The 72089-nt window shown below is 35.7% G+C and overlaps 1 protein-coding gene, 2 long non-coding RNA genes and 1 pseudogene across 4 annotated transcripts; 2 read left to right on the plus strand and 2 right to left on the minus strand.

Annotated features, from left to right (window-relative positions):
- Positions 1-4429: 4429 nt before the first annotated feature.
- Positions 4430-58024, minus strand: LOC103561495 (pregnancy zone protein-like). Of its 2 annotated transcripts, none has more exons than XM_008536139.2 (36): positions 57498-58024; positions 54511-54694; positions 53597-53750; positions 53385-53437; positions 52800-52820; positions 52178-52346; positions 50411-50495; positions 47473-47596; positions 39328-39442; positions 37583-37692; positions 35925-36086; positions 35049-35276; positions 33502-33565; positions 27069-27211; positions 23695-23844; positions 21594-21758; positions 19852-19951; positions 17139-17283; positions 16518-16746; positions 15900-16026; positions 15584-15705; positions 15351-15402; positions 12799-12882; positions 12061-12237; positions 11687-11774; positions 10898-11054; positions 10443-10517; positions 9979-10156; positions 9307-9530; positions 8229-8447; positions 7929-8059; positions 7461-7551; positions 6789-6857; positions 6317-6419; positions 5233-5274; positions 4430-4600 (listed from the first exon to the last, which is right to left on the minus strand). In XM_008536139.2, exons 1-36 carry the CDS (start codon positions 57578-57580, stop codon positions 4593-4595), a joined length of 4431 nt encoding a protein of 1476 aa, XP_008534361.1. In that variant the 5' UTR covers positions 57581-58024; the 3' UTR covers positions 4430-4592. The 2 variants fall into 2 exon arrangements, with proteins under 2 accessions (XP_008534361.1, XP_008534360.1); XM_008536138.2 differs by having other exon boundaries at positions 17139-17286.
- LOC103561494 (uncharacterized) lies at positions 8392-9706 on the plus strand. The gene is made up of 2 exons (XR_547454.2): positions 8392-8483; positions 9292-9706. It is a non-coding gene; the product is annotated as an uncharacterized lncRNA (long non-coding RNA).
- LOC139083520 (uncharacterized) lies at positions 16914-22044 on the plus strand. The gene is made up of 3 exons (XR_011540315.1): positions 16914-17314; positions 18740-18810; positions 21581-22044. It is a non-coding gene; the product is annotated as an uncharacterized lncRNA (long non-coding RNA).
- Positions 58025-69771: 11747 nt separating the features above from the next.
- The window catches only part of LOC103561493 (M-phase phosphoprotein 9-like), an 8866-nt pseudogene continuing 6548 nt past the window's right edge, over positions 69772-72089 (minus strand).

Consider the following 72089-nt stretch of genomic DNA (forward strand, 5'->3'; position numbering starts at 1 on the left):
ATGTTACCTAGGGTTACCAAACATCCCATTGTGATTGGGAATGTCCAGGTTTTAGCACTGAAAGTCCCTCATCCCAAAAAATCTCCAGGCCCTGGAAAACTGGAATGGTTGGTCATCCTACATCAACACTGTCATAAAAGTACTTCCCATTTGTGTATGTGCATATATATAAAGATGCCTCTCAGCTTTATAATATACTATACTTTATTGGATAATACAGGCTCCAATCTCTGTTTTAACTATTTTAAGTCTTTATTGAATGGGCAAATGGCCCTCTCCCAAATTTTTCATTTTTAAAGTCATGATTCTCCTTGGCCCATTAAGACAAAAATGAGGAGTAGCACATTGTTTCAATATAGCTTGGGAGCAAGGGTCACTTAAAGATTATCTGGGGGAATATACTTAGTTCATCTCATTATTTACTCCACATAAAAGCTTCCAGACTTAGTGAAGTTACTTGTTGATTTTTGACAGGTACTCATGAAAATAATTTCTGTCCAATGGAACAGATAACTCCAAAGATTTTGTGGCACATTTTAATCATTATTCAGTTTGATACCTAACACATCATTCTTATTCTAACAGTTTTTTGTTAAATTGTCTGTAAATATTCAAGATTTTTGGATGCTCTTTGAACTGGTTATAAGACCTTACTGGTCACTTCATTAATTAATAGGTTAAATAAGATCTTTGACACATGTTCATTTTGTATTTGCCTGAGAATATAAATTTTCTTATATATATATACACACACACACAAGCATGGTTTTTTTGTTTTTTTTTTGAAAATTTGAAATATGGTTTTTTGGAAAATTATACTTTGACAAATAATTTGTTAAAAGAAGAAGCCACCATAGTTAGTAGTATGCATCTATGAGTCCCAGTATGAATTATAAAATAGTTTATAAAGTGCTTTTTTACTTCACACAATTTGACAAAGGCATTCCTTTTTGTTTTTAATCTTTTCTTTTTTTTATGTCTGATACAAAGAAGCAATTTAATTTCATATTCAGCTTCTCAGTGCTTGTCAAGAGAGAATTTTGGGGCCAACTGTTATCTGAGTGTACTGATGATGAAAGTCTTTTGTGTGGTTTATATATTAACAGACTTTGAGTAATCAAAGATTATGTACTGAATATGATGTTTCATTTTGTCAGACTAAGTACACACTACATCTTGGCACAGATTTTCTCAGGGAAAACTCTGTTCAACAATAACTCAAATCCTTGCAGAACTTTTGACTTTTGTGCTCGAGTATTCTTTATTTTAATATCATCTCATTAATTCTGATTTAATTAATGAATTCTTATTAATTCTAAGTTTTATAAGTAAAGTGCCTGAGAATGTTAAGTGAAAGCATAAAGATATTTCTCAAACTATAGTTATTTAAACAACAGTGACTTCTTTATATTATTAAATGACTTAGAAGAAAAATCTTCAACAATACTTCTCCTTTGTATTACATATTAGTTAAACGTTTCTTGAAGGACTTTACCAGAACAGGTTAAAATCTGCAAATCAGCCTTTTCACCCAGACATGTTTGAAGTCCAGCAATATTAGTGACTCATGGATTATTCATTTTTATTGTGAACCATTTTATTTTCCTCATGACCACAGGAGACATAAACAAGAAAATTTCTCCTGGAGAACTTTAACAACAAGAAGAGATTCATCTTTTTCAAAATAAGCTATAAGCATGGCAGAGGGCTAGAAGTTAAAAAATGAACACCACATCTCATTTTATTTTTTTATTTGCTTTAAATTATAGAATAAGACATTTTCATTGTTAAATTAAACTGTGTGGAAATACATGATGAAACAGAAAGAAAATTCTTTGTTTTTTGCTTCCTCCACCCAATCGTTTGGGACTTGCTCATTTATTTGTTTTGATTTTAAAGACGAATAAGAATGAACTAAGTAAACTGGGCCAATGAATGAAAATATATTGTTTTAATTGGATGTTATAGTAATTTCCTCTGTGGTAACAAAGTACTACAAACTAGCCAGCTTAAAACAGCAGACATTTATACTCTTATAGTTCTGGAGGCTAGAAGTCAGAAATGAAGGTATTGGCGGAGCCAGGCTCCCTCCAAATGCCCTAAGAGGGAGTCTGTTCTGTGTCTTTCTCTTAGTTTCTTTTGTTGCCAGCAGTCCTTGGTTTTCCTATCTCTGCCTCCATCTTCACATGGCATCCTCCCTGTTTGTCTGATACTGTCTTACATCTCTGCATGCCTGTCTCTACGAATCTTCTCCACTTCTTCTAAGACAACAGCAGTATTGGAAAAAGGGCCCATCCTACTCATGTATGATGTCATCTTAACTTCCATCTTAATTACATTTGCAGAGATCCTATTTCTAAATAAGGTCACATTCACAGGTACCAGTAATTAGGATTTCAACATATCTTGTTGGGGGACACAATTCAACCCACAACAGAGATAATTTGTATTTACCCTTTTGATGATTGCTGACAGCTAGTTTTGCAAGATAGAGGCAATGATTTCCCTCTTAGAGCTCAATGAATGTATAAAATATAATTTTAAATAAGTTTTGCTTAAAGTCTTAATAAATAAACAAAATTCCTTTTTCTCCTCATTTATATGACTTTGGAAAAGGATGAAATGCTTTTTGGAAATGGAAATGCTTTGCGAAAAAGCATTTCTATAACATATTTGTGAAACATTAAGCAATTTGAGTCAGGTTTGATTGAAAATGATCTTTCTAGCTCATTTTTTCTTCAGCTGTATGCTAACACCTTTGTGTTACTCCATTTCTCCTCTCTCTGTCTGTGGGAATATGCTTACAGACACTGACCCATTCAATCATTCCTTTGCTTTACTGAGTGCCTACAATAGTCTCAGCACTGTGTTGGGTGAACAGGCTGCAGACTTGGCCTATCAAAGAGATCTGAGTCTATAGATGAGAGGAAAATAAACAATTTTTTAAAGTGTGGAATTATATAAGTGTGGAGGAGAGATATGTGTGCTAAATCATTTGATTAAGCATGAGGAAGTGAGCCCAGCTCTGTACAAATGGGCTGTGCACCTGGAGATCAGCAAAAACTTGCCTTCTTGTTCTTGCCATTGCTGGGAAAATGAGCTCTCATAATGCAAACTTGAAATATTCTGTTGCTTAAAATCTTCCAGTGGTTTCTATCAACAAATGAGAAATATTGCTCTTTTCTTTCATTATCTTGTAGTTTTATTTTTGCTCATATTTTTTGTTTCTATGTATACATTGTTTTTAACTTTCAAGTTATCTTGCTATATGTGTCCATGATGTTAATATTTAATTTTAACTCTGTAATACACTCCTAATTTAAAAATTAAGTCATAGTTAGAATTCACTTCATGTGAATTGAATAAATGAAGATGAAACGTGTCTGTATAGAGAAGGATAAATATTGTAAAATGTTGACATTCATAATCCTTATACATTCATTCATATTCAATGCAATACTAAACAATACCCAGCATGACCATGGAGATAATTAACTTGATAAAAAAAGATTTCAATTTTACCTGTAATAAATAATGAGCTTAACATTGCAAAGAAAATAGGAGGGACCAGCAATAGTAGTTATTAAGACATTTTATGAAGCCACGGTAATTCAAATATTTTAGTACTTGTGAAAGAATAGACTAGATAATCAATGGAATAGAATAAATCACTCAGAAGCAAGCTTTAGAATGTATAATTTAATTTGTGACAAAGGAAGCACTTTTTGTTAGCAGGGAAATACAGAATTGGTTGATAAATGATAATGGGACTGTTAGAAAGCTATATGAGAAAAAAAGTCAATTTAGATACTCACCACACAATAGACAACAAAATAATTTGAGGTAGAATTAAATGTAAAAATTTGAACCAGGACTTTAACTCCCACACATGCAGGATTTCATCACCACAAAGATCTCTCTAAGGCTATCCGGTTATAGCCACACCCATTCCTCCTCACCCTACCATCCATAACCCCTGGAAACTATTAATTTGTTTTTCATTTCTATAATTTTGTCATTTCAAGAATGTTATATAAAAGGAATGGTATAGTGTGACCTTTTGAAATGGTCTTTCTTTTCACTCAGCATAATATTTTTGAGATCCATCCAAGTTTTTGTGTTTATCAATAGTTTGTTCTTTTTTATTGCTGAGTAGTACTCCATGGTATGGATGTACCACAGTCAGTCGAAACCATTCACCTATCGTTGGACATTTTGGTTGTTCCCAATATTTGGAAACGTTGTTTTCATTTCCCTACCTTCTTGCAGGTTACTTGAACATTTTTTTGAATTCCACTTTTATTTATTTATAGCGTTTTTGAGTGCACCTCTTTGTATAGTTTTTTTAGTGTTTTTAAAAATACTATGGAGAATAGACACATTGTTTGGAAGGAAAATGCAACACTGACAAAGAAATAAAGAAAAAGAGTTGTAAATGTTATAACTTTATTCAACATAAAAATTTTATGTATTTTCAGTTCCTGTCCCTTCTTTCTCCCACTGTCTTCTCTCTTGATAAGTTTTTGTTCTTCATTTCCAGAGGAGTTCATCTGATGAGGTCCATAAGTTTCCATGTTCAAGCATTCCTATGTTCAGATTCCTAACAGCAGAAGAAAAGGTGGAAATATTAGGGAAATTCTGTGATCTACTAAAGGAATAATTTTTCATATTTCAAATATAAATATTTGAATCTAATATATTTTAGTTATTTTAAATGATAGGGCTGATCTCAGTTTTTTTCTTGTTTTAAAGTGAAGAACTGAAGTTCCTCACAGCAAGTGTTATATATCAAAGATGAACACTGTCAACCAGCCTAAAGGCAGGTCTTATAGATTACATCTCTCATGCTGTGTATATGGATAATTATAGTGAAGAGTTTCCTGACTTTAAGTAGTATAAGTTTAGAAACACCCTAGAAAGGTCATGGGTGGTAAATATGTCACCTTTGGGTATAGAATGTAAAGTAAATATTATGTGAGTTAGTTTTTATACGTGGCAAATTCCTAGGTTCATCTTCAAACAAGTCATCCTAGACACCAATAATTATACTTTATTTGGATTTTTTTCTACTGAGAAATTCTATAATACATTTGAAATAGTTTAATTCATAAATGATACACAAGGAAGTTTTATAATATGCTAGAGATATACTCAAGACTCTGCTTTATGCAGACAACAGATGTTTATTTATTTCCTTTACATAGGCAATAGATTTTCCTGTTTATACTTTACCAGCAAGGCAGGGATCACTGTACTCTTCAATGGTGAATTCCTCTGAAACGCAAAAATAATGACATAGAAGAGCAAAGACATTCAGTAACAAGCACACAAGCAGTCAGTTGTAAATAAGCTGTGTAGGCTAAGAAAAAATGTATGAAGCACAGTTATGGAGCCAATAAAACAACTTATTTCTGTACTAAGCCATTTGGGATTGGTGGGAGGGGAGTAAGAGAAGATTGGGCTTAGGGGCTGGCCTGGTGGCGCAGCGGTTAAATTCGCATATTCTGCTTCTCAGCGGCCCAGGGTTCGCCGGTTCGGATCCCGGGTGCAGACATGGCACGGCTTGGCATACCATGCTGTGGTAGGCATCCCACATATAAAGTAGAGGAAGATGGGTATGATGTTAGCTCAGGACCAGACTTCCTCAGCAAAAATAGGAGGACTGGCAGTAGTTAGCTCAGGGCTAAACTTCCTCAAAAAAAAAAAAAAAAAAAAAGGAGAAGATTGGGCTTGGATACAGAATTGAGGGCAGGTTTTACAGATGGAAAACTGTGTCTTTCTATAGGACGCTGTAGAGCCCTTTTCCACAGCTGTGTTTTTCTTGTTGGAGTAGTACCTTCCTCTCTGAACCTTTCTTTAACGTAAGAAGGAGTAAAGTTTTACCACTGCCAGCATGCTGTGATGCTGGAAAGATTTAGTTCAAAGTCATGGGCAAATGGAAGAATTTCCTGATATATCACAAAAAAATATAGATCAAATTTTAGGTCTCATATCACACATCAGTACCAAGATGTGTTTCTTCAGTTATTGTTACTCTTATTATTTTTCTGAAATAATTTAGTCCAGATCAGTTTTATATGGGAATTTACAAATAATTAATCCCCTTATTGCTTTATGATCAATTTATAAGACTAGCTCTAAGACTTGTTTAGGGGGCAGATGAGAGGTTAATATACAGGAACATGATCATCTGGTGACCATAAACTCAGTTTTTCTTCCAGTGAAAGACCGTGGAGTTTTGTTTTAGTTAAGGTGACCTTTTACCAGTTTAGTTGTTTTTTCCTTTCAAAGCTCAGCATGTCTGAATCTCACTCACCTGTCTCATAATAATCATAGGCTTTTACAGTAGCTGGCTTTAAATTCTTTATTTGGATGCATTGTTCCACTGAGAAGGCGAAACTCAGGGTTTGATTGGTTAGCTGGAGAGACAAGAAAACTGAATTGGAATCAAAGATTAACTTAGTTATCAGTTACCATCCTCTCTTCTTAAGATATTATTAAACCCTGTAGTTGTGCTACCCATCTGTACCAAAACCTATGGAAAGAATGGGACATTTTTGGATCTGCATGACACACTCAATGACAGATAAAAGAGGGACAAAAAGATGATTTTATAGACAGTCAGATGTACTAAACTGAGCCTTGCTGACCTGTCCAGATTCCATTTTCCTCTGTAACTATTTTCTCCTCCCTTACCTGTGTATGTGAAAAACACTATTTGGAATCTGGATTGGTTTGTCAGAACCTCTAGTGGTTCTCCCAGATCTAGCAGTCACAGAGAATCTTACCTCTTCAAAGTAGATCAGGACATGGTTGGTGCTCACTTCAGTCCTTTGAATCTGAGGCCTTTCTTGGAGCTGTGGACCAAAAGGATAAGCCAGAGACACGGGATGAGGAAATTTCAGACTGAGAGCAGTTTTCAGGTATTTATGATCTAAGTGGCTGCTCAGAAACATGAAAACTGCTAATTTTGATTTCTTCAAGAATAATGGTAATAATAGAAATAATGATAACAATAATAATAGTAATATTTATTAAGTCCCCCTATATATATATATATGCACACACACAGAATTATCTTCCCACTATATATGTATAATAAAGGGGAGAATATATCATATATATATCTCACATATATCACAATATATGTGTCTGCATATACACGTATATATGATATATTATCCCTTTTTCTTTTTATATATAGTTGGAAGATAATTCAGTACCACTCCACATACCTAGATGCCTCAGGGCCTGCTGGAACATTATTAACCATGTTTATGACTTATGTCTTATATTTGAGACCATATAACAATGATACCCACTGTTAAAATGATGGAAACTCTAGAGAAGCAAGTTTGAGGGAGTAAACCTCTTGGAAACTGAATCAACAAAATAAAATTGACAAGCATAAATTTCAGCACTTATCATGACTTTGCTGTCTGCAAGGGATTTAGGGTTACCTTTTTCACTGATGTTTTCACAGGAATGAAGCCTGATACCATCTTCACATCAACAATGACCATGTTGGAGCTGGGTCGTTCCCCAGTATAACTATGAAGTCAAGGCATAGGGACAAGGCATTCACACAAAATTCTTTGGAATTCATTCAAGACAGAAGTCTCCCCTACTCTTTTATTTCTAGTGTTCCCTATCCCTAACTACCACTTACCTTCTCCATCTACTCTATTTGCTTCTGCCATGGTTGTTTGGAAAACCCATCATTACGAACTTACACTCTGTGGGTATGGCAACATCATGTTCTCAATGTTAAGCCTTTTTTAGTAACAGCGAAGAAGATTTGCTTGTTAATAAACATTGCAAGAATTCCATAATCTTTATGTGTGACTTTGGACAATGAAGTTCTCCCACACAAAAAAAATCAATTTTGCCAAGTTCTACAAAAGGTCTGGCAGTGATTTAGGATTTACCTAATGTTGATATGAATCTGGAATTTCCTGTGAACATCTATGCCATCACAATTCTTAGCGAGAGGATCAACCTTCAAGGTGAAGGGAACTTTTCCTTCTTTCTTGGGCAGGATGTTATATCTCAGGGATGTCTAAAACAAATTTAAAAACATTCTTTATCTTTGTACTCAAATAGTCTATCTCTTCTAGATATTCATACCTCTCTTTAGCACATATTTCATTTTCTATTTTGAAATTCAAATCTAATTCTTGAGACTTTTTCTCCCATTTACAGCATCCCCTAAGCTCTGGCAGTCTCACCTGGAGGTATACACATCCTGACCCTGACACTGTTGTACTGTACTCTCCTGGAATCTCTGGCAACTCGACCTCCTGCAGCAATAGGCGATTGGTATCATCTACTTGGAATTCTTCAGAGAAAGTCCTTGAAGACTTGACAGTGACTATAGCTTCTTTCTCCCTTTTAGTGAAAGTTGCTGCTCCATATTTGGAGAGGGCTTGGAGAGCTACCACTGTATCCTGAAAAAGATGGGACCAGAAACACAGGAGAGAAAGGTAACAAAATCATACTGGATGTAAACCATATCAATACTACTCTCTCTCTGAGTTATTGAGTCATAAACACAGTTCATTAACTGAACTTCAATTCAGCTCAGACTTGGTTACTTATCATAAACTATTCTAGGTACTTTAGGGAGAAATGAAATTTTCTCATTTAAGTAGTTTACAATATACATACGGAAATAAAACTCAAATATTTGACATAAAGTAGAAGCTATTTCAATGATTTATAAATTTATATAACCATATTTGTTGTAAGAAATCAGAGAAGGGAGAAGAAATTGGAGCTAGAATAGTAAGAGAAGACTTTAAAGAAAGTCAGAAATAATATCTCTGAATAATGAGAAAAGTTTATATAGACAGAAGAGAAGTATCAAGGAGTACTGGGTGGGAAATGTTACAAACAAAGACATAGAAAAGGGAGTGAGCCAGTTCCAGAAAAAGTGAAGTGATCAGCCTAATTAGATAGGAGTATTCATGTTTACTGGAGAGAGAAAATATTTTGGGTAAAATATTAGATAATTTTAGTCTTTGTATGAAAGATTTACTTTATCGGGGAAATAATCTTATGAAAACATTGCTTTAGGAAGATTAATCTACTTTGCAGTTGAGGGTCCACTAAGGAGAGAAGATATAAGAGACTGTACAGAGCACAGAGCAATAATTCATAGATAAAGAAGCTAGAACCTTTCTAGCGATGGAGAAATGGAGAAAGTATGAATTAGAAATACTGTTCAATTATTCAACTCCTAGAATATGGTTGCGTCTGCATATGTATTAATGTATTAATTTTTCTTCCTAGAGTTTCTCCACAGACCTGAGTGGAAGAGAAGCCCCCATTGGGATTTTGTTGCTTGGTGATCCATTTCACAATACGTGAGGCCACAGACAGGTCTTCTGAAGATGGGGCAGGCTGGGCAGTAAGATAGGCAAGGAGCAAGTAAGATGTCATCTCCACTTCAGCAGAAGGAGCCCGGGGTTGATAATAGAGTTCCTTAGCTTCTTGAAATTTCCCAGGACGTTGCCAGTGGATTGAGTCCTCTTTGAAATGGGAAAGGATAAGATCTTAAGCTTGGATAAAGGTTTCAAAACCTAATTCATGAATGATCCTTATAATTAGAGCTCACCTGGTGAAATGATGTAAATGAAGTAACAGTATTGAGTAGTCACCAGTCAAGCAAATTTTAACCAAGAAAGTAAATTAAGGCTCTAGTAAATTACATGTGTCTTTGTGTCTATTACATACTACTTGTGTGATATTAGAAGTTGGGCTGTCTAGAGTCTATAATGTGTGAACTGACAAAATGATCCATGTTACCTAGAGAATTTAAGTGTTAGATCAATGATAATTATTCTTATCATCATTATAATAATATAATATGATATAGTATAATATAATATAAGCATGATAGGTGTGAGTTTAATAAGTCCTCTCTTCTTTTGATCACTGCTGATTTTTGGAAGTAAATTTTTCAGCAGTAGCTCTTACCTTCTTTTACAGCCTCTTTGTCTAGTGATTCAAGCAGCTCACTTCTCTTGGCCTGGTTTCCTGCTAGGGCAAAGGCATAAGCCAATAATGCCTTGATATAGACAAGACTTCCTTGGGCCTCTGAGGTGGATCTCCAGGCATTTTCCAGGCAGAATAGAGCATTGCGGACAACTTGATGCTGTGAAGAAGATGAAAGGAGAGCTTAAAATAGCAGAACCAGGCTAGTGAACTGTCTCCAGGCTAATCCCAAATTAAAAGCCCCAATCAGCCTGTGCAACATTACAGTTCTCACCAGAAAATAATCTCCTCTGCAGTTTCCAAAAGGATCTAGTCCTTTATGGTCTGGTGAAATATACCAAAATTAAATATGAAAACCACAATTCACTTTGCTCAGAGATTCATAGTTCTATCATTTTTATTCCTTACATTTGTGAAGGAAGTACAGGCAATATGCTAGAACATACAGTGACAGGCAGTGGCATCTCCAGCAGAGCAATGGTGATGTAGGCCGAGAGTGTCACCTCATCATCTACCCCACCCTGTAAGGATCAAAAGCAGAGATGCTCAAACAACCCACTATTCATTAACCAGCGTCATCCAGCTCTACTTTTCCCCCAGGGCATCTTCACTAGAAAGCACCTTTTCTTGTGCAATATTATTGATTTCCCTCTTCCTCCTCTACTCTAAAATTCCCGAATCTTTCCCAAATCACTTTCCCTCGCTTTTATTAATATATTGTGGTTTTTGCACACTATTTTCATTCAATAAAAAACTGCTCATTCATTACCAGATTTTAGAAGCTTTAGAGTCTACCACCCTTCTTCAAAGCTGTGTCACCAGGACTTGAGGAATCAATATTAGCATAATTGCTCCTACATATGACTATATTCAGGGACCTGAACAAAATTAAAGGCATCACCTTGATAGCGTTGTTAAGCAGTAATCCAGAGCTTTGGAAACAACCATTTTCCTTTTGCTTCTGTGAGAGCCAGGTGAGGGAATTTGTGATGTGTGAGTCTTCCACATAGATGTATGACCGGGCTTGAGCAAAGGACTTGAGCACAAATGCAGTGAGCCTGTCCAACAAAGAAGAGACTGAGACATGAGGACCATCTCACTTTCAAGGCTCAGTTTGTGCAATTACCTCCAGACATTGGTCTTCACAGTTCAGTGGAAGAAACTGTTGGGGGGAGTTTGTGAGAAAATGATATTTGAATACTGAATATTCTCGTTTGTCCAGCAAATATCTAAATCTCTTGTTTTAAAATCTCTGAACTTTATTGTTTCTCTAGAGTTGATTCTCTTCCCCTTTTTTTCTCATGGAATGTTTCTTGGCGCCTCCAAGCCTCCCCACCAAAGTGCCATTTTCTGAGTGATTTTACTGCATCACAGTCTCTTCCTGTCCTTTCCCTCTTCTCCTCTCTTAATGCACAGTGTAGAAGCTTCTTCTATCCTTTCACATTATGACACTTTCTGCCTTATGTTTCTGTTTTGAGGGATCCTTATTTTACTGCTATCTACAGAGCTATCAGAGCAGGTGAGCTTTCATAGATGGAATGGTGAGATCACCTAGCAGTGATGACACACATCTGGGTTTTTAAAGGATAACAAATTCCCATGAAAGAACTTCAGGTATCAGAGAATAGCTACATCCAGAATTCTGAAATATCATGGATTTGCAGGGAGTATATGGAAATAATTATCTTACCAAGTGTTTCCCTGACTTCTGCCATCATGGTCTCCAAAAGTGCTGTATGAACCATCACTGTGCTTATAATTCAACTGTCTTTGGTACCCTGAAAAGGAAGTTTTCATAGATATACAACATTGCAGAGACATTGGAGAATTAATCTGTCTTTTGCTCAAAATTTGTTGAGGAATCATAGGGAAGCTACTATTTTATTAAGATGTCTCCAAGACTTGATGATGCCATTGAATTTCTGATTGTTTAGGGGGACATTTTATTGGATATCACAGCAACAATTATTGTTAAATCTTACCCAATGGGATGCTGATTTAAATTCACTGAAGGAGATATTTAGGGAATCACTTAAAGTTTTTCCTTTTGGGGTAATCTCTCACCACTGATAAGGTGGCTGATGGCTTTGGACTTGATCTTCTCGGTCAGCTGTTGTGTCTCACTCAGATAGTTCAGAACATAAATATTAGGGACAAAAAGGACCATATTCTGCTCTCCACACCCATAGGGCATCTGGAGAAGATTCTGAAGATTTTGCATGGCAGAGCCTAGTATATCACCTGGGGAATGAAAGATATAAAAAAATCAGAGGACCTCAGAGCTGGTTTATGCTGGGATAAGAAGACAGATTACTAGCTAAGTGGGAGGTCAAGTCGCTTATGGAGGAGAGGATAAGAAAGCATAAGAGGTGAAGAAAAACAAGAAATAGAAAGAAAAGAGAAAAGTGGGAAAAGTAAAGTAGGTGGTTTAAGCATGGAAAAAACAGGGAAAAAACTGAATGGCAGGAAAAAACTGAATCTTTTCTGATGAGCCACATGTCTGGTAAAAATCACCTATTTTCAAATCTATTAGGAAACATCACCACCCAGTCAATCTCTTGAAGATGAGGGCACAGAGAGGTGACCCTTCTAACTTTTTGGAGGGTATCAAGGTATAATATGTAACACAACATCTATTCAACCCCCTTTCCGACTAATACACAATGCAATCCTTAGCTTAGTGCTCTTTCTCTCAATCCAATGCTTAGAGTCAGTGCCTTCATTAACCATGGGTGGTGAAGCTCCATGCACTAGGAGAATTATGGAGATGGAGAGCTACTTCTCTTGGGCTGAGAGACTCACCCAAAACCGAATATGTTGCCCTGGCAGATCCTTTAACCACATCTGAAGGAACTTTTAGTGACAACTTTTCAGGTACTCCAGTTTCTAATGAAAGAAGACAAATATATATATATATATAAAGGAGGGAAAAAATGAGAGAAATATTCTATTTTTGTTTGAAATTTTTTTCCTCTATATGATCAAGATCCAACCTCTCATTTCTTTTGGTCATTATATAATTTCTTTGATGCAATCCAAGTTTCTCCTAAAGCCATGACTCATCTCACAGTGAAGTTCATGTTAATCATATATATTTGTACTTAATTTCTATACATTTCCTTATAAGCATATACCTGATGTATGCTTATTTCTTTCTCTTCATTGTTTATGTTAATTTTTATTATTGTTAGTGTTTTTTTAATAAATTGCATTCATTCAGGGGCCAGCCCCGTGGCATAGTGGTTAAGTTGGACATGTTCTGCTTCAGTGGCCTGGGTTTGGTTCCCAGGCACAGATCTACGCCACTTGTTGGCAGCCATGCTGTGGTGGCAACCCACATACAAAACAGAGGAAGACTGGCGTGGATGTTAGTTCAGGGGGAATCTTCCTCAAGCAAAAAGAGGAAGATTGGCAACAGATGTTAGCTCAGGGTGAATCTTCCTCAGCAGAAAAATTAAAAAATCACATTCATTCAATAAATATGTATTATGTGCATGCCATGTACCAGGTTCTGTTTTAAGTGCAATGACATAGCAATTTTCAAAGCAAATTTTCTGACTTCCTGGAGTTTTCATTTTAGTGGAAGTAACAAGATAAATAAATATTTAATATGATAGATGTTTGTAACTTCCATAGAGAAAATTAAAGCAGAGTAAGTGTTTATATGGGTGAGCTAGTAAGACAAGGCAAGTGTCTTAGGACATTAGAAAGTGCAGGGTGTGGGGAGGGGGCTCCCTACTAAAAAACTCATTGAAAAAAATTCAGAGGTGACAGGAGAATTTAAGCAAGACATGGAGTAAGATTTATAGATATTGGGGGAAAAGATCTCCACGAAAAAAGAACAAAAAGTTAAAATATTCCAGAGATTAGAGCATGATGGTTATGTTCCAAGAGCAGATTAGGAAGCCAATGTGGCCAGGGCATGGTGAGGGAGGGAGAGAGTAATAGGAGACAAAGTCATGGGGTTGTGAGGGTTTGTAGGTGACATTAGTGAGGTAGGCTTTAACTTTGAGGAATATGCGAAACTCTTGGAAGGTTTGAACAGAGGTGGGTCATGATCTGAACTATGCTCTAAATGATTCCTCTTGCTGTAGGGGAACCAGTGATGATGATCAGGAGACTGGTCAGAAGGTTATTGAGAGAATAGGACTAGAATAAGTTCTATTCTCTCAATAACCTTTCAGGAGAGAAAGGACTAGAGTAGAAGTAGACATGGTGAGAAGTGGGAAGATTCTGCATGTAATTTACAGGTGGAGCCAACTAGATTAGAGAATGGATTGGGTGTGGAGTGTAAGAGAAAGTACATAATAAAGAATGATGCCAAAATTTTTATCTCCAGCAAGTAGAAGAATAGAATTTTCATCATCTGAGATGGAAAAATTTGTAGAAGGAGCAGGTTTGTGGGACCAGCAGAGGTTCAGTTTTGAACATGCTGGTTCTGAGATGCCTGTTAGACCTACAGGCCTGTAGGTGGAGATGCTAAGTGGGCAGCTGAACACAGGAGTCTGAGTTCAGGAAAGAGGTGTGGACCAAAGATGTAAATTTTGTGGTCTCCAGTACAAAGTTGTTATTAAAGTTCTGTGTCTAGATGAGATCATCAAAGGATGCTTATACAGTCACGTGTCGCTTAATAGCAGGAATACATTCTGAGAAATGTGCCTTTAGGCAATTTCGTCATTGTGTGAGCATCACAGAATGTACTTACACAAACTTAGATGGTATAGCCTACTGCACACCTAGGCTGTATGGCACTAATCTTATGGGACCACACTCATATTATGTGGTCTGTTGTTGACTGAAACGTCCTTATGTGGCTCATGACTGTATAGAGAAGAGAAGAGATCTGCACACTGAGCATTGTCCTCAAGATGATTCTAGATGGTGCAGAGTTGAATATTTTAATGATAATTTTATATGATTGTATTAATGGCATTAGTAAAATACTGGTTTCCAAAAATGTGAGCAACCTTAAGTTCTTTTTAAAATAACTTGTTTAAATAAAAACACGAGTACTTTTCAATTATTAATTGAATAATAAATAGTACTAGTACCACACAGATATTTCAATATTTTGAAAATTGTTTAGGAAGAAGTTTGGAAAACACAGATGTATTTGAAAACTATGGTTGTAGCTTTCGTTCTCATTATTAGCCAAGAGATTTTAGATAAGTCTTTTAGCTTCTCTACGCCTTCATCAGGAAAAGATTGTTCTTCATCAAATTTCCTTAGATTTGCTCATAGGAGAGTATGCTAATTTTTTTTTCCAGGCGAAAACACACCCTAAAGGGCATTCTACAACTATATACTTTGGCAAGTGGCTTAAAGTGAAAACTTTGTCTATTTTTGACTCTTACCTGATGCACAGAGGAGTGTGTTGAAAGTTTCCTCCTTTTCTATTCCTTCAAGCTTTGTATTGAAAGAAAAAAAATCAAAAAGTAAAGTGATATTGAATGTATAGGAGAAAAATAAATCACTTTAAAATAGAAGAGAAAATGTTGGTGAAAAATTGAGTTGCGGATACGCCCACATTCTTGGGATGAAATGTCACTGTCTCATAAATATTGGATAATGCTATACACTTACATACCTCAACTAGTAAGGGCTTGACCACGGTGTCCTTCTGTCCAAATGCTGGGACTTCAGGCACCTCATTGCCACACAATTCCTGAGATCGCAGGGCTTCTGCGGTAGCTGTGAAATTCACCTTTCCTGAGGAATAAGATTCTTAAGGGGTTAAACAGTGATTCTATATTGAATGGTTTCTTTTTAAGTTTTCCTAATATATATAATGGCTTTTTTTCAATCAATCATTGTTAAAGGAGGAGAAAAAGCATGTGTCTGGGTCACAGTGGAAAGCTGTGGTCTTGTCAGAAGTAGGATTTGTCAACAACTTTACCACTTACCCGGTGACTTTGGGGTCACAGCCCAGGACACAGTTTTCTGCCCATTTCCACAGACACAGTGAGAGTCTTCATTCTTCTCTACTGGGACAGCCGAGAAGGCAGGAGAGATATCCAGCTGCACACTGACCTGTCCCCCATACCGGCCCACAAGTTTAAGAAAGAACACAGGCAGAAGGTCAGCAATAGGGGAACGAAGCATAAAGGGCCAATGCATGCTAATTGAGAGGGTTTGTGAAATTGTTCAAACAAGGTAATTTCTTCAAATATTTCACAGTTTAGATGTTTGCAATAAGGGAATTAGGAAAAATGCCTAGGATTTAGGCTTGTGCCAACACAAGGAAGAGATATTTTCTTTAGTCAGAGTAAAAAATTAAGTAATCAGGTAGAAATAATGGCTGAGTTTAGGAATACACTGACAATATAGAGTCCTGAATGAATATAACCTTACCACCTTGGACCTGTCAGGTAATTTTGCTCTTAGTACCTATTCCACTGTAAAATTAGGCTACATTATATACAATTATGATTTACTAGGAAATTACCTAGGAAACCTAGATAATGAGTGGCGATTGTGTTCCTTCCTTCCATTTTCACTTAATTCCAGAGAAGTGCCCTTACCCGAATGCAGTGGAACAAATAGTTGAACACAGTGGCTTTGAGTATAAAGTCTTCTCCTCGCACCACAGAGTAGGGGAGAGTGAGTTCCAGGAAGAACGGCTGGAAGACTTGAAGAGAGATGATGGGGGAGAGGCCAAGCCCCGTAGTTTTGGACAAGCAGAGTGCGTTGGCCTTCCACTCCGTGATGGTGTCAGGAACCTGCTTTGCCAACTCACTTCCACCTGATGAACTAGAGAAGGGAAAAAGAGGAGGAAAGTGAATGAATCTCCATTGTTAGCACGCACTATAGCTGATCCCAGAACATGATAACTTACTAACCTAGCGTATTCATGTGAATTTTGATATAAGGTTTGACAGTCCTAGTGAGGTCTCTGAAAGTTGTTCTTTTCTTTTTAGGGGCAAGAGTAGCTTTCTGCTCTCTATTATTTTAGGTATCTCAGGACCAAATCAGAAAAAAAATTTACAATGTTCAGCTGTGAGAAAAATGAGCTATGAACCCAAATATTTACTAGAAAGGAGTGGAGCAGAACTGAAAGGAATAGGAACCAAGGATGATACCAGAATCACAGAGGAGGATTCAAATCTTCTCCGAAACTAAATTCTAGGCAACACGCAACTTACTCGAGTGGCACCAAGTCCCAGATCCAGGTCTCAGGGAAATACTTCCGAACAGTCCCTTTCACTTCCGTGGCTGGAAACTCTTCTCTCATCATCGTTGGATAAACTGCTCCTGCAGCGCCACTTGCTAGAGCTAAGCCTTGTGGAACTGCTGTGGACAGACAGCACCAGGGCCCAAGGTGAACCTAACTTTTATCATTAATTTCCTATAGTTGCCTAGTTTCTCAAGTAGAACAAGGTCATTTGCTCAGGGAAAGTTTATTATTGGAACAGCTTAACCTACCAGCTTGCTACTTTGCTCACTTATCTATTTGTCCTATAGGAAAGCTAATCCTGTTGCTTCTTAAAATAGCCTAGAAGTAGATGTATTTTCCTCTAGAAATGAAAACAAATGTAGCTCTCTCTAAGCTGATAATTCAACTAGTGAAGAGAAAAATCAATGGTAATTCAATACACCAAATATTGTTTTTCACTGAAATAATGCTCATGTGTTCTCCATTTGCAGCAAGAATCAGACAAGAGGAATGGATGGGGGCTACAGCAAGAGGATTTCAGGAATGATTTTTTTATTTAGCAGTGAATGAGATGGGGAGACATAAACAATAGGATATAGTAAAGTATGTGTTATAAATAGCAGACTCAATAAAGGACAGAAAATGAACTTTAGATTAGCCAGAAAAGACTTTACCAAAGTAGAACTTAAGCTGATGAAGAAGGATGAGAAACTGCGGAGAATGGGGAAAGCATTCCAAGGAAGTGACTATACAAGTATGCACACAGAGGTCAGAAGGATTGCTCCAAAGGGTTATTGAAAAACTTACCCTTCTGGAGTAGAATGTCTATTTTGGGGGTGTGTTTAACATAGTTGAGTAAATAGTAAGTGTAATTATATAATATAACAACATGAATATTAGGACAAATAAACTAGATCTGTTAAGGTAGGAGTTAACTTGATTAAAAAAAGTGATACTCCAGAGATCAGAAGATATGTAAAGATAATATGCATAAATGCATAAGAATATATAAATGATGGATATAAAATAATAGAATTGGACATGCTCTTTTAAAACCTTAAGTACAACGATTCTATGAATTCTGGAAGTAGTAACGATGTATGAGAAATAAGTGGCATGATAAAAGCAATGTTGAAGGGTGATATGCCTTTCATAGTATATAAAATAGACAGAAGTGGAGAAAATTGGCGGCAAGGAAGGTCAATTAGGGTGGTTTTTAAGTAATTTGGTTGTGAAATAATGAGAGACAGGACTAAGGCATAACTGAAAATGAAAAGTAAAGAAAGGATAGGGGACACACATCAAATGCAAAATCTGTAAAGAGTTTTACAGAATGTTTGGGAGAGAAATGTAATGATGATACTCTGCTTCCAAGTTTTCTGGATCATTCCATCAACATATTTTCTCTTAGGACTGGAAAAAATATACATTTGGTATTAACAGAGATCTGAAAATAAAGTAATAGTGCTTTTCAGGTTTTGTGAAACAAAAAATATGCTATTGCATGGCATAATATATTTTCATAATTATATTTTTCCATTTTATGTTCACAACACCTCAGTGACCTTGGTGTTGTCATTCTGTCTTTAGATATGAAGAAACTGAGCCTCCAAAAGGTTAAATGAGTCTGAGAATTTTCAAAGTCACATATGTCATACCAGGTAGGAGCATGATGAGAACATGTCTCTTTGCTCTTAGCACAGTGCTCTTTTTCACTCTACAGAATTTTGTTTCTGTTGAGAGAATATTCTTATTCCCCCCTCTGTTTTCGACTAGAACTTTATTTGTCTTATAATTTCTACCGTATTAAAATATGTTTATTTTATTTTTAAAGAATGCTTTCCACCACCACATTTCTTTTTAAAGAGCAGAATTAGCAGACTTCCAGCATGCAGAGAGAAAATTCTGGAGGCCTGATAGCAGTAGCAAAGAAGACTCAGAATCTTTTCAACTTTTCCTCACTTCCAGGTATACTTGAAACACACAGAGGCCAGTAACATATCTACCAAAAGCTGAATCATCCTATTTTGTTCAGTATGTCAAAATCATTTTGATTCCCAGATAAAGAATACGACAAAGACAATATTCATATGATCCTTCACATTTCTCAGCCTCCCTTGCAGTTAGGACAGACCTGAGATGTGCCATTTTCACTGCTGGCCGTAAAAGTCACGTACAAACCTACTCCTTCTTCCCGATGGCAGTAATCTTGAAAGATTGCTTGGAGATGGGGAGTCACAAGATGAAAGCAGAATGGATATCTCTGACTCACTGATGGGTAGGGAGCTGTTCTGGACAGCTACCGGCCTCACAAGCAGTTTTTGTGTGAGCAAAAAAATAATCTGTTATATGCTTAGTCACTGAGACGTGGGGGCTTATTTGTTACTGCAATATTATCTATCTTACCCTGACTAATTTATGTTTTGAATCCATAGTGGGTAAGGAGGATTTGAAGTGGTAAGACTGTTGAAGGCTATGACAAAAAAGTAGTTGATTTTGATTTCAGAGGGAAAGAAAAAAACAACTGCTTTAAAAATACTATTTTTCGGGGGAAAAATGGCATTTGAAGAAAATTTACCAAGAAGTTGCTGCAGTGTCACAACATTCAGTACTTAGAAAAATAGCTATTTATCCCAACCCAACCCAGTGAAACATCAATTTTTCTTCTATTATTCTAGCAGACAAATAAATCTCACCCTTACCTCCTAGGTAGGGCATAGGCATTGCTGGATATCCATGAGGCAGCTGACAAAAACGTGGCTTGTGGATTTTTGAGTTGGTAAAAATATTTAATCCTACAGACTGGAAGAAAATTAATTATTAAAGCATATTGCCAATCCAATCTTGAGACTGAAATATCTTCGTACCTTTGTATTATACTTTTGCTATTATTGTACACATAGCTCACAGGATCATCATCAAAATTACCCACAATAGAGAAGAGAGCTATTTTATAAAAGCCCAGTTCACCCAGTTAGTGAATGAAAGTTGGGATTAGAACACACTTCTGATTCCTATTCCTGAATTTTGTCTGCTGTACGCTGATGCCTCTTTAATTATCTTTTGCATTCTAGAAACTGAGTATTTTAGCCTTGGAAGTTTTTCTTCCCTTCCTTTCCCCATAGAAAGCAAATATAACATATATATATATATACACACACACACACACACACACGTACTCCTCATGGCTTTATTGCAGAGAGTAATTTTTTAAAATTTCTTTTTATTTGAAATTGTAAGGTTGCATATTGGAGATTTTTCTTCATAGTCTTAGTAAACTTTGCCTTGCTTATGTTTTGTTGGAAAATATGACTTTCCCTGAATATCTATGTTCAATTCACCCCTTTTGTGAGTTACCCTTTCCTCTTTTCTTTCTCACTTTCTTTTGACTATCTTGCATCTCTGCATCCGTGCACACATGCTGATGCCCACAGTAGCCTGACTCCTAGAGCCCACCTGTTCCCAACTTTCTCTCTCTTCAATATAACTCACAGTTAAACGCTACTTGCTGTTCTATCTCAGAGTACATGGGACCCTGTGGGAGGCACAGCTCTCAGTGGTGGTAGTGATATGGAATACGGAGAAAGAAGTTAGAAATAAGTGTTAAAGATTAAACCATTAGCTAATAAACCTAAAGAGTCCTCTTTCTACCCCCCACTGCAAACTGATTTATGATTCTGGAGGCTCCAGAAGGGGGAGGTTTAAATTGCTCTCAGCAACCTGCAGACCTCTCTCAGAAGAATGGTATGTATTCCTTAAGGTTAATGAGAGTTTTTAGTCCTTTTTGGCAGTGATAAAATTTAATTGCACAACCTGGATAAACTCTCCTATCATAATCTGCCTAGAGATAGTTAATCCTAAAGGTATACATTTTAGCTAATACACCTAGAGCATGCTAACATTTCTACCCCAAGTTTTGTAAAATCTTTTCTTCATGAAAGGCTACTTTCAGTTTCCCTGAAATTTTACTGCACTAAAGGTGATGGCTGAAGTATTGTACTTTGTATATTCAGTCATTTACTCATTCATCATGCGCTTATTGGGCAAATGACTGAGGTAATGGCTGCCAATAGCTACTCACCTTTCCAAGGGTGTCAGAGGCACTATGGAAAATGTTTTGTTTTTCTCACATATTAGAACCTTTGAGAATCACTGAGAGGAGAATATGACGGTGGTAACCAGCTTTGGGATCAACTTGGTTGTGGCTGTAGGCTCTAAACATACACCTCTTGCTATTTAAAGTGCTGGAGAAATTCATGAATGAAAAGCTATGTGTATACAAAGCTCTCTGTGCTTCCAAGGTTTCAATATTTTTCTATTAGTCATAGCTTTGTTTTGGGGGGTGGAGCAGGATCAGATTCCACAGCTTAGAAGTTCATTTGTTCTCTCCTTTAACAAAGACTTGGAAATCAATTTGAGCTATGTTTTTAGGAAGAAGACTTGCCTCAAAGATACTGTAAACATCGTCATCGTCCAGGATCTGCTTTGGTGTGTAAATGATTCCGTTGTGAGTTATGTCTTCTGCATGGATGCATTTTTGACCATCTTCATTCGCAGGACCTCTGTAGCTAACACTAAAGAGATTCTTCTCTGGCAGCAAATTATAGACCTGCAAAATCAAGAGAACAAAGGAGAAACTCTTGTTTGTTGCTGCTGTTTTTTTTTTTTTTTTAATTTCAAGTGTTCAATCCGAGATTTAAAAGATCATGGTGTACATTTAACACTCCATGCCAACATTATAAAAAAGAACACACAGAATCATGGGGAAATATTAAAGGTTATGGATCCTAATCCTCTTGTTGTACAAAAGAAATTAATATATAGAGAAATCAAATTGGTTGATCGAGGTCTCAGAGCCCGTTTTGATTGAGTAAGAATAAAACCCAAGTCTTCCAGCGAAATGTCTGCTTTTAAAAGGAAGCAGAAAATTTGGACAGTACAGAGAAGAGTAATGAGAGAATAAGAACCGCTCATAAACCTGTCACCCAGAAATAACCTCTGTAAATACTTGATCCATTTCCTTTTCCCATTTTATATGATTGTTACCAAGTTTTTTTCTTTTTCTTTTTTAGTCTACTAATTTAGGACCACGTTTAGCTTGAGAAAAAGCTAGATGCAGGAGCAACCTAGAAATAAATCAACTGCAGTTCAGTTTTTGCCCAGAGCCTAGGGTAAGGCCGCTTGCTCAGTCATATAGTGTTCAGGCCATTAGCCATACACTGGACTCCATGAGGACCTCCTAATCTGATTGCTGTCATCTCTTTTCTAAGCTAACCCAACAACCTCCTAACTGTTTCCATTCTTTCATTCCTGCTCTCATACTCCAAGCAGCAAACAGGATCTTCTTAACAGATAAATCTGTCTTGTTGCCCTCCTGCTTAAAACTCCTCGGTGATTTACCGTTGCATTTACTGTCCACTTCAAACTCCACTCCAAGCCTTAGCAGAGCTCGTCGTGATCTTCTTACTTTCCATTCCACCTACAGCCTCGATCATTCTCTTCTCACACCCCTACGTATTAGGACATTACTTTTTCCCTTTTAGAACATTCCAGACTCATTCTGACCTCAAGACCTTCAGGCATGCTGCTTTCATTCTTTGTAATGCCTGTCTCTGCCCCTCCATTATCTGACAATCTAGGAAAACATCCTTAACCATATATGAGAAATTGTTCTACTCTTTTATTCTTTATCTGTTTATTCCTTTTGTTATATTAATCAAAACTTAGAACTATTATATTTCTATGTTTTTGTTGGTTGTTTGTTTTAATATCTTACAAGACTATAAGTCTAAAATGGTCAAAGACCACATCTGATTGTCCACCATTAGAACGCCTATTCCCAGAGCATGATTCTTCCTGTAGTCAAGATGCAGCAAGACCTTGTTAAATAAATAAGTGGACCATGAAGGCCGTAACCTCTAGGCCCTTTTTGAAAGTGCTTCATTATAAGGGACATCTTTAAAAGACAAGCTTGAATGGATACTCTCTTTCGTTCGTACTTAAAACTAGTGAGTGAGTGCTTGGATTTTAGGGAAAGCTTAAAGACTGGCATTTCACTTACGTGAAATGGAGTGTGTTAGAAGTGTCATTGGATGAAAGTTGGTTCAAATTCCACCTTTAAAATATATTTTTGGCTTGATCTTTCTATAGTTGCTTAATCTATTTTAGCTGTATTTTCTTCATTCACAAAGTTAAGGTAATAATATCTGCCTTAAAGAATTATTATTCATTTATGCATTCACTAAAACTGTGTTGACCATGTTTGATACATAAAGTAGTATGCTAGGCACAGGGGAATGCAGTGGGGAGCAAGCCTGCTCCCTCTCTAAGAAAATACTTTAACAAAGAATGAAATGAGATGATACATATAAAGCACTTTGTGCAATGTCTTTGTGGAACTGAATTGAATTCTAACTCATATATAACTTACTACATTAGACCTGACACTCTGAAGAACTTTTCTTTTCTGATTATAACCTCCAGCTTCCCAAAATGGTCTTATCGTGTGTGCATTTTCTGATAGCCAAGACTGAAATGGGACTCACTGATTGAGGTGACAGCTCGGCTTCAGGCTTCATGAGCAGTACACTCTGGTCTACTGCACGGAGGGCACACAGGGAGTGAGGAGTGGCTGTGACCTTCAGTGTGGTGTTCGAGGCTGGCAGGTTCCGGGCTGAGGAGAAGCTCAAGTTTACCTGTAAAGAGGATATGATTATAGCAGAAAATTTTCTAATTATTACAATCTCAACATTCTCTTCTACTCCAGGCTAAGACTAGTCCTTTCTACACTTCCTTTCTCTTCATCCACTTTAGAGCAGGATTAAGAGGTGAATCTGCCTAGGGACTACCAGTTAACCATCTCTGGAATAAACTGGAAATCTGGTTCTTGTTAACTCAGGTTTCCCACTCCTTATATAACTGGTGAAATATAAATTGGTTTTGGTCACATTGAAATAGAATCCTGCCTGAGAATGATATACACCTTGCTGTAGTTGACCTATTTCCATGCAGTGCAGTGTTTTTGTGATGAATGTGTGTAGTTTGCCTGGTGCTGTGAAAAATCACACTCCACCTCTGAGACCAGCCAGTTGAAGTCTCCTCCAGTTGGCAGTCTTAATCACTTGACATTCTAAAGCAGTGTAGAATTTATCAGGATCAGGGATTTATTGAGTCTCTTACAAAATTAAACATCTAATATGCATCCTGAGTTGAGAAAATTAGAAAAATGTGAATAAAGAATAAGAACTACGAAATAACAAAAAATTTGTGTGTAATATTTTCAGAGATTTGATTCTGCTTTGAACAGTAGAAATTCATTGGTAAGTAAATCTATTGGTTCCTCATGTTTATGTGAAGATTTTTTGAGTAGAACCTGAGTTTTATTTCATATTGAAATATAAAATAAAATAATTTAGAATTTACTTACTCTAGCAGCATCAGGTAGCTGTCTAGGTTCTTGAACTGCAAGCTGATTTGGATTGGAGTGAAATTTCAGTACATTTAGTTAAATAATATTTGACTTGGATTGCTGAGTTTAAGTATGATAATCCTTCTATGTGGTCTACTGAATTAATGGAACAGTTTGGATTCATGTATCATGAGACATACACGAAAAATAAATAATTAATTGGTTTATCCTCAAGATGGAGTAGTATTCATCTCTATAGTTCAATATATTATGAAAACTGCTTATGGAGAATTCTACTTTAAAGATGTTATTAATTTTAGGAAATTTAAATTCATTAAAATATGTTTGTTAATATCCATATCAAATGAACAAGTGAGTTATTTGAGATTATAATCAACTGAAAATATTTAGTAACCAAGAAATGGATATGTTAGCAAATGTAAAATATTTTGCTGATATGAGAACCAAAAAAGAACTGTAAAGTGTATTTTGAGAGTCTGTACCTATCTATGTTAATCACTATTATCCTCAATGAATAATTATATCCAGTTGAGAATGACAGATAGTTTAAACTGTTACATAGTATTTAATGTCTATACTAAATCCTTTATTTTTAAAGTAAAAAAGTATATGTAGTGAATAAAAAACAGTTTTTCTCTGTCCCAATAAAGATTGCAAAACATATTTAAAGGATATTGGTTTGAAGGAACACACGTGTCAAACTGACCTGGATCCTTCCTCACCTTCCCAGCCCACACCTGACTCTGTTTACTCAGCATCCTGTCAGGATGTCTAACTTCTAGGGTCCTTAATTTTTAACTTTAATAGCTCTCCTTTCTAACTTTTTGCGGTAAATAAAAAATAGTCAACTTTCCTCTAAGTACTGCATAAATCTTCATTACTATATTGCTTAGTTTTTCATTGCTTATCTCTGCTTCTGATCAATGATGCTAAAAGGTATTTGATATGAAATGATTGAATACAATGTCCATGGACTTTTGCTTCTGTGTAGCAGTTTCCAGGTGTGACACAGGAGTTGTCATATGTTTTGCACCAGAGAGAGACCACTGCTGGAAGGAGTAGAGTGTGCTGAAAGCTGTGGCATAACATGGCCATTCAAAGGTTTAACAAACAACTAACTACCTGTGATTACCAATAAGGGCATTGAAGCTCAAAGTGGGAATCTCTTTTAGGTTCATAGGAAACGTACAGAACATCCAAACAGAACAGGAACTATACTCTTGGACCCCTGTCCAGGTTTAATAGCATTCTTTAGTAAGATGGAGTTGACAATTTTTGTCAGAATCCACTGTGTATTTTTCTTATATCATTGTATATTAAAAAAGAATAATCTAAATATGGTTCTCATTGCGGAAATGTTCACTTGCTATAAATGCATATTGTTTTAATCTCCATAAAATCCAAGGTAAAGAGTCCTTCTAGGTATATTTTTAAAAAGATATCTGAAGTCAGCGGATCCTATCTGATTGTTAGTGTTAAGATTACAGCACCAAATTCTGTTGGGACAGTCTTATTTATATTTCAGTAGGCTTCTTATTACAGCTTTATTCTTTGGAAATATAAGAAGATCTCATTTGCAAATATGTTAGATTTTATGCTATAATCATTACTAGAGTGCCGAGGCTATGTTTCTCATAATGGAGTACACACATACCCTTGTTCTGTATTATCAAACAGAATTTAAAGTCACTAGTTACTAATTTCCACAGTAGTACATGGAGGTGTGTCAGAGGAATATTATGGGACAAAATTGACACATTCCTTTGAAGCAGCATTTTCAATAGAAAATTTTGGAAACAAAACATTTCAAAATTAAAACTATTAAAGTTTTATAATGAAATAGATTTTGAATTCCGCAAGAATTTTAAGATAAAACAAGACTTAAACCACCTTGCTTATGGCCACCTGCTTTGAACTACTCCACTAGACCACTCAGGGTATGGCATCAATCTCTGCCATTAGAGGTCTTTGGAGGAAAGTTTTAGGAGCACCACATGGCACTCTTTTAGTGTACATTTGTTATTAGTGCCAATGAGTCGATTAGGACTCATTGAGTTGATTAGGACTCTTAGCAACCCTATGTATAGCAGAGTGAAACCCTGACTGGTCTTTTCATTCTATCTTCTCATCTTCTGGCACTATTATCAGACAATGCTGTGCTGTTAGTCATAGAGTTTTCATGCCCAATTTTTTTCAGAAGTGGGTGGCCAGGTCCTTCTTCCTAGTCTGTCTAGGCTGGAAGCTCCACTTTAACTTGTCCACTGTAGGTGACTTTGCTGGTATTTGAAATACCAGTGGCATAACTTTCAGTATCATAGCAACACACAGCTGCCACAATATGACAACCGACAGATTGTGGTGTGGTTCCCTGAGCTCTGAATCTTAATGACCAGACCACCAGGGCTGGCTTTTAATGTGCATAACCTCCTTATTTTCCATGTTTCAAAAAGGGAGATGAATAAAAGAACTGGGCTTAAGCAAAACACCCACCTTATTGGCAAAACAGTTTTCAATCTCAAGTGTCCCAGTATCTGCAACAATTTCTCCATTAGGTAAAATAGTATAAACAAGCAACTGAGCACTAGGAGCATTGTCTGATTTCACTTGAAAGGAGAAGGAAAATACCCCTTTCACTGGAAAATAAAGAAAGTTGAAGATAATAGATTAGGAAGAGGGAACAGTTCTCAATTTTATAAAGAAGAGGTTCTCAAATTATTTAACTTATTCTCATTTGGAGCATACTGAAGAAAAGACTTGCATTTAAATCACCATGCTTGTGGTAGTGTTCAATAGATATATGCTGAACTAGTGACATTTTTCCTTAAAGATGTAGGTTAAATAGTTCATTTCCTCTGCTTAAATAGGAAAAATATTTAGTGCATGTCTCCATTTTTAAACTTTAAAAAAAGATTTAAGAAGAAAGAATCAAAAGAGAAGAACTTCTAGACATCTTTAATTATCTTTATCTGTGATCTATGATCTATCTAAATCAGCACAAATCGTGTCATATGTATGAGGACAATTCAAATAATGCAGCACAGTCTTTACCTTCAGACCATTTACAGTAGAGCATAGATACAGGTACAAATAGTCACATAAGAAACAAGGTGTGCCTCTGATTTTTGTAAAAGAACTCCATGTACTTGCCTTAGTGTTTGTTTTCAGTGTGAATCACTTAGTGCTTATGTAACGTACCTGCTTAATTTTCTCATAAATGTTCTAAGTTTGATTTTTCTAACATAAAACTCTTTAAAAACTGTAACCTTGCTGTATCTATAGAAGATTTGAGGGCAGCTTGTGGTGAAAATACACAAAAACAGCAGGGTCAAAATAAATTTGAAATGATAATTCTAAAACTATTAGAAGGTGGATTTCTGGAGCAGGGTTAAACATAGGCAGGAATTAATTTCATTAAGAAACTGTAACAAAATGGTTATACATTAGAATGCTAAATTTAGCATTAAGTTTTCTAGAAATCAAAGACAAATGGAAAAACAACCATTTACCTTAGTTATTATCAAATAAAATGAACTATATTTTTTCTTAAAGAGAGAGACACTTCCTTTTCCTCACTCCACCTCTCTAGGTACTCAATCCTATAGGTCTTAGACACTATTACAGGGACTAATTTTGAAGAATTTGCCTTATGAGGCATAAAAACCAATGATTAAATGGAAATTTAGAGTGAATGTTCCATATTTGAATGAATGTATTCAATTTTCTTTAAGCAATAAAAAGCATTTAGTAAGATAGATTTTATATACCTATGAGATTTTTTAGACTTAAGAAGAAGCTATGTTGAGCATGGTTCCAGAGTGGTAGACATCGCATCTTTATCATGGCCTTGGTAATCTCATGCTGATTGAAAAGTGACTAGAAAAAAAAGACACTTTCATCTAAAAGTAGAGTTAGAAGAAATTTCATAAGAGGCTAATCTAAAATTCAAAGAATTACAAATAAATTTATTAAGACTTTGAATACAAACTAAAATTCATGATTAATTATAAAGGTATATTTAAACAACATTTATGTGACTATTTAAAAGAAAAGTTGTAACTGAGTTAGGTGACTAATTGCAAATCAGGTTTTGTTTGGAAGATTCTAAAGCCTCGTAAGGTGGAATGCTTGCTTCATGTTGTGTTGAACTGTTTAAATAAAAAGAGATAAAGGGCAACTAGAGAAATAGACTGAGAAGAGGCTCTTCTTGGCACAGTAGTTTATCTTGAGCAAGATGAGATATTTTTCTGCCTACCAATTTTTCCACTTGCAAAATAAAGACTCTGGACTAATGATCTCTAAGTTCTTCTATTCAGATTTTTAAGGAAGGATGGGATTTGTTCAAAGAGAAGAGCAGAAGAGCACTAAAAATATAATATCTTGAGGGCGTGGACCATGTTTTATTAATGCTTTTATCCAAAACTCCAGTTACAGAGATATATAAAGACAGGAAGATATACTGTCTTCAAATATAGTTCTGATGGGTAAACTTTTTCAAAGTTTAGCTGTCATAAATTGTAAATCCTTCATTTATGAATTAATTTAAAAATATTTATTGTGTACCCACTTTGTACCAGGAACTACTATAAAAAATGATAAAAGACAAACACTTTCCAATCTTTAGAATACATAGTCTTTGTTTTTGGCTGGATATATTGACTTACCTTGGGTTAATAGGCTTTTTGGTCTTTCTAAATATGTCTTGTTAATGAAAATTGCTTTAGTAAAATCATAGCCTATAACTTTTCAAATGAACAGGAAAAAAGGAAGCTACTTATGAGATTTAGCCTGGGGACACATAATAAACAGACCAAATGTACTTATATTTTTTAATTGACCCTTTTCTTGAAGAGTTAATTATTCTTCCTGGGATTACAGAAATCAATAGATATTTATGATTCAAGGAAATTCAGAAGGAAAGTGTGATTTAAGATATAGAAATGCTATGAAGCAACTTGAACTAAGTGACATGTAGAGAACACTTCACTTAAGAGTAGAAGAATACAAATTCTAACATTTTCCAAGATAGACCATATTTTTTTGCCACAAAATATGTCTTAATAAATTTAAAACAGTGATACAATCATAATGGCATTAAATTAGACATGAAAAGCAAAAAAAATTCTGAAGAGTGTCCCAATACTTAGAAACTAAATAACATACTTATGAATTACCCACAGTCCAAAGTAGAAAGCAAAAGAGAAATTTGAAAATATTTTGACCTGAATGCAAATGAAAATATCACATGTAAATATTTGTAGGGTGCAGCTAAAGAAATATTTAGAGAGAAATGCATAGCACTAAACACTTATATTAGGAAAGAAAAAGGCTCAATCAGTGACCTCAGCTTCCACATGAAGAAACTTGGAAAGTGTATATTAGATGCAAAGAAAGCTGAATAAGTGACAAAAATCAGTGGATATCAATGATGTAAAAGTAGAAAAACAATGAGAAAATAAATTCAACCAAAAGCCAGTTGCTGAGAAGATCAATACAATTGATAAAACTCTAGAAAGATTGATCAGGAAATAAAGAGAAAAGACACAGATTATCAGTATCTTGAATGAAAGCAGTACTATCACTATGGATATCACAGACATTAAAAAAGTAAAAGGGGGTGCTGGCCTGGTGGCACAGGGGTTAAGTTCACATGTTATGCTTTGGTGGTCCGGGGTTTGCTGGTTCAGATCCTGGGTGCAGACATGGTACCACTTGGCAAGCTATGCTGTGGCAGGCGTCCCACATATAAAGTAGAGGAAGATGGGCACAGATGTTAGTTCAGGGCCAGTCTTCCTCAAAAAAAAAAAAAAAAAAAGAAAGAAAGAAAGAAAAGGAAGATTGGCAGCAGATGTCAGCTCATGGCTAATCTTCCTCAAAAAAAAAGGTAAAAGGGAATATTATGGACTATTTTATGTTAATAAAGTAGAAAATTTAGAGAAACAAAGTCATGGAATGCCACACACTATCAAAGCTCACTCAAGAAGTAATTGCTAATCTAAACTGCACTTTATCTAGTAAAGAAAATTAATTTGTAACTAAAACCTTCTCATAGAGAAAATTCCATGCCCAGATGTCTGTACTGATGAATTCTACCAAATATTTAAGGGGAAAAAAACCCTACATAAATGAATTCTCTGAGAAAATTGAAGAGGAAGGAATATTTAATTAATTCATTAGACCAACTTTAACCTAATACCAAAACCAGACAAAGAAAAAAATAAAACTATAGACCAATGCCCTTCATAAACATATATAAATTATTAACAAAATTTTAATAAATTGAATCCAACAATATATAAAAGGATAATACATCATAATCAAGTGTGCTTTTATTCCAGGAATGCAAGGTGAGTTTAACACTAAAACTCAGTCAATGTAATTCACTATATTACCAAACTACAAAGGAAAAAAGATCATCATAGATGCAGAATAAAGCTACTAAAAAGAATAAGATATAGAAATAGAGGAAGAAAAATAACTCCAAAGAAGGCATGGACTAAAATCTATTTAAGGAATAAAATAATGATTTTATCATAGTTAGTCATAATTTAATCTAGATGTCCCAAAACGGAAACTGGTGACAAATCTTATGGTTTAGAATTGATGAAACATTTTGTAGTAAATAAAATTTTGTTGTAAAGGGATGTTTAAAAGCATAAAGAAAGTATTTTTAAGTATTGGAAATTTGATAAAAAGCTGGCTGCAAAACATTGTCAAATAAATTACGAAATTATTTTGAAAAGAATTCCTGGAAAAATGACTGGAAAACTACAGATTTTGGTACCTGAAAGTGGGATGTTAGTGTAACAAATACCTAAAAGTGTGGAAGTAGCGTTGGAATTGGGTAACAGGAAAAACATGGAAGAATTTTGAGGGAAAAGGCTTAGATTACTTTAAATAGATTTTTAGTAGAAATATGGATGCTAAAATCTGTGCTAGAGAGGACTCAAAATAAAGTGAGAAGGATGGTAGAGAAAACATGTATCATCTCAGAGAATCTCTAACTTGTTATAAACAGCCTGATGGTAGAAATATGGCCATTAAAGACATTGCTGGTGAGGGCTCAAAGGGAAGTTAGAAATATGTTATGGGAAACTGAAGCAAAGGAGATTCTTGTCACATAGTGGCAGAAAGCTTAGCTGGATTGTGTCTTGCAGTTATGTGGAAAGTAGATCTTGTGGACGGTGATCTTGGATGTGTAGCTGATGAGTTTTCCAAGTAAAGTGTTAAATATTCAGCCTGATTTTTTCTTGCTGCTTATTGTAAAATGTGAAAGAGAAGAGTTAAATTGAGGGAAGAATTGTAGACCTAAAAGGAACGAAGACTTGATAATTTGGGAACCTCTCAGTTTATCTAGATTGCAAAAAGCCCTAACATTAAGACATTCATTGTCAGAAAACTGTGCTCTAGAGAAAAAGGCAGTGCGACTGGACAACTTTTTGATAATATCTCAGAAAAATCAAGAGATCAGAATATTTAGTCACAGAAAAGCTCTTTCAAGAGATTAAGTGTATGACTCATAGATCCCCTGAGTGATCTCAGCAAAAACTGAAAAGGGAGATGGAATTATTCAAGAAAATTTTGTGGAGAAGCTTCCTGTTTAATGGAGTCCCCCTGACACATGGGAGACCTATAAGCTTCTTGAGAAATTTATATCAGTGGAAACACTGTCAGCTTGGATCAAAACAGACAGAGAGAGTATAAAATGAAAAGATTATATTGGACTCATTAAATTCTACAGAGAAGAAGCAAGCTGATAAACTACTCAGCTGAAGACACATGTTATCCTTCATGAGAAAGAAAGGATGATTCTGAGACTGGAGCCTTTAGCTCAGAGGGGAGAGACTTGAACCAAAGAGGATTATTCCCAGGCCCTGAAATCTAATATTGTTTGCCAGCTGCATTTTAAAATTTCTTAGGACTGATAATTCTTTTCAACCTAGAATGGATTATACTCAGGGCCTTATCAACACCTAATTTAAATGATTTAGATAATGATATTTGAGACTTTTGAGTTGATGAGACTTATATGAAATTTTGGACTTAATGCTGTAATGGATTGAGGCCTTTAGGGACATTGAGAGGGGGTGAATGAATTTTGCATGTCAGTGGATGCAAATCTTTGGGGCCAGAGGGAAGTCTATGGTAGGCAGAATAATGACCCTCAAATATATCCAAGTCTTAATCTCAAAAACTTGTGAAAATGTTACTTTCTATAGCAAGAGGGACTTTGCATATATGATTAAGTCAAGCAACTTGAGATGGGAAGACTATCCTGGGTTATCCAAGTGGGCCCAATGTAATCACAATGATTTTTAAAAGAGGGAGACCGGAATGTAAGAGAGAGATTTGAAGATGGTGTGTTGCTGACATTGAAGATAGAAGAAGGGGCCATAAACAAGGAATGAAGGATATCTTTAGAAGCTGGAAAAGGCAAGGAAACAGAAAATCCCCTTGAGCTCCAGAAGGAATGTAGTTCTGCTGACACCTTAATATTAGCCTAGAGAGACCTCTGACCTACAGAACTGTAAGATAATAAATTTGTGTGGTTTTAAGCCAGAAAGCGTGTGATAATCTATTCCAGCAGCAACAAGTAACTAATAGAAAAATATGCACAGTAAAATTTTTCTCTGGTGATCTTCAGAATTTTCAATTATTTTCTGCATTTTAAAAATATTTAGTTATAAAATGAATATATTTTATTTTAGGAATAAAATTTAAAACATAGAAATGCTATAAAAAGAAGAAACAAATCCTAAATGGACTAAAATAAACCTGGTATGCCATCCTTTTTTATCAGCTTCCTCATTTTTGTTTGGTGGAAGAAGGTTGGTGACCATTTCCTCTTGGTGAAAATAACTGTCTTTCTGAAATGTTCAGGATTTAACAATATGAGAGAAAAAATAGGAATTCTGAAAGTACTTACTATCTCCTTGTTTAATGGACAACACGTGGATTCCTGATTGAGAGATGCTTCCTCTTGCTTGGATCTGAAAACAGAAGGAAATATATTAATTATTATTTTAAAGGGTTAAACAAACACATTTATAATATATCAATAAACAATAATCTCACTACTAGAATCCAGAAGTTATTTATTTATTTATTTATTTATTTTGCTGAGGAAGATTCACCTGAGCTCACATCTGTTGCCAATCTTACTCTTTTTGCTTGAAGATGATCATCCCTGACCTAATTTCTATGCCAGTCTTCCTCTATTTTATATGTGGGTTGCCGCCACAGCATGACTGCTGACAAATGATGTAGGTCCATGCCCAAGAACTGACCCTAAGCCACCGAGGTGGAGTGCACTGAACTTAACCACTAGGCCATGGAGTTCCCCCCACGAGAAGCTATTTTTGATCACTAAATTACTCTTCCAATTTTTTCCTATATGTTTACTTATGAATTTTAAATAAAAGAAATTATTTTACTTATTATTTACTATTTATTTTTAATATTAATATTTCAAATTTACATATTCTTTCAACAAATATTTTAAGCATCATTATATGCAAAGCAATATATAGTGAAAGCAGATATAAAATATATGTAAGTACTCTCTATTATTGCTTCTGTTTTTGAAAAACTAAATATATCAACAGACTCTATATGCCAGGCACTCAACTAAATAATTTGGTTTCAAGATTTTATTTAATTTGCACAATAACCCTATCAAGTATGTGTAAATTCTACCTCCAGGATTCAGGTGAGATGACTGATATTTCTCTTTACAAATGAGATTAGGTAAATTATCCAAAGTCATGTAACAGAGAAGCAGTAAAGCTAAGATTCTAACTTACTGTTAATTTTTTTATTTCTTCATGGAATTTTTAAAAATATTATTTATAATTAATGTTCCTCTACAGAATTTCCTACACATAAATTTCTCTTCTTAAAATGACTTACTTGGGTAACTATCAGCTTTGAATATTTTTAATTTAGGGACATAAATAGATATATTGGCCTTATAAGTATCATACCAATTTATTAAATGCCTTTCAATGTACTTTTTCCCTGCAGTTATTTAGAACCACTATAGATGTAAAATGCTACTTCATTGTTTCAATGTTTATCTCTCCAATTAATGTCAAAATTGAGCATTTTCCCAGAAGATTGTTTATAATTTTTCTTTCTCCTTAAATAAGTTCTTGATTTTTATCCTTTGCTTATTTATCTACTGAGTTTTAAGAAAAACAATTCCTTTGACTAAGAAGGCATTTGTCATAGGTTCTTTCTCTCTCACTCAATAATTTTCCATTAGAAAAACAGAGAAAAACAAAAGTTTCAGTGGAGACCAGGGCATAAATAAGAAATTAAAGCATTAATAATTTGTTAAGAAGCAGCTTCTCTTCAAGCACAAAAACAAAAAAAAGTTATATTGATATCTTATAAAAGGCACTACTTAGATAGGAACTCAATCTTTTGGGAGTTTACATAATTAGAAAGAGCTACAGTGGCTTTTGTTCTTACCAAATAATAGAAGGTTAAGTCTTTTTCATCCTGCAGAATCTGCCCATTCAGAATGTAGTGTGCCCGTATCTCCTGGGTTTGCCCACAAGTCATAGTGCCAGCAACAGGTTCAAGGCGAACATAACTCTTGCTTGGGGAGAAAATACGCTTTGCAGTGTGCTGTGCTTGTGTATGAAATTCTGAAAGCCACCAGTGATCAAAACATTGGTTATTCTCTTTGTAAGTGACCTAATGGAAGGAATAAATATCTTAAATATATTGTTATTAAGACATCTCATATATATTGGTCACTTTCTGTCATTTATCGAAGATTTTATATGAACCATGCTTACTTGGTTCCATTATAGGCTACTTTCCCAAATAAAGCATAATCTGTGAATGACTTTCTGTTAAGTTTAAGATTATGTTATATTGATTTAGTAGGTATCACTCACTCACAATCAAGATCAATTCCTTTTTCTTAAAATCCTTATGGCTGTAAATTGTGTAAGGATACCTGAATATTCAGTACAAAATAAAAATAGTGGTACACCAAAGAAGCCAAGTAAAATCTAATTTGTAATAAAATTATAAAAATATTGAACTTTTCAAGGGAACATAAAGGTAACCTAATAAATATCTCCTGAAACTAAATCATCTTGTAAACAGAGTCTACCTAACGTAAAAGTTTTATGACAGAGAATTTTTTATTTCTTATAATTTAGGTCTCCACATTGCTTAATTTCTGTTTTACTGTTTATCACCTTTTCTGTTATCCTTACATCCTTATATCCTTCTCCTTATATACATCCTTAAATTACATGGCCCATATATTCTTAAATTATGTGGCCCCAGTGATCTTTATATTTTTAGTCCCAGATGCTCCTTTCTACTTACTGTAACTGTAATGAAAGAAGATGTGAAGTTGGTGGTATCAATGGAAATGTCCACCAAACCATGCTCATTAGTCGTATAGCTGGAACGGTATCTATTTAAATCCACAGCAACAACTATAGTTTCATTGGGGATTGGCTTATCCTTCTCATCCACTAGAAGAATCTAGAAACATGAAAGTGATAGCTGATTTCAAGTGTCATATAACAATAACATCTTCCACTCTTCGTTGTGTTCACCTCTTGACCTCTTGGCCACTGTCACTTACTGAAGATCTTAGAATCTGAAAATAAGACTTGTTTTCTGGGCTCTAAACTGACTTTTCTTTTTGACATTTCTACCTGGATACCTTATGAACATTCAAGTAAGAATATTCAAAAGTGGACTCATGGTGTTACCTTCCGAAATTTTCTTTATCTCTAGTGTTATCTATCTCAATAAATGGTGCTTCTATCCATCCGTTAGTTTATGCAAGAATAATGAGGGCCTTTTTTCATCATTTTCTCTCTTTCATGGCTATATCTAACCCATTGCCAAGTGCTATCTCTTCCCCTGTTAAACATATTTCTTTCCTATTTACTTCTCTCCAAATCCACTGCTACCAGCCCAGTTAAAACCACAATATTTTTCTCCCATTTGGTTTCCAATAGCTTTCTATTTAGTCTTATGCAATCTACCCTCTTTCTGCTTTATCCTTGCTTCAAACTGGTCTCTCCACAACCTGAGATTATCTGATCATGTTACCCTTCTTAAAACCTGCAGTAACTTCTCAACTACAAATTCTGAACATATCCTAAAAGGTTCTTCAAGATCTGTTCCAGCTTACCTACAACTATTCAGTCATACAGTTATACTTTCTTTCTCAGCCAGCCCTACTGACTCTCTCTTAATTCTTTGTTTTTGAAAACTGTTTCACATCTAGAGCCTTGGCCATTTTTCCACACTTCTTAAATTTCTGGCCAAGTCATACTTATCCTTCAAGTCTTCAGTTGTCTTATGCTCTTCTCTCAACCTTAAATGATCTTGCCCAATCTTGTATATACATTTATTAATTTCTTGCCAATTTGAAATGAAATAGTGGAATAAATTAAGAAAATATAAAATTTACAATATGCTGCTAAAAATAAGGAAATTGCCTATAAACTTTCAATTCAAAGATGAGTTACTACAAAAGAAAATTTAAAATGCCTAGAAATCTTGCATCTCATATGAAAGAAAATTGATATTTACTAAATTGGATATCAGTCCTAAAACTTACCAATATTATTACCAATACTGAGCCTTAAAGCTGAAAAAAAACTTTTTTAAACTATCAAAAATAAGAACATTCAGTTATCTAGGTGAAAGAGTATCTTGCAATTCTTTCTATGGAAAGCAATATTACAAAATCATTGTCTATAAAGAGGCAATCACAGAGTATACAGTCAAGCTACACAGGAAAAATGTATTATAGATGTGATTTAGAAAGTTAATAAAAGTATGCTTTATTTTTCTGGATATTGTGATGGTGTTTACTTTTTAAGTGTTTAATTTGCTATAATTTATTTTCTTACTTTAAATAAATATTCATTTTATAATAAATTTTGGTTTTGTGATACAAAAACTCATTTTCTTAAAAGCCACATCCCCCAATTTACACTTATATTGAAAAGATATTTTACCTGCCCAAAGAAAGGGAGCCCACATCTGTAGTGTGAATCCACTTTTATAAATTTCAGTTTGCTTAAGGTATTTGTGATTTCACATGATCCATGCCCAGTTAATTCCAATCCTGAAAAAGAAGTGAAGTTGAACTGTTCTATGTATTCAACTCACCTTCTACCTCCACCTCATCATAATGGCTTCACTCCATCGTAACAAAATACCATCCAAAATCTCTTCTCTTATTCTTTCCAAAATTTCTCGCACTTAGAAGGTACAAGCAATTTGACATTAGTTTCACTTTCAATATAAAAAATTATTGCTATTAATTCCCTAATTTCTCTGCTTGTTCCACCTATGTTCTTAGTAAGTTCTTCTCATCTCTGTGATCTTGTTCCATCTTTGTTTCTGTCTCTCACATCCCTGTTCTCTCCCTACAACTTTCTGCATACAATGATTATTCATATTGGCCTAAAATATGCTTAAATTTCTATCACAAGCTACTTCTCCAGCAAGACCTCTTTCTTCATTGCATGGCCTATCCGGAGTGTAGCCAACACCTGTTGCTTTTCCATTCAATGAAGTATAATCTGTATTTTGTCTTCATCATCTAAAACACCACTCTATCAAAGTCTAAAATATCCTTTATTTGTTCCCAATATAGTATTCTCATCTCAGACTTCATAAAAACAAACTCTCAGAAGTACTTCATATATAAGTACCACCAAAACCCTTCCAGTGGCTTTGAAGAAATTTACCTTTTAAATTTCCCTCATGTCTCTGACTTCCAATTTTACTACGCTGACTTATTTGATACCATCTCCTTAATGTAAATGTTTCTGTCCTTGGACCCCTCCTTGTCCATCTCTAGCCTCAATCTAACAAGGCTAAATGAGCTCACTTTCAGAATAATTGCATTTACTTTTAGGAAGAGGTAGACATAATGGCGATGGCTCAAAATTTACATTTCTGGTCCGGATTTTGCTATGGCTTCCCTTTTAAATTATCCGCTGAATGAATCAACTTTCACTTTGATATTTCAAGTTATAATTAATTATCTTTGACCCATTCTCATCACCATAGTTCCTTCTCATCTACTCTTTGTTTTGGTTAATGGTATTTCCTTTTCTCGGGTCCCAGAGTTGAAATCTTTGGAGGCATCTTTGAATAATATTCTGATGTATCATATTGTAACACTTTTTCACCTAGCCTATCCTCTTCATGTCTAGTAGAATTACCTTTTAAAAAGATCAATTTATTTAGGTGATTCTCCTCCAATATCTGAAAATATCCAATACTTCATAATAAAGTCTAACCATTTTAGTATATGATTTACTTTTCTATACACCTTCACATCACCCTACATTTTCAGATTCTTCTGAGATTGAACACATTTGTTCTATACTTATCATGCTTTCCCAGTCCATCACTGTCTCTTAAAATATTATCCATTTTATACAAATTGGCTTAAATGCTACTTTATAAAGCTTTCTTTGGCTCTATATTAGAATTAATTATCTTTCTTCATACTCATCTGGCCCTTAGTTTTTATATTTCTTACAGAAATTTTATTATGGTTATACATATCTACATACACATATATACATGTACATATGTACAATATTTTTAGATTTTTAATACCTTGAGGGCAGGGACTGTGTAATTTTCATAGTTCCCAGGAACTGTAAAGTGTTTTACATGGAATGGAAGTTTGATAAATGTTTAATAAATTAATGAATTAATACATATTTTAAAAAATACAAACCTGTTCCCTCTTCTCTGACCTTTGCTTCCACTTGTATTGTCATGTCATATAGTTTTTGTCTCAGTTGAAATATTTTAGTCTTTACGAATTGTGTGAAACAGCCTTCATTGTCTGCCTGAAGAGAAAGGAAGAGAATTCCTGGGTTCTCTGATTTTCTATCAAAAAAGTCAGTTATCAACCTATGTAAATTTTTGTTGGCTATAGAAGAAAATTTTGCAACAGTTGTATCTTTTAAGTGCTTATCCTCTCCTAAGCTCAAAAATAACATAAAATTTCTTCATTAATCATTGAATTACTCATTGCTAACCTTTGCCTTCCCCCATCTGTTCTGAAAGCCTATTCCTTTTTTGCCACATTAAACTTCCTAGAGTTTCCAAATGTGCCACAGTAGTTTTCTTCAATTATTCTATTGAGATCATATTCGTTTATAACATTGTGTAATTTTAGGTGTACGTTATTATATACAAGTTTCTGTGAGGTCTTCATCATGCTCACCACCAATAGTCTAATTTTTGTCTGTCACTATATATATGTGCCCCTTTATCCCTTTCTCCCACCCCAGCAACATCCTTCCGCTCTGGTAACCACTAATCTTTTCTCTTTATACATGTATTTGTTTCTCTTCTATATATGAGTGAATCGTACAGTGTTTGTCTTTCTCTCTCTGGCTGATTTCACTTAACATAACGCCCTCAAAGTCTATCCGTGTTGTTGCAAATGGGACGATTTTGTCTTTTTTTAATATAGTTGAGTAGCATTCCATTGTATATATATACCACATCTTCTTTATCCATTCATCAATCACTGGACACTTAGGTTGCTTCCAGGTCTTGGTTATTGTGAATAATGCTGCAGTGAACATAGGGGAACATAAATCTTTTTGAATTGTCATTTTCATATTCTTTGGATAAATACCCAGTAATGGGATAAGTGGATCATATGGTATTTCTTTTTTAATATTTTGAGAAATCTCCATAGTGTTTTCCACAGTGGCTGCACCAGTTTGCATTCCCACCAGTAGTGTATGAAGGTTCCCTTTCCTCCACATTCTCTCCAACATTTGCTATTTTTTTTCTTGGTAATTAAAGCCATTCTGACAGGTGTAAGGCGATATCTCATTGTAGTTTTGATTTTCATTTCCCTAATAATTAGTGATGTTGAACCTCTATTCATGTTCCTATTGACTATCTGTATATCTTCTTTGGAAAAATGTCTGTTCATATTCTCTGGCCATTTTTTGATCGGTTGTTTGTTTTCTTGTTGTTGAGTTGTATGAGTTCTTTATAGATTTTGGAAATTAACCCCTTGTTGGATACATGATTTACAAATATTTTCTCCCAGTTGGTGTGTTGTCTTTTCATTTTGCTCATGGTTTCCTTTGCCGTGAAGAAGATTTTTAGTCTAAGGAAGTCCCATTTGCTTACTTTTTCTTTTGTTTCCCATGCCTGAGTAGACATAGCTTTGGAAAAGATGCTGCTAAGACCAATGTCAAAGATTATACTATCCATATTTTCTTGTAGGAGATTTATAGTTTCTGGTCTTACACTCAAGTCTTTAATCTATTTTGAGTTAATTTTTGTGTATAGTGTAAGGTAATGATCTAGTTTCATTCTTTAGCTGTCCATAGATGTGTGGTTTTATTTCTGGGCTTTCAATTCTGTTCTATTGATCTGTGCATCTGTTTGTGTGCCATCTTGATTACTATGACTTTGTAGTGTATTTTGAAGTCAGGGATTGTGATGCCTCCAGCTTTGTTCTTTTTTTTCTCAAGATTACTTTGGCTATTCAGGGTCTTTTGTTGTTACAGATAAATTTTAGGATTCTTTGTTCTATTTCTGTGAAGACTGTCACTGGGATTCTGAGTGGGATTGCATTGTATCTGTAGATTGCTTTAGATAATATGGACATTTTAACTATCTAACTATTTAAACATCCAACTGTTTATTCTTCCAATCAATGAGCATAGAATTTCTTTCCATTTTTAATGTCTTCTTTGATTTCTTTCAATAATATCTTATAGTTTTCAGTGTATAGATCTTTTACCTCCTTGCTTAAGTCGATTGTTGGATATTTTATTGTTTTTGTTGTGATTGAAAGTGGGATTGTATTTTTTACTTCTCTTTCTCTTAGTTTGTTATTAGTGTATTAAAATGCAGTTGATTTTTGTATGTTGATTTTGTACCCTGCAACTTTTCTTTGGTTGTTGATTATATCTAATAGTTTTCTGATGGATTCTTTAGGGTTTTCTATATATAGAATCATGTTGCTCACAAACAGTGAGAGTTTTAATCCTTCCTTTCCAATTTAGATCCCTTTTATTTCTTTTTCTCACCTAATTTCTCTGGCCCAAACCTCCAGTAGTATGTCTAATAAGAGTGGTGAGAATGGGCACCCTTGTCTTGTTCCTGTTCTCAGAGGGATGGCTTTCAGTTTTTCACCATTAAGTATGATGTGGGCTGTGGGTTTATTATTTATGGCCTTTATTATGTTGAGGTACTTTCCTTCTATACCCATTTTATTGAGAGTTTTTACCATATGGATGTTGGATCTTGTCAAATGCTTTCTCTGCGTCTATTGAGATGATCATGTGATTCTTATTCTTCATTTTGTTAATGTAGTGCATCACAAGGTTTGATTTGCCGATGTTGAACCATCCCTACATCCCTGGTATAAACCCCATTTGAACGTGGTATATGATCCTTTTAATGTATTGCTGTATTTGGTTTGCTAATATTTTGTTGAAGATTTTTGCATCTATGTTCCTCAGTGATATTGGCCTGTAATTTTCCTTCTTTGTGTTGTCCTTGTCTGGTTTTGGTATTAGGGTAATGTTGGCCTTATAGAATGAGTTAGGAAAAGCTCTGTCCAGTTCAATTTTTTGGAACAGTTTCAGAAGGGTAGGTACTAAATCTTCTTTGAATGTTTGGTAGAATTCTCCAGAGAAGCCATCTGGTCCTGGACTTTTTCTTTTGAGAGGTTTTTGATTACTCTTTCAGTCTCTTTATTTGTGACTTGTCTATTCAGATTGTCTATTTCTTCTTGATTCAGTTTTGGGAGGTTGCATGAGTCTAAGAATTTATTCATTTCTTCTAGGTTATCCAATTTGTTTGCATATATTTTTTCACCATATTCACCTATAATCCTTTGTATTTCTCTGGTATCCATCATAATTACTCCTCTTTCATTTCTAATTTTATTTATTTGAGACTTCTCTCTCTCTTTTTTTTTTTTTTAGTGAGTCTGGCTAAGGGTTTGTCAATTTTATTTATCTTCTCAAAGAACAAGCTCTTAGTTTCATTGATCCTTTCTACTGTGGTTTTTTTTTTTTTTTTTTTTGGTTTCTATTTCATTTACTTCTGCTCTAATTTTTATTATGTTCCTTTTTCTGCGGACTTTGGGCTTCATTTGAACTTCTTTTTGTAGTTCTGTTAGGTGTAGATTAAGATTACATATTTGAGATTTTTATTGTTTGTTGAGGTGAGCCTGTACTGCTATAAATTTCCCTCTTAGAAGTGCTTTTCCTACATCTCATAAGAGTTAATAGGATATAATTTCATTTTCATTTGTCTCCAGGTATTTTTTAATTTCTTCATTGATCCAATCATTGTTCAGTAGCTTGTTGTTTAGTCTCCAGATATTTTTGGCTTTCTCAGCTTTTTTCTTATAGTTGATTTATATTTTCATAGCGTTATTGTTGTTGGAAAAGATGCTTGATATGATTTCAATCTTCTTAAATTTATTGGGGCTTACCTTGTTCCCCATAATATGGTCTATCTTTGAGGATGTTCCATGTGCAGTTGAGAAAAATGTGTATTCTGCTGTTTTTTGATTGAATGTTCTATATATATCTATTAAGGCCATCTGATCCAGTGTTTCATTTAAGGCCCCTGTTTCCTTGTTGACATTCTGTCTGGATGATCTATCCATCAATGTAAGTGGAGTGTTGAGACTGCCTACTATTATTGTGTTGTTGGGTTTCTCTCTTTAGGTCTGTTAATAGTTGCTTTATATACTTTGGTGCTCCTGCGTTAGGTGCATATATATTCATAAGTTTTATTTCCTCTTGGTGGAAGGTCCTTTTTATTGTTGTGTACTGTCCCTCTTTGTCTCTCATTGTCTTTTTTATCTTGAAATCTACTTTGTCTGATATAAGCATGGCAACACCTGCTTTCTTTTGCTTGCCATTTTCTTTGAGTATTGTCTTTCATCCTGTCACTCTGAACCTCTGGTTGTCTTTAGAGATGAGATGTGTTTCCTAGAGGCAGTATATTCTTGGGTCTTGTTTTTTAATCCATCCAGCCACTCTCTGTCTTTTGTTGGAGAATTCAAGTCACTTACATTTAGAGTGATTGTTGATGTTTGAGGGCTTAACATTACCATTTTATCTCTTGTTTTCCAGTTGTTCTATATTTCCACCATTTCTCTTCCCTCGTATTTCTGACTGCCATTTCGGTTTGACGGTTTTCTAAGTTTTCTCTTTATTTATGATTTGAGGCTCTATTCTGACTGTTTAGTGGTTACCATGAGGTTTGTGTAAAAGATCTCAAAGATGAAATAGTCCATTTTCTGATAGCTTCTTATCTCCATTAGCCTAAGCAGGTTCCATCCCTTTCCTCTTCCTTTTCTGAGTTACTGTTGTTACAAATTATTGTTTTGTGTTGTGAGTTTGTGGCTAAATGGAAGTGCGTATAGTTTTTTTAATGCTTTCTTCCATTTGTCTTTTATGTTATAATTAAGTGTTTGCTAACCTGTTCTGATAGAGAGCTCCAATTTTCTGATTTTATTTGACTATTTACCTCCTTGCTCAAAGCTTTGTAAACCTTTGCCTCTTTGTTTCAGGTAGGAGGGCTCCCTTCATAATTTCTTATAAGGCAGGTCTAGTGGCGATGAACTCCCTCAGCTTTTGTTTATCTGGGAAAGTTTTTATTTCTGCAATCTATTTGAAGGATAGTTTTTCTGGATAGAGTATTCTTGGCTGAAAGTTTTTGTCTTTTAGTATTTTGAATATATTTTTCCATTCTCTCCTAGCCTGTAAGGTTTCTGCTGCGAAATTGGCTGAAAGCCTGATTAGGGGTTGCTTTGCAGTTTATTTTCTTCTGCCTATTTTCTCTCAATATTTTTCCTTTGCCATTGACTTTTGCCAGTTTTACTATTACATGCTTTGGAGAAGGTCTTTCTGCATTGATGTAACCATGAGTTCTATTGGCTTCATGTACTTGTAAGTCCAGTTCTTTCTCCAGGTTTGGGGAGTTCTCAGCTATTGTTTCTCTGTCTCTGGTCCCCTCTCCCTCTCTTCTCCTGCTGGAATACCTAGAATCCTTATATTGCTTTTCCTAATTGAGTCAGATATTTCTCAAAGAATTTCTTCATTTTGAAAAGATCTTAGTTCTCTCTTCTCCTCTACCTGTAACATTTCTATATTTCAGTCCTCCAACTCACTAATTCTATCCTCCATAATGTCAGCTCTATTTTTAAGGGATTCTAGATTATTTTTTATCTCATTAATTGTGTTCTTCAAATTGAGAATTTCTATTTGTTTGTTTGTTTTTTTTTAGAATTTCAATCTCTTTGGTGAAGTATTCCTTCTACTCATTAATTTTATTCATGAGCTAATTAAACTGTCTTTCTGAGTTTTCTTGTAATTCATTGAGTTTCTTTTCTTTTTTTTTTCTTTTGAGGAAGATTAGCCCTGAGCTAACTCCTGCAAATCCTCCTCTTTTTGCTGAGGAAGACTGGCCCTGAGCTAACATCCATGCCCATCTTCCTCTACTTTATACATGGGAGGTCTACCATAGCATGGCTTTTGCCAGGTGGTGCCATGTCCACACCTGGGATCTGAACCAGCGAACCCCAGGCTGCCGAGAAGCAGAATGTGCAACCTTAACCACTGTGCAACCAGGCCAGCCCCTCATTAAGTTTCTTTATGACAACTATTTTGAATTCTCTGTTATTTAGATTGTAAATTTCTGTGACTTCAGGATTGGTTTCTGGAGAGTTATCATCTTCCTTCTTCTCTGAAGCGTTACTGTAGTTCTTCATGGTGTTTGATAAAGTGGTCTTTTCCAGAGGATTTGTGATAATATCAGGTTGCAGATACCACCTGCCACTGCTGGTTGAGGGGGAGCAAGAGCTGTGTTTTCTGCTGGAAGTTGTACAGGTAGAACTACTCTCTGTTTGCGCTGGCTGGCTGCAGCCACTCTGAAGGTGGTGCTCACATGGACAGGACCTCTGTGCTGGGTGGGTGGGTCATGCACTGTAGGCAAGGCCTCTGCTCAGCGGCAGACTGGATGAGCTGCTGCACGCTATACTGGAGGGGTGCCTATGTGGGGACTGAGTTGCCACTCTGTAGGTTTTGTGGGCTGCTATGCTCCACAGGCAGGGGCACCTTCTGAGTGAGCAGGGCACCTTCTTGCCTGTGCTGTGCTGGGGGTGAGGAGTACACACACAGAGGCTGAGCCACCACTTGGTGGGTTGCCCTGGGTTGCTGTGCCTCATGGATGGGCGCACCTCTGAGCAAACAGGGTGCCTTCTCACATTCACTGTTTTCAGCGGATGGGCACCATCCCAGGGACTGAGCTGCTACCACTCAGTGTAGAGCGTTTCCACTGGTGTGGTTGCCACAGCATGGTGGGCACTCCCATGGGCTGGGCTGCAATTCCAAAAGTTTTCACGCAAGCTGGGGTATCCCCACCTGCTCTTACAGTCATGCCGGGCACTGTGTGAGCATCCACAACCTGGGTGGCTGATGCCAGGGAGTGTGAGGGGTGTGCTCTCATAGTCCCACTGCCTCCTGGGGATCCAGTCCACCCACCTTCAGATGTAGCTGTGTGGATCTCTCAGAAGTCCTGTTGTGCAGTGCAGTGAAGCCTCTTCTGGTTAATGAATTTCCATTTAGTTGTTGTGACTTACAGGGAAAAGGCTAAGGGAACAACTCACTCCACCATGGTGGTGATGTCACTGCCCACAGCATTTTGTAATTCTACCTCTTTGCATGTGTTGTTCCTCAAATGATAACATTCTTTCTCCCATTCTTTTCTTGGCCAACAGTTACTGCTCTTCTAAACTCAACTCAGACATAACATCTTCTAAGAAGCCTCTGTAACCACCTACACATAAATATCAACTAAGGATTGTACTTTCTTGACATCTAGAACATTAGTAAAACATATATCTTCATTGACTAGATGAATTGTTATGATAATCAGATTTCTAAGCTAAATATGGAATTCTATATTTTAATACAGATTTGTTTTCATTTTTGTACTTATTTACATGAAAATATTGCATAATAAAATTTAAAGATATTTAATTTACTCATATAGAGATGTCATGACTCACTTGAAAATGAAAATTAATTCTAATCTCCCTGATATATTAAAGATTTTGGCAGCTAGATTCCTCTCATTTATCTTGTTTATCAATGTTTATCTTGACATTAATCATCATAATCATCACCCTAGCCTTTCATTTGTTTGCTCTCTGCAGCTTTGGTAAATATTTTTTCCATACCTTTATTCATACTGCCCACTCATGCTGCCACATTCTGAACTTTTATGTCTTCTTCCTCTGAAGTCAGTAGTTTATACATTTTTTAATATGACATAGTCTGCTTTCTGCTGTTTCCCTTAGTTATTCGTATTACACTTCTTTGATGTAATTGCAGCCTCCGGTCCACTGTCCCTCTAAATCTCCCTCTCCTCAACCCAATGCTGGTTTCATATTCTTCCATATGCATTTTAGATCCCACAGCATGTCACTTGATTCTCCCACTAACCAAATTCTTAACGTCTGCCACATTCTTCTTTTGTTATTTGTTGATAAAGGCCAACTTTGGATACTTCCACATCCTTTTATGCCCTTACACCTAGCATATTGATCACTGTTGGAAGGAAATTACAAAACTGGCTAAATAAATACCACTATAATCCATGAGCTAAACCCTCAAATGGGCTCCTAACATTGCCAGGCAATCTTACAATGTTTCTTTTACTCTACAATTTTCATAGGTCACTATTTCAAACACTCCTCTCCATTGTATTGTATTCACAATACAATACTGTATTGTATTGTATTCTCTATTGTTCTATAATCCACAAGAAAACAAGATCTAGTGTTAGTGTCCTGAGGAGAATGATTTCCACATACCTGTTGACTGAATTCTTCACAGATACTTTGTGAATGTTTTCCATGGCAGGTGGAATAGTATCGTGAATATTTTCGGCATATATTAATTGTCACCAGACCAGAGACAGGCTTTCCATATGTGTATCTATAACAATAAAGCAGTCATACAAAAAGATATTTAATATAAATAACTCAGATTTCTTTTACATGAATCGATCCATTCATATATCCATCTTGTTCATCTACAGTAATTGTATTTCCCCCCACAGCATTTGTACTTTAGAAGTGCTTATTCTGAAACTGTCTTAATTATCTAACTCTAAGCGAAAATACTTACTAAATCCTATTTTTTTTTTGAGGAAGGTTAGCCCTGAGCTAACTACTGCCAATCCTCCTCTTTTTCTGAGGAAGACTGGCCCTGAGCTAACATCTGTGCCCATCTTCCTCTACTTTACATGTGGGACACCTACCACAGCATGGCTTTTGCCAAGCGGTGCTATGTCTGCACCCGGGATCCAAACCGGTGAACTCCGGGCCATAAATCTTTTTGAAATACTTCCAAATGGAAAATTAACAACATAGTTTTTCTCAGATCTTTCCTGCCTCTCAGTTGAGGTTTTACTATAAGGCTGTGTTATTTAATTCTTTCTGCTGTCAGATTTTCTGTTATAATTCCAGCTTTGACAACACCTCTTAAGCTGTTTTAAGGAAAAAATTAAGGATTTGTAGAAAGTGTATGTCTAAGTCCTCCCTAATTCACATGTATTTTAAGAATGTAAATGAGAAGTTAAATGGGAAAGCTCTAGCTACAGAACAAAAATGTTAAAAATGAACAGTATCATAATGACTTAATCTGATTCTGCCAAATCTGATGGAAGGATATGATGTGGTATGGTCTGAATATTTGCATCTCCTCAAAATTCATATGCTGAAATTCTAATCCCCAAAGATGACAGTATTGGAGGTGAAGACATTTGGAAGATGCTTAGATCATGAGGGTGGAACCCTCATGAATGGGATCAGTGCCTTTGTAAAAGAGGCCCCAGAGAGATTCTTTGCCCCTTCACCATATTAGGACACAGAAAAAAGGCATCAGCTATGAACCAGAAGGAGGACCTTCACCAGAATGTGACCATGCTGGCAACTTGATCATTTGGATTTCCCAGCCTCTAGAACTGTAAGCAATACATTTCAGTTCTCTATGAGCAGCCCAATCCGTGGTATTTTGTTACAGGAGCCTGAACAGACATGATGACTTAGTTTACTCTTTCTTAAAGTATGCTCATTGGACCACCTACATTCAAAATACTTGAGATGTGTATTGAGACCCAGAGTCCTGGATCTGTCCTCAGATTTATAATTAGAATCTCTAGATGTGAGGCCAAGAAATCTATATTTTGACTAAGCACCTCCATAGCTACTGAGGCACATTTAAGTTTGAAACTTATTGCTTTAATACAAGCTACGAAGTAGGTGAGGTTTGTCCTCAGCAGCCCCAAGCTTCTCCTTTTTTATAGTTTTTTCCCCCAAATTTCTGTAAGTTCTGCTGAATTTCAACCACTTTGTTGGATCCTATCTTTAAATCTATATCAGAAGGCTTTCCCTCCAAAGGAAAAATTTAAAGCATTAAAACTGATGAAAAGGGTGAAAATGTATCTCACGCCGTTTTCAAAAGCAGGAAGGAAATTATGCCTCTTCAGTGCATGCGGAGGATGCACTACTGCACTGAAAAGCAATCAGGGGTGAAAGAAATATGACAGGCATTTTTAATTTTATATTATGTATTAAGCATTTAAGATAGATGGTCTGCTTAGCTGCTTTCTAACTTTCCATAGTTCAAGAAATTGGAAGCAGTGTCCAGCCCAGTGACGCAGCAGTTAAGTTCAGACATTCCGTTTCGGTGGCCCGGGGTTCGGGGGTTTGGATCCTGGGGGTGCGGACATGGCATTGCTTGGCAAGCCATGCTGTGGCACACGTCCCACGTATAAAGTAGAGGAAGAAGGACACTGATATTAGCTCAGGGCCAGTCTTCCTCAGTAAAAAGAGGAGGATTGACAGCAGATATTAGCTCAGGGCTAATCTTTCTCAAAAAAAAAAAAAAGGAAAGAAATTGGAAGCAATAAAAAAATGGGGATATCAGGACACAGAACAACACAGAAGTTATGAGCAGGAGCTTCAGAGTTGGATGGCTGGGTTCAGTTTAGCACAGTGTCTGCGATATATAAATGCTTCGTGAAGCTAGATTTTTTTTTAATTGTAGAGGCAATACAGAATAGTGGTGAAGAGTTCGGGGTCTGGAGACAAACCGTTGGATTTAAATTCCAGTCTGACGTTTATTAACTGCAGGAACTTGAGCAAGTTTTTTACCCTCTGTGTGTTATATTTTCCTCATTTGTAAGTTGAGGACACTAATTATCTCCATCTCACAGGGTTAGTTGTAAGAATAAAAACATGAATAAGTGCAAGGCACTTAAAACGTTGTCTGGTGGGGCCAACCCTGTGGCCGAGTGGTTAAGTTTGCATGCTTCACTTCGCTGGCCCAGGGTTTCACTGGTTCGGATCCTGGGCATGGAAATCGCACTGCTCATCAGACCATGCTGAGGCCGCGTCCCACATAGCACAACTAGATGAACTCACAACTAGAGTAGACAACTATGTACTGGGCGGCTTTGGGGAGAAGAAGAAGGAAAAAAAAAAAAAAGAAGATTGGCAACAGATGTTAGCTCAGGCGCCAATCTTTCAAAAAAAAAGTTGTCTGGTACATTTTAAGTGTTCAGTAAATGATTTTGTTATTAGGAGAAGTGTCATATGCTGCCACTTCTGCTCTTTAATCAGGGCTCAGGCAAGTTGGAGACAGAGTCATTCTTTCTCTAATTAAATACTTCAAAGTCCAGTAACAGTTATTTGCAATACAAATAGAGTAGGGAAATAGAAATGAGATGAAAAAAATGCAACTTACAAGCCACAGACGGATACCACAAATTCTTTGTCTAGAAAACCAATTGTCTTGGGCATTTTCACTTGGACTTCAAATTTGGGCAAAACTGTTATCAATAGAAGAGAAAGAGGTGAGAGTGAGGAGGAGATCTTGCAAATATTAGTAATGATTCTATTTGCTGTTAGTGTCATCAAGTTGACTCTGACTCCTAGTGACCCTGTGTACAGCAGAAAAGAACACTGCCTGGTCTTTGTGTGCCATCTTCTCACCTTCTGTTGCTATATCAGACAATGCTCTGCTGCTCTTAGTAGGGTTTCATGGTCATTCAGAAGTTGGTGGCCAGGTCTTTCTTTCTAGTATGTCTTAGTCTGGAAACTCTGCTGAAACCAGTCCACCATGGGTGACCCTGATGGTATTTGAGAAATTCTGGTGGCATAGCTTTCAACATCACAGCAACATGCAGCCACCACAGTATGACAACAGACACACTGGTGGAACCACAGACAGATGGGTGGTGTGGTTCCCTGACCCAGAAATGAACCCAGGCCAATGCAGTGGTGAGAACAGCAAATCTTAACTAGACCACCAGGGCTGAAAAGTATTCTATTATAGAACCTTATAACAAAGGATCACATGAAATGGCTTCAATTACAATAAGGAGGGAAGGGCCACTGCTGACAAAGGAGATACTGTTTATAAGCGGGGGCAGTTTGTACCATGTTAACTTTCCTGGAATCTCCTTCGCTGAATTTCTTCAAGATTTCAAAGGTGAAGAAAAGCAACACCATTAGTCTCTGAAGATCATCATGGTTAGGTGTGGCAACAGGTGCAGAGGGGCCATTAGCTTCCAATATGTCCTTATTTTTTCCCTGTCTGTGTCCAGCTCTTCTTCCCAATTGCTAGTTCCTGCTGATTAACAGAGGCCCTAAGCTCACCATCAGACCTTGGTTAAAGAAATATTGTAGTGGTAGATCTGAAGAGGCAACGGCCTTACACAGATTATTCTATCAGTTTCCCTTTGTGGTCCACTCTGGCAGCTGAAGGTGTCCTTGCAAGTTCTGATTTATCCATCTCCACCAATTCTTCAGGAGAACTGGTTAGTAATTTCCTCTGATCCACCAACTCCTTCTCCTGGATCCTTGCTTTTCCAGCCTCTCCCACAGTTGTATAAGGTTAGTTATTCCTATGGTAAATCCCTGTTCTGTAATCCTCATGGCAGTTCTGGTGAGTTTTAGGAATCATGTTTTTATGATGGGTCTCCTCATCCATGGCATGATATATTTAATTTACATTAGAAAATCCACATAACTGATAACTCATAAGATGGCTCCAGTGTCTGATTACTATGATTATAGTAGTATAGGTGTAGTTATAGACAGCCAGGAGATAATCCTAGGAAGTACCTTCAGTTATAAGATAGAGATCAACAAATGCATGTAGATAACACAATGTATTGGTTAACAATTCATGTTTGAATAGGGTCAAATGGACCTATTAAAAGCTCTCTTGTATCTTATTGGCTCTGTGATTTGGGTAAATTACTAACTTTTCTAGTATTGATATGCTCATTTGTAAAATGAAGATAAAATAGTATCTGCCTCAGATGGCTGTTGTGAGGATTAAATGAGATAGTGTGTGGAAAGTGCTTAGCAGATATTTAAGCAAATAAAAAAGCTTGCTAATTCTCAATGATTGTATGCTAGATTTTTGCTTGCCACCTTGTGTAAAAACTATCCAGTCTTAATACTCTAATTTCATGAATGTCTCGGACTCATGCAGAATTCTTACCATATTCAATCACCTCAAAGGAGTGTTCTATTTTTCTCCCTGACTCCTTCTGCAGCACGACCTTGTAGGGACCCAGAGCAGGCTCCGCCGAGAGTGGCAAAGAGAGCTGGCTAAGTCCCCCTTGCAATTTGAGACTTTGCCATTGGAAAATTCGGTTCCTCTTGGGATTCTAAGGGTAAAAACATTACGAGTTGATAGAAACAATTGAAATACATACTTTTGGGTAGAAAGACAATTTTTCAGGGAGAGTGACGTTGGTATCTGGATAATAGATGATTGGTTAATTGGCACCAAAGGTATTAGCAAAAGTTTTTGAGGAATTCTAGACTGAGAAAACAGTAATAAGTTTACCAGCTATGAGATAGTACAGATTACAATACCTCTCTTTTGAGATTATGCATATCCATTTTGGTCAGAAATATTGTTAGAGTCACTGAATTGCATCATCTTAGGGAATTTCGTTCCTTCATTTACATCTTATCCACTCTCCAAAGGATTTAAGGTAGACAGGGAAAATTGTTTAGTTTTGGTGTAGTGCTAGAGAGGAGGGAGGACGTGGAGAGAAGCAATTTAACATAATTTGTAGTAAACCCTCATTCTAATTGAGATACTTATTACCTACCTCAATGTAAACCACTGGGAACTGAAAAGAAAGAAGGAAAATGAGTATGAGATAGAGTTTATGAAGAGAAAACCATGATATCAGCATCGATAGACTATCTGGGTTAGAGGAAGTGAGTCTGTGTAGTTCTCGCCCAAACAAGGAAATTTGCCCCAGTTTGGTCCACAGCACTTCATGTGTTTAGTTTGGGACATACATCTCTTAAGAAGTCATGGCTTTCCTTTTATGAAAGAACGTACAATTGAGAAAACCTATAGTTAGGTAAAAAGGTCCAAATAATGTTTATTTTGCAGATGATATTTATCTCTGAGAAATTCTCCATTTCTCTAAGAAAGAAATCAGAGGCACTGATTTTCTTTTGTTCAATAAAAATTGCTGGGATCTTTAGGAGGATAATTTCAACTGAAAATTTAATTTAAGAATGTAGTTGATGAACTGATCTCCCTTATTCTCCAGCAGTGGTACCCATACGAGATCTTTCTCTGGTAGATTTAAGTGTCTCATATTGGTCTCAGGTTCTCCAAAAGAATGGGCTTTAAACTTTGGCCTGTTTCCCTCAACCTCACCAACTGTTATGAGACTCACCATTTCATTCAAAGGGTGAAAACTGACATCCACAGAGACGATGCGGAATCTCACTGAAACACAGAGATTTTTCCCATGAAAGCTTCCAATAGGAATTCAGGGCAGTAACACAGATAACAACATGCAGGATTTCCATGACTGCAGAATAATTAATAGAGAACCACACCTCGGCCCCTTAAAGTTGTTGCCCTTGCTCCTTTGGTTCCTTATACCTGTTTGTCCTGGTTTGTAGGTGGGTTTGTCTGTCTGGACAAAGACGAGGCTCTCTGCTTGTGTTATCTGCACTGACTTTCTATTTATGAACTGCAGTGTCGGTCCTTTCACCTGCACAGTAATGAACGCTGAAGCAGATGGCAACTCTGGAATCTGTAAGACAGAAATGAGCTGAAGAATCTGCTCAGACCCACTTCTGAATGTCTTAGCCTTTATGATTCTCTCATTTCTCTGGTTAGTTCCATGAGAATTATTAAGGGATAAGGTCAAGGATTATGTCTCCTGTTTTATAGATTATTATAATTCTGTGACATGACAGTAACAATTCATTGACTTAATTAAAGGGACAATGTCTTCGCAACAAAATGAACTTCAATCAATCAGGACAGGGAAGGAAATAAAATGCTTGCATTTTCATTGCAAAATGGTGGTATTAAAATAGTTGTTAGATTTTATTTTCCAGTGATCAACAATATTATATGTTGTCATTGGTAGTAAGCCAGTATGATAACTAAATATTTAATACCTTAAGTAATAAAGGGCTGCAAGGAGAGTACATTAACCATCAATTATCTGTGAAATTTTAGATAAATCAGTTAACTTTATGAAGCTCAGTGTTTATGTCTGACATGGCATGAACATCATTTACCTCAGAAGTTTACTTTAAGAGCAAACGAAATCCTTCCTATAACTGCTATTTCCTTTTGTATATTGCACTACTTGTGTTTGTAAATATTGTGTAAGCATACTCAGTAGACCTTTCATTTTTAGACTCTAATTTGAAATTCACTCTGTACACCTCATTTTTTCTTCACTATGCTTTTTTTTTTTATTGTTGGAGGTCAAAACACAAGGCATCAACTCATATGCTCTTTCTCTAATGATCTCCCTTATCCCAAGAAGTGATACTGACAATGAAAGGGCTGCAGTAGAAGGAGTTCTTCTCTGTCACCAGGTCTGTGAGGAGGTTCCTGCTCTGCCTTCCATACTCCAGAGTTACACTCAGTGTCACGGTCTCATTCAGGTGATTAAGCAAGATACAGGCCTTCTCAGGAACCCCAGAGTATAGCTGCGATGGGACCAGCACCAGGTACTGCCTGCAGAGAAGAGGCGTCTGGATCAATCATGGAGGGATTAGAAAGACGTCTTTACTGTGGCTGGTTTCTAGATCATCTTTGCCATCATCACCAATCACAGAACAGAGCTGGATTCCAGCAAGAGTGTATTCTTCAAAGGCCAATCCAAAAGACCTTAGAAACTCAGAAACCCCCAACAAGTTAAACATTAATTTACTTCTCTTGTGTTGTGGAAATATTCATCCTCATGATATTAGTAAACCTATTCATAAGCTGTGGATAAGCAATTCATGAGTTGTGGTATTTTGGCTGGAAATAATTTTCAAATTCAGAAATTTGAAATGGATCAAGAAAATGTGTTATATATAATTGAATTTATTCAGTCTTAAAAATAAAGAAGGAAATCCTGCCATTTGTGACAACATGGATGGACCTTTAGGGGATTATGCTAAGTGAAATAAACCAGATAGAGAAATACGAATACTTCATGGTACCACTTATATATGGCATCTCAAAGAAAAAGTCAAACTCATAGAAACAGAAGTAGAAAAGTGGTTGCTAGAGCCTGGAGGATGGAGGAAATAGAGAGAGTTTGGTAAAAGTATAAAACCTTTTAGTTATAAGATGAATAAAGTCTGAGGATATAATATATAACATGGTGACTATAGTTGATAATACTGTGTTGTATAACTGAAATTTGTAAGAGAGTAGAACTTAAGTGTCTTTACCAAAAAAAAAAGGAGTAAATATGTGAGATAGATGTGTCAATTAATTTGATGAGGAGAAATCTTTTCACTATATATATGTATATCATATTACCATGGTGTATACTTTAAATATCTGATTATTTTATTTGTCAATTATATGTCAATAAGGCTGAAAAAAATTTTATTTTTTTAGTAACAAAAAATGTGATTAATCAGTTAGTCATTATTGAAACCATTAAGAACCTGAGTGTATGTGGTATTGGGTTTCATATGGATGATATCATGGATCTCTTTGTTGTAGGAAACACTAAAGAGATAACATTTAATACATGGGGAGGAGCTGAATTGCTTTTCACTACTGTTTTGGAAGCAGCCTTAGCTCTTTCTTTTCTTTCACTCTGTGGTGTTGGAAGACAAACCAAGCAACCTAGGCTTATCACTTGGCATATTACTTTTATATACCTAGAAGAAAATAGCCAGTCGCTCTTTGCCCATGATTTATCATCACCCAAACATGCTGCACTTTGCAACGCTCCGCTTGCCCATGCTTCTCTCTTTCTGAAGTGTCCTTGTCTATCTGGAAGACTTTTATTTGCATCATAAGAATTACTTCAAAAGCAATTTTCTCGTTAAAAATGACAAATGTTGGAGAGAAGGGAACCCTCATACACTGCTGGTGGGAATGCAAACTGATGCAGCCACTATGGAAAACAGTATGGAGATTTCTCAAAAAACTAAAAGTAGAACTACCATATGACCCAGCTATACCACTACTGGGTGTCTACCCGAACAATTTGAAATCAACAATCCAAAGTAACATATGCACCCCTATGTTCATTGCAGCACTATTCACAATAGCCAAGACATGGAAGCAACCCAACTGCCCATTGACTGATGATTGGATAAAGAAGATGTGGCATATACACACAATGGAATATTACTCAGCCAGAAAAAAGACAAATTCATCCCATTTACAATAACATGAAAAGACCCAAAGGGAATTATGCTAAGTGAAGTAAGCCAGTCTGAGAAAGACAAACACCAGATGATTTCACTCACATGTGGAATATAAACAAATACATGGACAAAGAAAACTGTTCAGTGGTTACCAGGGAAAGTAGGGTGGGAGGTTGGCACAGGGGGTTAAGGGGAGCACTTAGGTGGTGACAGTCAAAAAATAATGTACAACTGAAATATCACATTGATGTAAACTATTATGAACTCAATGGTAATTTTTAAAAAAGCAAATCTTCTCTGAATGTTCAAAGAAACTGTGACTATATTTAACTTCTCTGTAGAAATGCAGACTCCTGAACGTAACTTAAATTTATGATGTATATGAGACCTCAATTCATATATGAATTGATTTTTAGTATGAAGAAATTAGTGTGCTTTTTATTAATAAAATTTGTTGTTGTTTTTTTGAAAAAAGCAACTTTCTCTGTCAGGCTTTGGTGATGCCCTGTCCCACATATAAAGTCCCATGAAAAGCTGGGTTTTCTCTGCGAGCATTTTCACAGAATCCTGCAATGCCTGCTTCTGTTTTTGCACTGTATTTCATTTTCTGTGCACCTTCTCTCTCTTTTCTATGTTGTGAGATATTGAAGTCAGGGACCACATTTTGTTAATCTGTGTATTCCCAAGACCTAACGCCAGCCCCTAAAGGTCTGCTGAAGGATTGAGTGAACTGACACGCAAATCCTGGTTTGTCTGTAGGTCATGCATCCATCTTGACAATCCTTGACTTGGGGAAAACAGGACACTGAGTCACTTCACAATGACCAGGACACTGCAGCCCTTTTCAGGAGCCAATAAAGAATGTGTCCTTTTATGGGGGTAGTAATTCTATTTTCTTATTGGATGATTGTTGTTGAATTCTGTGTTATTATTTGGTGAATATTTCATAAATATTACTGCATGTGTCTCTGAGTTTTCTAGAATTGGAGTATGCCACTTTCCACATAAACAATAACAACTTACTGACCCCCCCCCCCCAGCCCTTTTGACAATGGATAATTTCATAGGGGATCAGGAAATAAATAAAAAGACAGAGATCAAGAAGCAGATAACACAATGGGAAAGAGGAGGACAATAGAAGTTCTGGAAATGTTGCTTACGGTTTTGAAGTAGCTGAAGCATCTCTGGGAAGGAGCAGGAAAAGGAGAATCAAGACTGGATTGGGCAGTTGATTTCCCTTCATGGTGTGGAGAGGAATAAAAAATCATGGGAGTCTGAGCCCGTGATTCCTTGAACTCTGTTCTTGTTCCAGAATCACTGGTTTTTATTTTACCTGATGGGCAGTTAAAGTAAACTGCCAGCCATTTATTTTTGTAACATATTAACTACTTTCAATATAAAAAAATCAATTCCAAATCATTTCCATGACCATAAGTATTCTTTCATGCACTGTCTCAAATTTTCTAAATGCTTGAAAAAAACAGTACTTTGGGGCTACATTGGCTTGGTACTTTAGTTATTTTTAAGAAAAAACAATAAATTACATGATTTTGATAAGATCAATCAATATTCTTGATTTCCTTTTTCTTTTTTTCTACAGAGCTATTAATGTAAATACATATCCAAAATCCCTCCTTGGTAGTCCAGTGTGCATCACATATTCCCCCAAGCTTCATCCTATATAGTTCTTTAAATGAAACAAAAAAAAGAAATTTATCACAAGATTTTAAGCAAAATAAGTTTGAAGACTACCTCTCCATTGTTTAATAGCTTAAATTTGCTTTTTATAGCTACCCTTATACTTGATTGTTTATAAAGAAAATGATAGCTCATTTGTATATAACAACCCATGAAATATATATTTATTGTTTCTTAGTTCATTTAACATCTAGAATATAAAGCCAATTAATTTATTTTATTCTCTAAGGAAATGACCTTTATTTGATGAATATTCTTATTAATTTTACCTTGAGCAATCTAAAGATATTTTATCACTAGTGATTTATCATCCTATTTGCTTAATTGGTATGTTAGAATCTGTTTTTATGGAATGCTGAAAATAAGAAAAATCCACCCTGTTAGACTCATATAACTAGGTTTCTACAAAATGGAAGTGTATATGTTTTGAATAGAGAACTAGTTTAAACTATAAGACATGATAAAAAACAGGCACTTCTGTGGATGAGGTATATTTTGTTTTTGGCATACATTTTTGTACATGATCTGAAAGATTGAGAAGTGAAGAAATGTACACGACACCCCTTGGCAAACTGTAAAACTACAGATACGTAAGATATTAAAAGTCCAATGATGATAGTAAACTATGGATGATATAATGCCAATTCAAACAGAATAAGCTGTAATAGTATATTGTGCTAGCCCTTGATAGTCAGCAAATGCTTGCTGAACGAATATACAACTCTTCTGCTTTATTTTTGTTCCTTCTCTCACCTTAATCTTTATGCTCTCTCCACTTCCAATGATCTTCCCAGCTCTCCCTTCGTCCTCTCCCACACAGCCATAAATAAACACCCTTATTCTCTACCAGCTTAATACGGGATAAATTAACTTATAATAAATAATAAGTGACTTTTAAGAAGTCTCTATATTACTTTTCCCAGGTGTAATTATACTTTTTGGATGTGCATCAAAACAATATTTGGGCCATATGCCTAATGACTAAATATAAAAATCTATATTTGGGTGAAGCAAAAATCATCATCATAGTTCGAACTTCTGGAATGGAAGAATAAATCTGGAGTGTTATCAAGGTTTTATCATCATAATATTTTAAAAAATTTTAGTAGATACATTTTAAATATTTATTGTACAGCATAGACAATATTTTCTCAGCATTCTCGCTAAGGCTTTTACACTCTTGTGGTCTTCAATCTTTTTTCTTATATCCTCTAAAAGAATTTTATTAATATGAACCCCCTAACACATACTTGACCGCTAAAAGTCTTCATCATGGCCAAGATGACCAAAAAGTGCATTATTAATACTGACATCTAAAAAATAAAACTATAATATCAGTTTTTAAAAGTATCCAAAGAAATGTAAACACTGTAGTCATTTGTCACCTGTCATCATCCATTTGAAACCTACGTGGGTTCTTATTTTACCAGTTGGAAATTTTACATCATGCTTATTTCTTCCTGAACTTATATTTCCATCTAATTCCCCAGAGGAGTTTATCCTGGTGTTTTATGTTCCAGCATTTTCAATAATCACCTTATCATATATTTATGAAACTAAAGATAGTCAAAATTGTAAACTAGGCTCTTGTACCTATAAAGTTATGAGTAGTGATGAAATTTTTCTGAATTGAGTTATCATTACAAGTATTGTCAAATATTACTTGCCAAAAAAATATATGTTTACTACAATCTTAATAAATATTAAACATGAGCAATAAAATTTTGTTTGAGAATCATTTTGTATTGAAATAAATTGTATATTCCATCCCTCTGGCTCCCCAAATCAGATTTTGTATCCTTGGATGAATATTACTTATTGCTAGATTGAGACACTTTTCAACTCTCCATTCCATTTTTATTTTTTTCTATTCTACTCCATTTCTATTTGTAATATTCCTATTCTATTTCTCATTGTATAGATGTAAGCACTAAGTAATCTTGTATACATAGAGAGATAGAAATGCCAGAAGTTTTGTTATAATAATATTATTTAATTATTTAAACTTGTATTCTAAGTTATAAGCCAAAGATCACATTATAATCATCAATAAAAATAATTTTAATTATTTATCAGCTGTTAAATCAAATACATCCTCCTTAATTTTGTTGAAAGCAAAGCACTGGAAACTAGGTCAACTACCAAAGGTCTTGGAACTCAGTCATTAGAATCATTCTTATTTGCAGTTTCTAGAAAGTATGCAAAAAGGCTTCCTAGCACTTATAAATAGCTACCGATTGTTACTTTCTTCCTTAAAGTCATCTAATATTCTCAAGGAATTTGGGAAATTTGGAATATTATTAATTCTATTATACTTTAGCAATATAAAACCTCATAAAATGCTTATATCTTATTATCTAAATTACGACTTACTGATTACATTTCTAGAAATTGTTCACCAGTAATCTAATTTTCAAAGGCAGTTCTCACTGTCAAAATAATCAGTCAAATAAGACTTACTTCTGACAGGAAAACAATATTAATTCATTTTTAATTCTAACAAACTCAAAAATATACATCTTTATGACAATTATCCCACTTCTGAATTATAAGGTAAGATAAAGAGTCTTGCTGGGTATTTGTAACCTAGATGAAGTAAGACACTTCCCCTTCAGTATTTCTTCCCATGCTCTCTGCTTTATTCTTATGTAACTCTCAGGGGAGAGAGTTTGTGCAAATATTGGCATTTTGAATTGTTTTTTTGTAAGAGACAAGCATAAAGTTTTTTACTTCAAGATACATCTAAAATACATATAATAATAAATGAATATTCATATATTAAAATAAACTCACAAGCCATATCTTGATTATATTATCAAAGTTATGATAATCATTTTATATAACTATCACCTACAAAGATTATTGGATTATTGATCATGCACCATTTCAGGGATTTCAGAAATGATGTTGAAATAAGTTGAGACCAATGCTGAACCTGAATGGCAGATTTCAGCCAAATGTCAAAGTCAAAGACCAATGTCATGACATTCCAACTTTTAATAGTAGGTAGCTGCTTAACTCATATGAATAAAAATATAGTAATAAAATTCCACTCATCATTTTAATAGTCACTCAATAAATATTTCCTGAAAGAAAGAACAAATAAAATAATTTGGGATCATTTCCTAGCTAAAATAATGTTCATGTAAGCATGAAAAGCACCTGGAAAATAAGCAATCTGACATATAATATGGGAATATTTTAACTGGCCTCAAGGCAGGACAGCATAGTGGTTAAGAGAATAGACTCAATTGTCAAACTGCCTGTGGGTGGAATCCCAGGTTTCTCACTTACTGTGCCATCTGGAAAATTCCATGTCCTCTCTCTGCTTCAGCGTCCTCATTTGTCAAGTTGGCTTAATAATAATTCCCCCACGGGCTGCCCGGTGGTGTAGCAGTTAAGTGCGCATGTTCTGCCTTTGCGGCCTGGGATTCGCTAGTTCTGATCCCAGCTGCAGACATGGCACCACTCATCAAGCCATGCTGTGGTAGGCGTCCCCCATATAAAGTAGAGGAGGATGGGCATGGATGTTAGCTCAGGGCCAGTCTTCCTCGGCAAAAAGAGGAGGATCAAGGCTAATCTTCCTCAAAAAAAAAAAAAAAAATTCCTCTAGGGCTGGATTACATCAACTAACATATGTAAAGCACTTAGAAAGTTCCTGGCACGAGTAAGTGCTATATACATGTTAGTTATTATTAGTAAGACTACTTTTCCAGTTATTGCTGTTGATTGTTATCTTAGAAACCCTACTTTGTGCAAGAGACATTTGCTATACATAACTGATGTGTAATTTCCATGATTTTGAGCACCAAGTGTAACCGACTCAGTCAAAAAATTCTCACACAAAGAGTAAAAATGCACACACCAAATCGTTCACTAAAGGAAAAATCGATACTAGTAAAACTTTAGATGAACTGAAATGTTTAATAACAATCAAGAAACACGTGGTATATGCCTTGGTAGAAGATTACACGTCCACCAAAAGGGATAAATGCAAAGACTTTATCATAATATCAAAAGCTTTAATTATTTATTCCTATATGAAAAATACAGAACAATAGCCAAATTATGGCTCTAATAATAGTATTAAATATTTGCATAAACAACTAGAGGAGAATAAGTAAATGTAAAAAGAATTGACTGTCTGCTGATAGTTCTGCTGTAATGTCAATTATATAACAAATAGTTTTTAAATTCTCAAAATAAAGCTATTTAACAAAAATCCCTATGAAAGACATTATTACCTTTGAACATATTTCTAAACCAATGTTATTTCCAAAGAGAAATGTGTTTACAGAGCATTGAGCAACTGTGAGTGGGTGAGAATGAAAGTGTCCTTGCCGCCTGCCTGAGTGTGCATTGGGGGAGGTAGAGTTAGAATCATTGGCGTGTGTAGAATGAAATTGAAACTCCTACTAACACAGGCAGGACATTTATAGTAATATTTTTAATGAATAGAAGAAGTAGAAATCCTGGTTGTGATATTTTATCCTCCACGATAACTTGCTGATTTTCTGTGTATTTTTTCTCCTTGTGACTACCTGGCCTAGTGGAGAGCAGGCTGGAAAATTCTGAAGCCTAAAGGACAGATTTCCATCATTCAAGGATTTCCTGGCATAGATTCTGAGAGGCGGGACAAATGATAAAAAGCATATAAGGAATGTGCTATTTTTTGTCTTATTAGAAAGACTCACGTTTAATATTACCATGCTGATTCAGAGGTCAGGTCAATGGGCTTGTCAGCTGAGCTGTGATTCCTCCATCCGCCTTGTTCAGACTGCAGGACTATTTTCTTCATACACATCACTAAAAACTGCCCTAGTGGAAAAGTAATGTTCTATCCATCCCAATCTTCTTCCTCTGAGTCATGGGTGGAGGTTTTGTCCAGGAGAATGACGTTTTCTGTGACTGTACACTTCCTTCCCCCATGATCCCCAGTCCCCACACCCCCAACCTACCGACTCCTCTACCTTGCCTGCTCCAGCCATGCTGAACTCCTTGCTTTCCTCCAGCATTTGAAAACCTGCCTACCTTAAAGACTTTGTGTTTTTTGTTCCCTTCTCCTGTATTTCTCTTCCCCTAGATGTTCACATAGTTAACTTCCTCACCTTAAAACTTTGCTCATCTATTGACTTCTCAGTGAGGAACAAGTGTCATGTCTCATGGGCACATGATTCTTCATTCATTTATTCAACAGATAATGGATATAGTTCTCATTGACAAGAAACAGTGACCAACAAGACAAAATCTCTACCTTACTTTCCAGTGAGAGGAGCCAGGCAAAAAACAATAAATATGATATGTAAGTGTATTATCTAATATGTCAGACAGTGATGAGTACTATAATAAAAAAGAAAGGCAGAGCAAGGGAGCGCAGTAGTGTCAGAAGATAGGGAGGTAGACTGTAATCTTAAAGGCTGTGGTCAGCATAGTGCTTGTCATTTTCTGATATTTTACATAATACGCTTACTTATTACATTACTGTTTATTGCCTAGCTCCTCTCACTGGAATGTAAGGAAGAGACTTTGTCTTGTTGGTTACTGTTCTTTGTCAATGAGAACTGTATGCAGTAACAGCAAGCACTCAACGATTATTTGCTAATTTTTATTTGTTTTTGTGGTGATTTATTGGACTCAAGACTTAAAGAAATAAAAACATTTCAAAGTTTTAAACATTTAAAAATAAATTCCAGAAGATCTTCTTAATCGCTTCATTTCACATCTTTCCACAAGTAATCAATCCAACATTTACTGTTATTACCATTATTATTAGACATTCCCATCAAATCAGAATCAGAAGGAAGGAGATCTATTTGCCAAAAATGTACAGTAACAGAAATAGATTCTTTCTGTTAATTATCTGTTGGCAAATCAATTGACAAATTTATTACAAGAATAAGAGAGAGCAAGAGGTTATTGGAAGCAAGTTGGTTACTATTTACAATTAAATCTGGCGTTTATATTTAGAGTTTCTCTGTAAATAATAATCTTTTTCTCCTATTATGCAGTAATACCTTTCCAGAGTTTAATCAATACTGAGTGATTATATATATATGGGATACTATGTGTTTGATACTTCATTTTTTCTCTTAGAAGAACTGGACTAAATGTTACATGAAAAAAATAATATGACAGTGGCCACTAATGTGAGAGTATTGAGGGGCCGTGGTGAGGATTTTGCATTGCAAGTCTTTAGAATTGCTCACTTAAAATTTTTAGCATTGGAATTGGGAAAGGGGAGTCTACACATGAGATGATAGAGTGGCTATTAGAGAAATTAGAACTTTTCTGAGGCTGAAAGAAAAGTCCAGGAACCAAAAACATCGTACCTTTGAAATAATACTTTCTAATGCAAAATATAGATAATTCCATGAAAAGGTAAAATAAACAAAAATACATGATTAAAATATTGTAATTAACCATTAAAATAATAAGTTAAGAAATGAAGAAAAAGAGAAGGAACTAAATAAATGTAAGCTAAAGAAACGTCAAATATGAAAATGAGATAAAGCAGTGAAAATTAGAAAGAAATAAACCAAAAGGAGACAAAAACAAAGAAAAAAAGGAGATCAGAGATAAAATGGATATAATACAAAAGACAGACAAATGCCAGTTTTAAATAAAATACGAGCTTTTAAACGTCCTTAGGGTAGAAATGTCACTGTAATTTCTCCATAAAATATCTAGAATGAAACAGACAAGGTTGAAAAAAATAGCTAAATAAAAGACATTAATAACAATTCAATACCCTTCCACTGAATACGTGGCTGGCGGTGACAGGTTTCCAAACAGATACAGCAACTGCACCTACGTGAAACGAGGCTGAAAGACACTTAATTGTTGCTTCATTTCTTGCTCCATTGTTTAGAGATTTAGGGCCCTGCTAAACCATGAAATTGAGCAGTTTTCCCTGAGCTGTGTACATTGTCCTCGGGAGGAAGACAGCAACTCTTCTAATCATCCTTCTGGTTTATCTGCATTTAAAAGCAGTCTTTGTAAAGGCCAGTGCCAGGAGGGGTTAGGGAGAGAGGAAAGGAGAAATGTGTCAGGGTATGAAAGGAAGTTTTATTGCATCCTGATGTGTAAAAAATAACTACATCTGAAGGTGGATTTGAGTTTTGTTATGCTCCAATACTTCACAGGATTAGAGAAACAGGAAGCGAGACTAGGACATAAACCAACTTTAGCACAGCAGATTCAAAGATCAGTGTTCTTCAATTTTGACTAGGACAGCAGTAAGAAATGCATTTTAAATACACGTATATGTATATGGACATACAACTGAAAAAAGTCATAAACAAACAATAGTTAAACAGTTGTGTGCAATGCACACTGACATTGCTAGTTGTGATTTCCTAAACTGATTTCAAGGCCTGTTAATGGGTTGGAATCCTCAGTTTTTGTTTTTTGTTTTTTTTGAGGAAGATGAGCCCTGAGCTAACATCCGCCACCAATCTTCCTCTTTTTGCTGAGGAAGACTGGCCCTGAGCTAACATCAGTGCCCATCTTCCTCTACTCTATATGTGGGACGCCTGCCACAGACAGCATGGCTTGACAAGCGGTGCGTAGGTCCACACCCAGGATTCAAACCGGCAGACCCTGGGCCACCGAAGCAGAACATTCCAACTTAAGTGCTGAGCCACCAGGCCGGCCCCAGAATCCTCAGTTTGAAAATCAATGCCCCAGATAAAAGATTTTGAGGAGAGCATTGGGATTTGAAGTAAGTGCTGATGACAAAAAATTGACCTACAGGTATAGGTGTTGGAAGGGCATTCAACCTACATATATGTATATCAAGTGAACAAAACCCAGGGAAATCTACCTAGCTCTTAGCAAGTGAGCCTGGCAAGATTACTGTTCATTTGAGGATGAATAAGGATATTAAAAAAAATGGAAGTATAAAAAACCCCTTATCTCTCAATAAATAAAACTAAATATTAATAAAAAATGATCATAAGCTTTAAGACTCAGAGGAAGAGCTTAATTTTGAAAGATGATTTACTAAGTAAATTAGAAAGAAATTTAAACTTAGAACTGTTTCTTGTCAACAACAAAATGTAGAAGATATGACTTTCATGGAAAGACTTTCTGTCTTTTGTCAATTGATTTATTTTCTAAAAAGCACTTCCTGGTTTAATTTAATAAGTATTTTTTTAATCAGCTGCTTGTTGTACAGTGTCACATTTTTTTCCTTTAACACCTATCAGGATTGTCATCTGATAGTTTTCTTTTCAGCTTGCAGTTTTATCTTACAACACGAACAGATAATGTTAATTGATTTCCATATGCTGAATTATTCTTTAATTCCTGCAATAAAACCTACTTCCTCCTAATATGTTACTTTTTTAAAAAGCTTTCTAGGAGATTAATAAATCTATGTTAATGAATGAGATTTGTCTGTAGTTTTGTCTCATGGTTTTAAGTCAGTATTATACAGAAAAAAAGAAACATAGTATTCAAGAGCTAAAAGAAAGCTTCGGGGGCTGGCCCTCTGGCCGAGTGGTTAAGTTCGCGCACTCTGCTTCAGTGGCCCAGGGTTTCACCGCTTCGGATCCTGGGTGCGGACATGGCACCGTTCATCAGGCCATGCTGAGGCAGCATCCCACACAGCACAACCAGAGGCATTCATAACTAGAATATACAACTATGTACTGGGGGTTTTGTTTGGGGAGAAGAAGAAGAAGAAAAAAAGAAGATTGTCAACAGATGTTAGCTCAGTTGCCAATCTTTAAAAAAACGAAAGCTTAGAATGGAAAAAAAAGAGTTTTGTTAGCGCATTTTACTTGGTAAGAATAGAAATTAGGTACAATAATTACTCAAGTATACGTTTATTTTACAAAAGGGAATATAATGGAAAGTAAGTAACAGAATAAATATACTGAAACACGTTGAGCTAAAATAACATCATTAAAAAAATGAACATTAATTTAAAATAAAAACAGATTAAACCTAGGTTAAAATAAAATTACTGACATAAATAACAAGTATGAACTGAGAACAAAACGCTAACGAGTTTAAAGGGATTTGAAAAAGAAATGATTTTGATGTTCAGAGAAAGATGATCCAAATAAATATAACCTGTGTGTCCCCAAACATCCTAACAAATGGAAAAGGTATTCTTAGGAATAAAGATGTCACATTTTGCTTTTAAGTTGAAAGGTCATCTTTTGGGTGTAAAAGAGGAGAGAACTAGAAAGAGTTAGATAGAAATTTATCAAATATTTTGCAGTCAACACCATAATGCCAAATTTATATTCTCTTTCTCAAATCCAAATTCTAGAAGTGAAAAACAGTTGAACAGAAGAGTTCTTTTTTGGCTAGCCTCTCAATAGAGTTATACTTAATCTTCTTTGGTACCACCACAAATCTTCCTGAATTTTAGTTACAGGGTAGGTATGACTAAGTTTAGACACTAGGCTTGCCAGGGAAAATTCAGTTACCCGGGGATTTTAAACAAGACTGTTACATTAATGGGCTTCAGGGATAACATGAACTCCTAGAAAATTTATGCTCTTACATGAGATGAGAATATGAATGTTCATGGTCGAAGAGTCTGAAGCTTTCATCAGATTATCAGGGGCATGTGTGAGCCAAACAAACCAGATCTAATCACTTGCTTTGCATGGATTGTATTTGTGCTGATTTAATTTGCTTTCCTTTAAAAAGCTAATCCTCCTGGTGGAAGTCTCTCTTCCACGACTTCAGAAATGGAGTGCTTGCCATCCAAGGTAAATCATTTATCCCCAGGTGTTAGAAGTAAATTGGATTGGCAGAAAACTATTACCAAGGTTATATAATTCTTTTAGGGCAAACAAGCATCCTCGAGATGCTAAATGAAAATTCAAATTGGACACACGAAAGTGACTAGTAGTTAGTGACTAGGGGCTAGTGACTCCATGTTCAGGGTATGCTTTAGGTGGAGGAAATGCTGCATGATGGAAGTATTAGTGGCTTGAACTACTTCACTACTTATAGCTGTGTAAACTCTAGAAAATTAAATATGACCATAAATGTATTTGTGAGAATTGTGGTAGGATAAGGATGGAGCATGAGTTCACTGCAGCTGTGTTGAGTTTGTCATGAGCCCCATATTGGGCACAAAATCCTAGTAGCACTCAGGCAAAGCCATGACTTTGGAACTCTCTCCAACTTGACTTCAATGCCTAATTGCTTGTGAATGTTCCAACTAAAATCTATTGGATAAAATTTAAGTCTGAAGGGATAACTATAGCCTTAGTTTCACTTTATCTTCTGAGCAGCAATATTTAGCAAAAAAGAGACACACGCAAATGCCAGATTTAGTCATCTACTTTGTCGAATAAATCTGAATGGCTCCCTTATGTTAAAAGATCTCACCAAAATAAAAATTTTCTGAATTTTATCTTCCAGAATCATCCACTGGACATTCATTTGAACATACCCCAAAGAGAGGATATCTCCCACAAAGGTATGCTTTTCATGACATTGTCTCATTCATTAGAATTTAGTTTATCCTTTATCTGTTGTATTTAGAATCCTTAATATTTATTTGATGACTTTTTCAACACTTTTGTATCCTGGTTAAGGAAAGGAAAATATCAAGACTGAATCTTATATCTTATATCTTAATTTTAAGAGCTTTTAGTCTTGCATGAATTTAAATTCTTCCTCCTTATGTTTCACCCTAAGATCTGAATACCCTATGCCAATTCTCATCTCTCTCAGATTGTGCCTGGCAATTTCTCCCTCTCTCTTTGTTATCTATCTATTTTTTTTACTCCTTTTTTCTCCATTCCACTCCACTGGTGTCATAACCCTAATCCATGAATTGAGGTTATTACTGCATGTTGAATAAGAGGAATACTCTTTAGTAAAATATTACTTCCTAAGAAGCTCCAGTTTTCAGCATTTTTATCATGTAATCCTGTTGTTGGCTATGAATTTCTGTAAAGTTTTTACAAAACTATGAAATGGAAGGTGTTCGAAAGTTTTGGAGATGTCAGCAGAGAAAAAGAAATGGCAGGAAGAACTATGTGTCTTGAGCTACTTCACCAGGTTTGTCTGTCTCTACAAGAGGATTCGCAAGATAATTGGGGTGAGGCAAAGGAGTAGAGATGGGATGTGAGAGGCAAGGCATTTTATTCTTGGTTCCTTGTATTTGATGGGACCCATTTCAGGTTCCTAGCCTCTGTCAATTGAATTTTCTATGTGCATATTCTCTCTTTCATGTATGTATTTCTATATGCATAGGTTCTAGTCTCAAATATAACCGGGTGAGGAAAAACTGACATTTGTCATTTTCCCCACTGGGCTTGTTTTCTTTGAAGGGCCAAATTTAAAACTGGATAATCAGGAGGCAGAAAAGAAATCTCTGGTTTCTGAGAGTGACCAGGGTGGAGAGTGTGAGTTGAGAACAGAGAAGACACTAAGGGAAACTCTCTACCTGCTAGAAGAGAGGTAAGGCCAATGGCAACCTGTGAATGCGATTCATCTCTCAAAACGGACATCTATCTCTGTGTCAGAGGCCTCCGTGAAGGGAGAATTGCTCTCAACTTGCTAACACTAGGAAGTAAAAGATAGTCATTTCTAATACTTGAAATCGGCAAAAGTTCTACTAACCTGGAGAATACACAAACATGAAAAAGAAATGGGTAATAAAATAATACAATTTTCTAACTTTTAAATTAGGTAGGATTGAATAATAAATATAATTTAATTGTATATTTTTATTAGTCTATCATTATGAAAGCTGTTCTTATGCATTTATTTTTTAAAAAATCATATTCACAATGTAGAACAAGTTTATAAAATTGGTGTGCAATGTTAATTGTAAAGGGATAACACTATTTAGAAACAAGCTGCCTCCACTGTCCACGTTTCCTTATTCTTGATATAAATGGAGACATATACTATTTAAAAATAACACTTTTTAAATAGTAAAATATACAGGAGATTCCTGAGCATAACAAAAATATCTTGAAAATATGTGGCCATTTGAAGTATAAAATAGCAAGCGTAAAGAAAAGCATGATTGTAAAACTACTGTTTGAAGGCTTATAAACAGTGCAAAATAGTTTGCCTTTTCTGAGTGCATAATTATACATTAGCGCAAACAAAAATGTCTCAAAATTTAATGGCTACAAATCTCAGAGATTTGCAGAGGTGCGCAAAACATGAAATTTCTTCAAAGTCATGCGAACTGAGCCCAGTTCTTGATTAATCCTTTCCAAATGCTCTTCCAAGCTTCCTGATTTAATTTTGTCTGCAAAGTGATTTGTCCTCCAGTAGAAGGCATTCGACTTAGTGCTGCCTCAATCTGGTCCTTTTCTTTTGTGAGTTCGTCACAAAACCGTTCCGTTTCCGCTAGGGTCCTAATTTTTGCTGTATATTCAAAATCATCACCACGTGGTGCTACGCAAGCAGGCTGACACTGTTTATAGCTAATCGACTTACTCTTCTCCCAGGCTGGTCTCACAGAGGGTTTCTTCACTCCATTTGGCAATAGTTCGAGGGAAGAGCTATGATTAACACGGGTGTCAGTGGTTCTTTCAAAATATTTTTTTTCTTCTGAGCCATCTAGAGGAAGAAACTGAAGTTGTTTTCTTGGGTTGGTATGTTGTAACATAGACACAGGAACAGTATCTAAATCATCCAAAAGTATATCAAATTGAATTGGACTGCTTTCATTTTTGCTAAGTAGATGACTAAATCCTGGAGACAAATTTTCTTTAGGGGATTGCTTTGGACTATAAGCCACAGTCACTGGTGTTAACATAATCTCTCTTTTTGTTGGAGTACTTGATTTACGATTTGAAGGTGGTAAAGATGACGATCTCTGTGAAGCAGAATTAAATCTCTTTTGTCTTTGCTGGGCACATTTCTCTGGGGACCGACTTGCATTGACTGAAGTTTCACTTTGCTGAGGATTCATATATGAGGTGTCCTCTTTCTCTGTTTGTGTGCCCCAATTTTTAAATACTTTTTCTTCATCAAGTTCTTTCAAAGCTTTCATGATTGGTGTCTGAAGTCTCTCTGTTTATCAATAAGCTTGTTGGTGTACTTCCAGGTGAAGAATCCTTTTCCGGAGGAGAATGGTACCCAGGAACACAGGTCTCCTCCGGCTGGTTATCCACTTTACTGTCCTGGGCGTCCAAAGGCTGGCCAGTAAAGATGGAATACTCTGCTCCTGGTATCAATCACTTCCGCCTGCTGACATCTGAGGTTGCTAGTGTGTTGGCACTTGAAGCTCTCATGGGAGTTTTAGAATTATGACGAAGACTTAACACATTTTCATGCTCCACTTGCTTGACCTGAGCTTCAAGTTTTGACATTGTTCTTTTCAAATCAGAAATCTGAGTATGTGCATCAAGCAATTTGTTCTCAGTTGTGTATAATGTATCCTTCACGCTTTTCGGGTTCTTTTCCAAGGGACTCATACTCTCCTAAAAGATCTTGAAACATTTTGTTTTCTTGTTTCAGTCCAGCTTCTTCCTCATCTGAGAGTTTGTAAGCATTCTCAAAGGCTTCTTCTAAATCCTGCAGTCTAGATTTTGGTCACATGATGGTATTGCCTTTTTCTTTATTACTTGTTCTCATTTCCTCAATTTGTTCCTGCAAAATTTTGGAGGCACTGCTGGCTGCATTGAAGCGTTCTCTGAACTCATTCACTTCTATTTCCAGTAAGTTATTCTTATTTTCAAGTGTTCTCACACGACTAGCAGCTTCATTTACAGCACTATCTAATTGGCCACATCTGTCTATAAGAATTTGATTGGTTTTCTTCCAATCTTCAACTGCAGAAATTTATTTTGCCTCCAGTTTGTTTCAGACTATTTATTTCTGATTCATAATAAGCTCAAAGATCTGCTATGTGTTGAGCACGCTTTTCCTTCAGGTTCTGCCTAATCTTAGACAATATCACAGGATCTTTAAACTTAGAGGAAAGCAAATTAAATCAGCACAAATACAATCGATGCAAAGCAAGTGATTAGATCTGGTTTCTTTGGCTCACACATGCCCCTGATAATCTGATGAATGCTTCAGACTCTTTAAGTTTGCACCTTCTGCTTCAGTGG

Source organism: Equus przewalskii, chromosome 5 (assembly GCF_037783145.1).
Source record: "Equus przewalskii isolate Varuska chromosome 5, EquPr2, whole genome shotgun sequence".
NCBI lineage: Eukaryota > Metazoa > Chordata > Mammalia > Perissodactyla > Equidae > Equus > Equus przewalskii.

Bases quoted from the DNA above. Each gene is read 5' to 3' on its own strand.
- LOC103561495 (XM_008536138.2), bottom strand. From the start codon at position 57,580: ATGAAGGGAAATCAACTGCCCAATCCAGTCTTGATTCTCCTTTTCCTG. The intron at 21,759-23,694 runs GTGAGTCCCATT...TTGATTTTGCAG, and splicing joins CCGAGCTGTCACCTCAATCA to GTCTATAATTTGCTGCCAGA. The intron at 6,420-6,788 runs GTAAGATTCTCT...TTGTCTCTCCAG, and splicing joins TCCTGATCTACTTTGAAGAG to CTAACCAATCAAACCCTGAG.